Raw genomic sequence first — 72,089 nt, 5'->3', positions numbered from 1 at the left:
TTTCGAACATTTAAATGTTTTAATTTGATTTTGCTTTAGCTTGGATTCTCCATCGATGTCACTGGTAGCAAGTGTTATGACAGAAATGGTACCATATTATCTCCCAACATCTCCTTAAATTCCTGCCACCTGGTATAGAAGGCTTAAGAGTATCCAACAGTTACTTCCCCCAAAACGTATGAACACTGAAAGCTCGCCATGCTGCCCCCAAAACCAAAATCATGAGATGAATAGGGCATACAATAGCAGTGGCAGCCATTTTCGGGTTCCATCGTTCCAGACCCCATTGTTTTTCCCCCATAGAGATTTCTACGAATATTTATATAAAAAAAATAATAAGCCTATAGAATCAAGCCATCCAGGACCGTACTGAATCATGACGTTAAAACATTTGATTCTGTGATTTATTTTTAAATATTTAATTATATAATATACAATAGCCTTTGTTTTGTTTTTATTTATGGTCATTAATTACCAGGACCCTGGATCCTGGATTGATATATATATTGTTTGGAAATCTCTATATGTGAAAAATGAATGGAGTCTGGATGGATGGAACCATAAAATAGCCACCACTGCTATGCCCTATAGCACCTTTGAATATACTGTAACGATATTCATTGGATATAAAAACCAAAAAAACTCATCAATCAAGTCTTTCTGTATTTCTTTTCTTCCATAACTTCATTAAAAAAAGATTAAGACCAATACAATAATGTTAAAATAACGACAACTATCTCTTCTGTGGTTCTTGTCATTTTTTACTCTTCGCTTTGACCATCTCCTTATACCTCTTCATACAGTCCTTTTTGTAGCTCTATGAAGAGCTGCATCTTTATTTTGCTAGCACTGTAGAAAGTGTCATGCTTTAGTCATAAAATGCACAATACCTTCCATATATGAGCTTAACCGCTCTCTATAGATGTTTTTAATGTTATTACAATGTCATAACATTTATATCATAAAAGTTGACATGATTCACCATCTCTGTAGACTATTGGGCTTTAAGTTGTCATTCATTAGAACAAAACTTCCATTTAACAAACATAAATAATTATTATAGTGGAAAATAATGGAGCAAAACGTGCAAAAATGCAATTCTGAGGTCAATGACCCCTCAAGGTCACCAGAGGTCAGTCAGAAAGTGGTTCCACGTCTGAAATCAAACCTTGGGGTGTGTAGATGATATTCTGAAAGTTTCATGCTTTAGTCATAAAATGCACAATACCTTCCATATATGAGCTTAACCGCCGCACTATTAGTTTCAACTCTTTACTGACTGAATGACTCTCATCAATTGGGAGATGGGTGTTTTAAACCCTAAGGGGCCTTAGCCCCTGGGATGACCTGAGGACAGTGGAACATACCAAATAAAAGAGGGGGTTCCCAAACGTTCACTGAGTAGTGCACAGTAGGGACTGACTTGTCATACACCTATAATGGTTTAGTCCTCCTTTTTCTTCAAGGTAAAAACAAGTAGGCAGTAGGCCTACAGTATGGAAATGAACACACACACACACACACACACACACACACACACACACACACACACACACACACACACACACACACACACACACACAGTGTCCAGCCCCACATGGAACCTCTCCATCCCATATGTAGAGCTACATTATAGCCGAGTGACGTTCCATATGCATGGGGCCAATGTTAGTGTGACTCAAGCTATGAGTTGAACCCAAGTCCAACCCACACTCGACCAGACAAAACGGTTATGGCCTATTAACTAAAATGTTGGTATTGATAAATCAACAGTGATTTCTTTCTAATTGCCATGTTTTCCACTGTTCTGGAATTGCTGCCCCAACCCTGTGGAATGCATTGATTTCTCCCCAAAACTCCCCAGATAGCTCATTCCACTCACTGTTTTGATTGATTTTATTCTATCATCTTAGTGCCCCCCCCCCCCCCCCCCCAATAAATAGCTTTTATTTGTTTTCTCATGCCCCCCCATGTAAAGCACATTTGAATATTCATATAGACTACCTGCACTTATCTGTTGGCCTTGGTTAAGTAGCGTACCACCTTGATTACAAAAATAATACAATGTTTTATTGCTTAAGCTTATGTAGTCAATATTCATTGATTCACTGATATACAAAAATCCATTTGGAAAAAAAAATGTCTCACTGTTCCCAGGTCGAATATTGGTATGCGATTAAAATGCGATTAATCGAGATGAATTAATTACAAAGCCTCTAATTAATTAGATTAAAAATTGTAATTGAGTCCCAGCTCTAGTTTGATATCCTACTATCTCTGTGTGTCTGCATGTGTGCGTATGTGTGTGTGTATACGGTTTGCATAGTTTTTTCTGTATCCCACTCCATAAATGAAGCCAATTTTAGACCATTTCTCTTCGAACAATAAAAAAATACACTAACACACCAAACAAGTCCTACTACATTTCAAAAAACAGTGAGCAATAGTCTCTGCCTCTGAGAGAGAGAGAGTGAGTGAATTGACGCACACGGTCAATTGTACTTCCATCCCCCCGGCCCCGTAGCTCGTAGTGCTACGGTGTGACTTTACAGCCTGGGCCCAGCCTAAATCCACACCCGCAGGCAGATTTTCCACCTCGACTTCTGTGTCGAGGCGCATTGTGGGCATCATGTAGCTGAAATCAAGCCCTTGGTCCTGGAGTCGGACATGGTCTATATTGGCGTGGCCTGCAGGTCCAAAATTAATGTAGCGGTTCAAATGAATCCCTCTACTCATCCAATGGCCCCGGGGGGCATTGGCCCGATCACACAGTATCCATGGGACAGCCATGTCACACCGAATGATTAACACTTAGGCCTCACTCAGACCTTTACTGCATTGCTGTATGCTTCTTGGATGAATGTTGTGTAGTGTCATGGCCGCCCCAATGCATTTCCAATGGGAGTCACATGGTTTGACACAACATTGTGTTGTATGAGGGGGAGGGGCGCAGTCGAAACACAGCTGAAAGCCATACAACAGCTTGTAGTCCAAAATGTAGTCCAAAAACCATGTGACTCCCATTGGAAATGCATTGGGGCGGCCATGACACTCACAACATTGACAGCGGCCATGACACTCACAACATTCACAATGCAGTAAAGGTCTGAGTGAGGCCTTATACCGCCATTGGCCGAGATCTACGTCAATTAAAGCCTATTATTTAATGCTACGCTTAACGCCATTGCCGTAGGTCAATGGCAATTGCACACACAGTGCGTGTGTGTGTGTCACGGTGCGCTCTGACTAGGCTCAGTATGAGGGAACGAAGCTGCAGGGAGACAGGATTGAGTGAAAATCAACATAAATCTTTACTTGGCAAACTTTAACAGAATAACGCCACGCAGGGCAGGCAAACAACGAAGGAGTGAAAACTCAATACCGAGCTGAGACAGGGTGTTACATACCGCTATGAACGCACAACAAACACAGTTAGAACCACACTCAAATACACTCAGTCCCAATCAGGTCATAGTCCGTGAAGGCAGTGTCTCAGGGGGGGCGGGGAAGACACAAAGCAAAGCAAAGTTCTTTGTTTACCCAGGGTGAATGGACTAAGCTCGAGATGCTTGTTTACAGCAAGACCCCTAGCTGCTCAAAGAACATTTCATGGTAGTGGTTCAATGCCTTGCTCAAGGGCACTTCAGCGGTGGTAATTTGAACGTGCCGGTCCGGGGATTCGAACTGGCGACCTTCCGATAACAAGACCGCTCCGCAAACCGTTCGGCCAGCGCTGCCTTATATGCACAAAGGTAGACAAGGGTGTAGGGACGGCGGACCAGGCATGGTACGTCCTGGGACAGGACGTGTGTGTGTGTGTGTGTGTGTGTGTGTGTGTGTGTGTGTGTGTGTGTGTGTGTGTGTGTGCTCTGGTTTTTATATCTTTGTGGGGACACAAATCTGTTTACACAGTCACGTCATGGGGACCAGTTACGGTATGGGGACAAAAAACCTAGTCCCCATGAGGGAAACCGTTAAAAAACCAACCCAGGAGATGCTTTATATGTGCCTGTGAGGTTTTTAGCCTTGGCCCATAAGGGACGTTTTTTGATCATCGTGTGTGTGTAAGTGGTGCTCAGTATCTCCCCCTAAGGGTTTTAGCTGCTATTGCACTCATTACATTCTCACACACACTTTTGTGGCCGCACCCACATCATTATGTGGCCCCACCCACCCTGTTCCCCACAAGGAGGGATTATACCATCAAATTGAGTGTTAACAGGTGTAACAGAACAGGAGATTCCAGAACAAGGCAGTGAAGATGGAAGCAAAAGCAAAACACAAGGTAAGCTATTTTTTTCTGAATGAACAATTAATAAAAACAGTGCTCAACCACAGATATTTGAAAGATCACTATAACCAGTATTTGACCATAACATTTTGTGAATTAGCTCTGATTATTAAGATAGCTCAGTTAGCTAAGTTAGCTCATAACATTTTGTGAATTAGCTCTGATTATTAAGCTAGCTCAGTTAGCTAAGTTAGCTCAAATGGCTCACATGGGCTGAAGACAGTTTAGATCAGTTAGAGGGATTGCTTTTCCTGTACTTTCAGGTTAGTAATGACCTTAAAACTACTGTTTTGTAACACAAATAATTTTGTGATGAAGTTAAGATACTTAGCTTCAGTTTAGCTTCAGATATAAGGATGATGTTGTTTGGTGGTAATTTCATGTAATGTAATCCAATGTGGGCTCCTGAAACGTTTTTTTTGCTATTATTTTCTGTGAAAATAGTCAGAATGGGTATACAATTTCGTTTTTGTGTTAGGACTTTCTACTGTATAAAGTATATATGTTGAGTTTGGTCCAGTTTGTAGTGTTGTAGCATTAGCTTCCTTTAGCTGCTGTCTTTCTGTGTAGCACTGTAGCAGTGCAGCCAGTGACTCTGCAATGATGTGATATTAAAGAAAATGGTAATAATAGGCAGAATAATTGAAACATCAGAAGACGTCCCCATGATGCACATTAGCACGGGGTCCCCAATATGCATGTTTTAAGATGTGTGTGTGTGTGTGTGTATTTATGCAAGCTTGAAGGCAAAATAATTGAAACTTCAGAAGACGTCCCCGTGATGCACATTTAGCACAGAGTCCCCAAGATGCATGTTTTAAGATGTGTGTGTGTGTTTGTTTGTGTGTGTATTTATATGTCCCCGTGATGCACATTAGCTTAAAGTGTGTTAAATGTCCCCATATATCACAAAACTGAAAGTGTGTTCTAAATACCTACTATCTATCTACTATTTAGTATGACTGTCCGTTCTCTCACACACTCACTCTGTATAATTATGTCAATTTAATAACATAGCCGCAGCCAACTGGTGGTGTTTTTTCCTTTACTGGGGCTTATCAGACTTAACATTATGGTAATGTTTCGGGCCGGGCTAAGCCTTGGGTTTGACCAGTTCGGGTCCAGGCTTTAATTGTCAGGCCCGTTGAGAACTCTAACAGCATGTATGTCCCCGTGACGCACATTAGCCTAAAGTAAAGGGCATTAAAAGTCTAAATATTGTAGATCACATAATAGGCAGAATAATTGAAACATCAGAAGACGACCCCATGATGCACATTAGCACGGGGTCCCCAATATGCATGTTTTAAGATGTGTGTGTGTGTGTGTGTGTATTTATGCAAGCTTGAAGGCAAAATATTGAAACTTCAGAAGATGTCCCCATGATACACATTTAGCACGGAGTCCCCAAGATGCATGTTTTAAGATGTGTGTGTGTGTTTGTTTGTGTGTATGTATTTATATGTCCCCGTGATGCACATTAGCTTAAAGTGTGTTAAAGGTCCCCATATATCACAGAACTGAAAGTGTGTTCTAAATACCTACTATGTAACAAAATGGTATATTGGACTACATCAGGATGTTGTAATACTAGTAACATTATCTTACATGAGTTATTTCGAACTCGCTTTTATCCAAAGCAACTTCCAATAAGTGCATTCAACATTGATAGTCAAGTGCACTACTTTCACATGCCTAACTCTTTTAAATATTCAATGAATCTTATTCTAAACAGATGTTGAATGACATGCCTGCAACAGGGGGTGGAGACTCCCCCACAGACACACATGGCTCCAGCAGTTGCCAAGACATCCACTTCCATTGAAAAGGTAAATGGGGAGAGCACACCTTACAAGGATGTTGTGTAATGTCCTAATGTCTAGTATGACTGTCCGTTCTCTCACACACTCACTCGGTATAATGATGTAAATTTAACAACATAGCCGCAGCCAACTGGTGGTGTTTTTTCCTTTACTGGGGCTTATCAGACTTAACATTATGGTAATGTTTCGGGCCGGGCCAAGTCTTGGGTTGGACCAGTTCGGGTCCAGGCTTTATTGTCAGGCCCGTTGAGAACTCTAACAGCATGTATGTCCCCGTGACGCACATTAGCCTAAAGTAAAGGGCATTAAAAGTCTAAATATTGTAGATCACATAATAGGCAGAATAATTGAAACATCAGAAGACGACCCCATGATGCACATTAGCACGGGGTCCCCAATATGCATGTTTTAAGATGTGTGTGTGTGTGTGTGTATTTATGCAAGCTTGAAGGCAAAATAATTGAAACTTCAGAAGACGTCCCTGTGATGCACATTTAGCACGGAGTCCCCAAGATGCATGTTTTAAGATGTGTGTGTGTGTGTTGGTTTGTGTGTGTATTTATATGTCCCCGTGATGCACATTAGCTTAAAGTGTGTTAAATGTCCCCATATATCACAAAACTGAAAGTGTGTTCTAAATACCTACAATCTATCTACTATTTAGTATGACTGTCCGTTCTCTCACACACTCACTCGGTATAATTATTTCAATTTAAAAACATAGCTGCAGCCAACTGGTGGTGTTTTTTCCTTTACTGGGGCTTATCAGACTTAACATTATAGTAATGTTTCGGGCCTGGCTAAGCCTTGGGTTTGACCAGTTCGGGTCCAGGCTTTAATTGTGAGGCCCGTTGAGAACTCTAACAGCATGTATGTCCCCGTGACGCACATTAGCCTAAAGTAAAGGGCATTAAAAGTCTAAATATTGTAGATCACATAATAGGCAGAATAATTGAAACATCAGAAGACGACCCCATGATGCACATTAGCACGGGGTCCCCAATATGCATGTTTTAAGATGTGTGTGTGTGTGTATTTATGCAAGCTTGAAGGCAAAATATTGAAACTTCAGAAGACGTCCCCATGATGCACATTTAGCACGGAGTCCCCAAGATGCATGTTTTAAGATGTGTGTGTGTTTGTTTGTGTGTGTGTATTTATATGTCCCCGTGATGCACATTAGCTTAAAGTGTGTTAAATGTCCCCATATATCACAGAACTGAAAGTGTGTTCTAAATACCTACTATGTAACAAAATGGTATATTGGACTACATCAGGATGTTGTAATACTAGTAACATTATCTTACATGAGTTATTTCGAACTCGCTTTTATCCAAAGCAACTTCCAATAAGTGCATTCAACATTGATAGTCAAGTGCACTACTTTCACATGCCTAACTCTTTTAAATATTCAATGAATCTTATTCTAAACAGATGTTGAATGACATGCCTGCAACAGGGGGTGGAGACTCCCCCACAGACACACATGGCTCCAGCAGTTGCCAAGACATCCACTTCCATTGAAAAGGTAAATGGGGAGAGCACACCTTACAAGGATGTTGTGTAATGTCCTAATGTCTAGTATGACTGTCCGTTCTCTCACACACTCACTCTGTATAATGATGTAAATTTAACAACATAGCCGCAGCCAACTGGTGGTGTTTTTTTCTTTACTGGGGCTTATCAGACTTAACATTATGGTAATGTTTCAGGCCGGGCCAAGCCTTGGGTTGGACCAGTTCGGGTCCAGGCTTTATTGTCAGGCCCGTTGAGAACTCTAACAGCATGTATGTCCCCGTGACGCACGTTAGCCTAATGTAAAGGGCATTAAAAGTCTAAATATTGTAGATCACATAATAGGCAGAATAATTGAAACATCAGAAGACGACCCCATGATGCACATTAGCACGGGGTACCCAATATGCATGTTTTAAGATGTGTGTGTGTATTTATGCAAGCTTGAAGGCAAAATAATTGAAACTTCAGAAGACGTCCCCATGATGCACATTTAGCACGGAGTCCCCAAGATGCATGTTTTAAGATATGTGTGTGTTTGTTTGTGTGTGTGTATTTATATGTCCCCGTGATGCACATTAGCTTAAAGTGTGTTAAATGTCCCCATATATCACAGAACTGAAAGTGTGTTCTAAATACCTACTATGTAACAAAATGGTATATTGGACTACATCAGGATGTTGTAATACTAGTAACATTATCTTACATGAGTTATTTCGAACTCGCTTTTATCCAAAGCAACTTCCAATAAGTGCATTCAACATTGATAGTCAAGTGCACTACTTTCACATGCCTAACTCTTTTTAATATTCAATGAATCTTATTCTAAACAGATGTTGAATGGCATGCCTGCAACAGGGGGTGGAGACTCCCCCACAGACACACATGGCTCCAGCAGTTGCCAAGACATCCACTTCCATTGAAAAGGTAAATGGGGAGAGCACACCTTACAAGGATGTTGTGTAATGTCCTAATGTCTAGTATGACTGTCCGTTCTCTCACACACTCACTCTGTATAATGATGTAAATTTAACAACATAGCCGCAGCCAACTGGTGGTGTTTTTTCCTTTACTGGGGCTTATCAGACTTAACATTATGGTAATGTTTCGGGCCGGGCCAAGTCTTGGGTTGGACCAGTTCGGGTCCAGGCTTTGTCAGGCCCGTTGAGAACTCTAACAGTATGTATGTCCCCGTGACGCACATTAGCCTAAAGTAAAGGGCATTAAAAGTCTAAATATTGTAGATCACATAATAGGCAGAATAATTGAAACATCAGAAGACGACCCCATGATGCACATTAGCACGGGGTCCCCAATATGCATGTTTTAAGATGTGTGTGTGTGTGTGTGTATTTATGCAAGCTTGAAGGCAAAATAATTGAAACTTCAGAAGACGTCCCCGTGATGCACATTTAGCACGGAGTCCCCAAGATGCATGTTTTAAGATGTGTGTGTGTGTTGGTTTGTGTGTGTATTTATATGTCCCCGTGATGCACATTAGCTTAAAGTGTGTTAAATGTCCCCATATATCACAAAACTGAAAGTGTGTTCTAAATACCTACAATCTATCTACTATTTAGTATGACTGTCCGTTCTCTCACACACTCACTCGGTATAATTATTTCAATTTAAAAACATAGCTGCAGCCAACTGGTGGTGTTTTTTCCTTAACTGGGGCTTATCAGACTTAACATTATAGTAATGTTTCGGGCCTGGCTAAGCCTTGGGTTTGACCAGTTCGGGTCCAGGCTTTAATTGTGAGGCCCGTTGAGAACTCTAACAGCATGTATGTCCCCGTGACGCACATTAGCCTAAAGTAAAGGGCATTAAAAGTCTAAATATTGTAGATCACATAATAGGCAGAATAATTGAAACATCAGAAGACGACCCCATGATGCACATTAGCACGGGGTCCCCAATATGCATGTTTTAAGATGTGTGTGTGTGTGTATTTATGCAAGCTTGAAGGCAAAATATTGAAACTTCAGAAGACGTCCCCATGATGCACATTTAGCACGGAGTCCCCAAGATGCATGTTTTAAGATGTGTGTGTGTTTGTTTGTGTGTGTGTATTTATATGTCCCCGTGATGCACATTAGCTTAAAGTGTGTTAAATGTCCCCATATATCACAGAACTGAAAGTGTGTTCTAAATACCTACTATGTAACAAAATGGTATATTGGACTACATCAGGATGTTGTAATACTAGTAACATTATCTTACATGAGTTATTTCGAACTCGCTTTTATCCAAAGCAACTTCCAATAAGTGCATTCAACATTGATAGTCAAGTGCACTACTTTCACATGCCTAACTCTTTTAAATATTCAATGAATCTTATTCTAAACAGATGTTGAATGACATGCCTGCAACAGGGGGTGGAGACTCCCCCACAGACACACATGGCTCCAGCAGTTGCCAAGACATCCACTTCCATTGAAAAGGTAAATGGGGAGAGCACACCTTACAAGGATGTTGTGTAATGTCCTAATGTCTAGTATGACTGTCCGTTCTCTCACACACTCACTCTGTATAATGATGTAAATTTAACAACATAGCCGCAGCCAACTGGTGGTGTTTTTTTCTTTACTGGGGCTTATCAGACTTAACATTATGGTAATGTTTCGGGCCGGGCCAAGCCTTGGGTTGGACCAGTTCGGGTCCAGGCTTTATTGTCAGGCCCGTTGAGAACTCTAACAGCATGTATGTCCCCGTGACGCACGTTAGCCTAATGTAAAGGGCATTAAAAGTCTAAATATTGTAGATCACATAATAGGCAGAATAATTGAAACATCAGAAGACGACCCCATGATGCACATTAGCACGGGGTACCCAATATGCATGTTTTAAGATGTGTGTGTGTATTTATGCAAGCTTGAAGGCAAAATAATTGAAACTTCAGAAGACGTCCCCATGATGCACATTTAGCACGGAGTCCCCAAGATGCATGTTTTAAGATATGTGTGTGTGTTTGTTTGTGTGTGTGTATTTATATGTCCCCGTGATGCACATTAGCTTAAAGTGTGTTAAATGTCCCCATATATCACAGAACTGAAAGTGTGTTCTAAATACCTACTATGTAACAAAATGGTATATTGGACTACATCAGGATGTTGTAATACTAGTAACATTATCTTACATGAGTTATTTCGAACTCGCTTTTATCCAAAGCAACTTCCAATAAGTGCATTCAACATTGATAGTCAAGTGCACTACTTTCACATGCCTAACTCTTTTTAATATTCAATGAATCTTATTCTAAACAGATGTTGAATGGCATGCCTGCAACAGGGGGTGGAGACTCCCCCACAGACACACATGGCTCCAGCAGTTGCCAAGACATCCACTTCCATTGAAAAGGTAAATGGGGAGAGCACACCTTACAAGGATGTTGTGTAATGTCCTAATGTCTAGTATGACTGTCCGTTCTCTCACACACTCACTCGGTATAATGATGTAAATTTAACAACATAGCCGCAGCCAACTGGTGGTGTTTTTTCCTTTACTGGGGCTTATCAGACTTAACATTATGGTAATGTTTCGGGCCGGGCCAAGTCTTGGGTTGGACCAGTTCGGGTCCAGGCTTTATTGTCAGGCCCGTTGAGAACTCTAACAGCATGTATGTCCCCGTGACGCACATTAGCCTAAAGTAAAGGGCATTAAAAGTCTAAATATTGTAGATCACATAATAGGCAGAATAATTGAAACATCAGAAGACGACCCCATGATGCACATTAGCACGGGGTCCCCAATATGCATGTTTTAAGATGTGTGTGTGTGTGTGTGTATTTATGCAAGCTTGAAGGCAAAATAATTGAAACTTCAGAAGACGTCCCCGTGATGCACATTTAGCACGGAGTCCCCAAGATGCATGTTTTAAGATGTGTGTGTGTGTTGGTTTGTGTGTGTATTTATATGTCCCCGTGATGCACATTAGCTTAAAGTGTGTTAAATGTCCCCATATATCACAAAACTGAAAGTGTGTTCTAAATACCTACAATCTATCTACTATTTAGTATGACTGTCCGTTCTCTCACACACTCACTCGGTATAATTATTTCAATTTAAAAACATAGCTGCAGCCAACTGGTGGTGTTTTTTCCTTTACTGGGGCTTATCAGACTTAACATTATAGTAATGTTTCGGGCCTGGCTAAGCCTTGGGTTTGACCAGTTCGGGTCCAGGCTTTAATTGTGAGGCCCGTTGAGAACTCTAACAGCATGTATGTCCCCGTGACGCACATTAGCCTAAAGTAAAGGGCATTAAAAGTCTAAATATTGTAGATCACATAATAGGCAGAATAATTGAAACATCAGAAGACGACCCCATGATGCACATTAGCACGGGGTCCCCAATATGCATGTTTTAAGATGTGTGTGTGTGTGTATTTATGCAAGCTTGAAGGCAAAATATTGAAACTTCAGAAGACGTCCCCATGATGCACATTTAGCACGGAGTCCCCAAGATGCATGTTTTAAGATGTGTGTGTGTTTGTTTGTGTGTGTGTATTTATATGTCCCCGTGATGCACATTAGCTTAAAGTGTGTTAAATGTCCCCATATATCACAGAACTGAAAGTGTGTTCTAAATACCTACTATGTAACAAAATGGTATATTGGACTACATCAGGATGTTGTAATACTAGTAACATTATCTTACATGAGTTATTTCGAACTCGCTTTTATCCAAAGCAACTTCCAATAAGTGCATTCAACATTGATAGTCAAGTGCACTACTTTCACATGCCTAACTCTTTTAAATATTCAATGAATCTTATTCTAAACAGATGTTGAATGACATGCCTGCAACAGGGGCTGGAGACTCCCCCACAGACACACATGGCTCCAGCAGTTGCCAAGACATCCACTTCCATTGAAAAGGTAAATGGGGAGAGAACACCTTACAAGGATGTTGTGTAATGTCCTAATGTCTAGTATGACTGTCCGTTCTCTCACACACTCACTCGGTATAATGATGTAAATTTAACAACATAGCCGCAGCCAACTGGTGGTGTTTTTTCCTTTACTGGGGCTTATCAGACTTAACATTATGGTAATGTTTCGGGCCGGGCCAAGCCTTGGGTTGGACCAGTTCGGGTCCAGGCTTTATTGTCAGGCCCGTTGAGAACTCTAACCGCATGTATGTCCCCGTGACGCACATTAGCCTAATGTAAAGGGCATTAAAAGTCTAAATATTGTAGATCACATAATAGGCAGAATAATTGAAACATCAGAAGACGACCCCATGATGCACATTAGCACGGGGTACCCAATATGCATGTTTTAAGATGTGTGTGTGTATTTATGCAAGCTTGAAGGCAAAATAATTGAAACTTCAGAAGACGTCCCCATGATGCACATTTAGCACGGAGTCCCCAAGATGCATGTTTTAAGATATGTGTGTGTTTGTTTGTGTGTGTGTATTTATATGTCCCCATGATGCACATTAGCTTAAAGTGTGTTAAATGTCCCCATATATCACAGAACTGAAAGTGTGTTCTAAATACCTACTATGTAACAAAATTGTATATTGGACTACATCAGGATGTTGTAATACTAGTAACATTATCTTACATGAGTTATTTCGAACTCGCTTTTATCCAAAGCAACTTCCAATAAGTGCATTCAACATTGATAGTCAAGTGCACTACTTTCACATGCCTAACTCTTTTAAATATTCAATGAATCTTATTCTAAACAGATGTTGAATGGCATGCCTGCAACAGGGGGTGGAGACTCCCCCACAGACACACATGGCTCCAGCAGTTGCCAAGACATCCACTTCCATTGAAAAGGTAAATGGGGAGAGCACACCTTACAAGGATGTTGTGTAATGTCCTAATGTCTAGTATGACTGTCCGTTCTCTCACACACTCACTCGGTATAATGATGTAAATTTAACAACATAGCCGCAGCCAACTGGTGGTGTTTTTTCCTTTACTGGGGCTTATCAGACTTAACATTATGGTAATGTTTCGGGCCGGGCCAAGCCTTGGGTTGGACCAGTTCGGGTCCAGGCTTTATTGTCAGGCCCGTTGAGAACTCTAACAGCATGTATGTCCCCGTGACGCACATTAGCCTAATGTAAAGGGCATTAAAAGTCTAAATATTGTAGATCACATAATAGGCAGAATAATTGAAACATCAGAAGACGACCCCATGATGCACATTAGCACGGGGTACCCAATATGCATGTTTTAAGATGTGTGTGTGTATTTATGCAAGCTTGAAGGCAAAATAATTGAAACTTCAGAAGACGTCCCCATGATGCACATTTAGCACGGAGTCCCCAAGATGCATGTTTTAAGATATGTGTGTGTTTGTTTGTGTGTGTGTATTTATATGTCCCCATGATGCACATTAGCTTAAAGTGTGTTAAATGTCCCCATATATCACAGAACTGAAAGTGTGTTCTAAATACCTACTATGTAACAAAATGGTATATTGGACTACATCAGGATGTTGTAATACTAGTAACATTATCTTACATGAGTTATTTCGAACTCGCTTTTATCCAAACCAACTTCCAATAAGTGCATTCAACATTGATAGTCAAGTGCACTACTTTCACATGCCTAACTCTTTTAAATATTCAATGAATCTTATTCTAAACAGATGTTGAATGACATGCCTGCAACAGGGGTTGGAGCTCCCCAACAGACACACATGGCTCCAGCAGTTGCCAAGACATCCACTTCCATTGAAAAGGTAAATGGGGAGAGCACACCTTACAAGGATGTTGTGTAATGTCCTAATGTCTAGTATGACTGTCCGTTCTCTCACACACTCACTCGGTATAATGATGTAAATTTAACAACATAGCCGCAGCCAACTGGTGGTGTTTTTTCCTTTACTGGGGCTTATCAGACTTAACATTATGGTAATGTTTCGGGCCGGGCCAAGCCTTGGGTTGGACCAGTTCGGGTCCAGGCTTTATTGTCAGGCCCGTTGAGAACTCTAACAGCATGTATGTCCCCGTGACGCACATTAGCCTAATGTAAAGGGCATTAAAAGTCTAAATATTGTAGATCACATAATAGGCAGAATAATTGAAACTACAGAAGACGTCCCCATGATGCACATTAGCACGGGGTACCCAATATGCATGTTTTAAGATGTGTGTGTGTATTTATGCAAGCTTGAAGGCAAAATAATTGAAACTTCAGAAGACGTCCCCATGATGCACATTTAGCACGGAGTCCCCAAGATGCATGTTTTAAGATGTGTGTTTGTTTGTTTGTTTGTGTGTGTGTTTTATATGGCCCCGTGATGCACATTAGCTTAAAGTGTGTTAAATGTCCCCATATATCACAGAACTGAAAGTGTGTTCTAAATACCTACTATCTATCTACTATTTAGTATGACTGTCTTTTACTGGTTTGGGTTTTATTGGTGTGTATTTGTTAACCCCCTGCACTGCATGTTTTGTATTGATTTTATTGTTGTATTGCACAAGTTTTTTTTCGTGCTAGGCCTGTCCCCTTTCTTTCCCCAAATGTATTTGAGCTAATTATATACTTTTCACTTTATTATCTTATCTGCCTCACTGATGTATTGCCCTAACCTTTTAATATATACTGTGTAGTTATATATAAATAAAGTTGTTACATTTTCCACAAATGCCTCTCGTACATTGTTCCTGTTAAAGGGGAAGTTGGTCAAAGTTTACACTCTAGGGGTTCCTCCTGCCCCCTCAACAAGCGGGAGGTGGCGTAGTCAGGATATTAGTACCAATTTGTTCGCTTGTACAATTAAAATTGTTGTTCTACAATTTATGTGTCATTTATTTATGTCAACATTGTGCATTATCTATGTCAGGGTTGGGCAACTTTGATGATGGAGAGGGCCACTATATTTTCAGTCACTCCAGGGGGTCACAATGCATATACTGTCAAAAATAGCAAAAATAGCAGTCTACAAGCTCAAAATGTGTTGTGCTTTGATGCGTTTTGAGCTTGTAGATTGGCTATTTTTTAATTGGAAAACTGAATTATGTTTTAGCTATTTTTGAATTGGTTATGGTTTTGAATTATTATTATTATTATTATTATTTTCCCATATGGTATGTTACCTTAATAACTTAATTACAAATTCATTGGACATGAAAGAAGGCAATAACATTTTAATACTAGTATTAAGTCATTAAGGGCGTTTTACTAGTTAGTAATTACACTTGTTGCAAGGTCCCCATTAATCACATTAGAGCGGACCTTGTGTGAATTATTTAAATGATATTCAAATGAGGTCCCCATCAACCATGTTAACCAGATTTTTCACAAGTCCCCATATGGCATGGTCCAGCAATTACTTCATCAATTCTGATATTTAAAGTCGTGTATAAGCTTACAAAGCCATAGTTGTTATACCTGATTTTTTTCATAGCTGTATAACCTTTAGAAAGGGTGGTCCCCACGAGGGATGAAAAAAATGTTGGTCCCCACAAACCACAAAAACCAGTGTGTGTGTGTGTGTGTGTGTGTGTGTGTGAGAGAACTGAAGTGGAGAAGAAACAAAAATCACATGTGAAGTGATGGGTGCCCAGCCACACTGGCATAAAAATAAATCAAATACTCAAATAAAGTACAAATCTGTGTAAATTTACTGACATACTGTCCACCTCTGTCAGTCACAGTCCTCCCAATCTGACTGTTCAGGCACCAAAAAATGCCAACCTGCCAATGGCAGAGTCCAAGACAAACAAAAATAGCATGAGGCAATATATTTTAGGGTTAGGACACATTGTGTCCTCCCTCGCAGGCAGGCTGGCAAGACGTGGTGGTGGTGGTGTTGGTGGGGTGGCCTACTCAAAATACACGGTGAGGTACTGGACTGCCTCCCAGTATTGGTCCAAGGTCCTATCACCCCTCTGGTACTGCCTCCGCAGCCGCTGCAGCCTCTCCTCCTGCCTCCTCCACTTTCTTCTTTGTGTCGGCGGGCGGTCACCGCGGTCCGCCATCCCACACACCGTCTCCACCAGGCGTTGTTCGTTCTTTAACCTTGTGTTATACTTCATTTTACTTTAGGTGGCATACAAATTATAGCTCAAAAGCTACAAGCTCAACACTTGAGCTTGTAGAACTGCTATTTTAGCTACTTTCATATTTCTACAATAAGGGCGGTCACCGCGGTCCGCCATCCCACACACCGTCTCCACCAGGCGTTGCATTGACAAACTCACGAAACACGGCTTGGGAATTAGCTGATACTTTTCTAAAGGTATGGGACGATAAGGGTACCGCACGATATTAGGCCCTCGATAATGGTAATATCACGATATATTGCGATTGCAAGAGATTTCAGCAATGCTATATCACGATATCTGTAACTGAAAATGACAAAATCAATGTAAAAAATCTGGAATCATGTATTTATTCCAAACTCTTACAAGATTTCTTGTGTCACAAACAAAAGTGCATGAATCTTGCCTCCACAACAATGGGTAGCCTACTACTACCACAAGTAAGACGCGTAAACGCGGGAAGCGAACAAAGCTATTGTGGCAGTCTCCCAATCTTTTGCCCTCTGGTGGCGGGCGGGTGGTGTTACAGCGTGACACACAGACACACACACAGACAGTTTTGGCCAGCTTCTATAGTTAGTGCTCACTTCGTTCGCAATTACTAGGCTACTACTACTAGTACTAACTAATCATTAATCAATATCACGATATTGGGAGGATGATACAATATTGAGGCGATATATATTGTCCCACCCCTAATATGCAGGTGTAACACAGGACAATCCCCTGGGGAAAAACTTGGAAAACATCAGGGCATGGTACTAGACATAGCTGAAGGTATCGAGTATGACATTTAAATAGCTATGGTCAAATTGACCCCTATCATAAAAGATAACATTAATAGGTTAATATAATACAATAGGTATATACTATAAAACAGCAATGGAATCAAAGCCATGTCCATTGAATGCTGTAAAACATGTCATTAAAGTTATGCAAATATCAATGAAATACACATACATATATTTTTTCTTACAAATTGCAAAAACATAAATGAGATTTATTTTCCATATGCCCAGAAATACCTTACAAGTTCCTCTCTTTTACTTTCTTTAACTGTATAATTGATTTCCTTTTTTTCATAGAAGTGACTAAAAGTGACTTTATATATTTGTACGTCTTTAAATGTTCTGATGAATTGAAAATAGGACCCTGATGTAAAAAAGTTTGTTTTATCCACATCAAGAGTGATCCATCAGTCGCTCAGTTCCTGTTTTTTTAGTTTTTATTTTATTTGTTTGTACTTTTTCTTGTTTTTTAATGGTACATGAACAGAATAGAGCTCAGAACATGGCGAGCTTGTTAATAACAGTCTGAACAGTGCAAGAGAACAGCATTAACCTAGTGAGCAGGTACAATTCCAGATATCATGAGCAGAGGTTAACATGTATCGGTGAGAAGCTCTAACCTAAACATAACCGCAACCACGGAGCAGCGCAGTCACTTCTGTGTTTCCTGATGGCAGCCAGTAGACTCCAGACTCTGTGCGGTGCGCGTGCAGCCCCGGACATCTAAGGGCATCACAGACCTGTTATTGCTCCTTCTCGTGTGGCTGAACGCCACTTGTCCCTCTAAGAAGTTAGTCGCCGACCACACGGGGCCGGGAAATAACAAAACGATGCAGTAGGTGTTTTCTATAATGGCAGCCAGTAGGCTCCCAGACTACATGCAGTAGGTCGATAAGATCGTCTTGACAAGTAAACTACTGGTGATTATCGGTCGATCACGTTCAAAGCGGGAGTGAGTGTGTGCGTTCAGACGCGCATGCACACACGGTGAATAAGCCTATCTCACAGAATTTCCCCGCCCCCCTAAATACGCCCCCTTTCGGGGTTAGTGGTGATAGCGTGACGTCACTCCATAGACGCTACATGTTAAAAGAGGTTATTTAAGAAGTCTACAACTTTTGTTTTCTCAAGGTAAGGTTTGTTCTATCTGCTCGACCTGATTTACCATCTTGTTTGCTTCATAATAATATTGGTCTGTCACATTTTTACATTCGAAAATGTACTTAGATTCTCCAGAGAAAAAAACGTGTAAATGCCCATGTTAAAGTCACCACTATTTACCGGAAGTGGGCGTGAAAAACGGGCTGTGAGATAGGCCTATTGTACTTACCTCTGAGGGACTCCTGTGTGAAGTGTGCCATAATACAGGGGTTCTCAACGTTTTTGGCCGGGGACCCCCGGAAATGCTTTGGCAATGTCTCGGGACCCCCGCCCCGCCCCCTCCCGACCCCCAATATAAATTGACTGCTACAATAACCTTAAACCATTTTGGGCGGGAACCCCTTTTGGTGTTTTAAGCATTGTTAAAATTTAGCTATTGAAAAATAGCAGATCTACAAGCTCATAGCGCGCCACCGAGTGGCGCGCTACGAGCTTGTAGGTCTGCTATTTTTAAAAAATCTTTTTTTTTTTTTTTTTTTTTGGAAAATAATTTGGGGACCCCCTAAAATAATTTGGCGACCCCCCGAGGGGTCGCGACCCACGGGTTGAGAACCCCTGCCATAATAGATGCGGCATGACTGGTTTCTGAGGAACTGCCCCCAGCCCAGTTTCCACACTCCTTGGAGCGGCACGTCTGGCGTGTCGACTAGGGCTGACATCCTCATCCTATCCATTTTGAACTGGAACAAATCAGTCGGACACCGATTTGGTGTTCCACAAATGGTCCACACTTTATGCCGTTGAAGGCATGCTGGTCAATCTCCCATCCTTGCTGGGGATGGGGATCAAACTGAGCCCACATACAAAATGATGAATAATAATAATAGCATGAATAATAGCACCATCAAGATGGTGATAACGGACCCAGGCCATGTCGTCACACCTAATGACACACACACACACACACACACACACACACACACACACACACACACACACACACACACACACAAATGGGATCGCATAGGTGTCTGAATCTACATCTCAAACTTCTACATAACAACAGAAAAACAACAAGGTCAAGGTTTAGCGGTTCAAAGTAGGGGTGTCCGACCGATAGCCGTTAAGAAGTTTGGTAGCCGACAACATTAACGGCTAATGGTTAACCGATATAATAAAAATTAAAGCCCACGGGGCACCCTGGCCTCTATAACTTCCTCCACGTTAGGGGGTAAACTCTTATTTATTCAGAAATTGATAACAACAAAACAGGCCTTTATAGTTAAAACTAACAAAAAAACAGGCCTTAAACAAAACTAACAAAAATAACAGGCCTTTAAATGTGCTAAAATAAAAATAAATAAATAAAAGTGCTCGTGCATGAGCACATTTATCGCATTTTTCTTCCTCCCCTCGTTCGCAGGCGTGGGCCACGGCGGGACGGCTGGCCACGGGAGGGACGAGGAGGAGGAGGAGGATGAGGCTGGCGTCCTATGGTGTTTGGAGGTGGTGGAGACCGTGGAGCTGTTGGCGCGGCTGTTCTTGGTGGGACCGGGACCGTCGAAGCCGGAGGCCCCAGCCGAGTGAGGCAGCACTGCGCTGGAGCGCCGAGACGCCTTGGCCCATCCTAGCAAGGCATCGTCTCATGCCGGCGTTGAGGCTGCAGAGACCCTGCCGAAGACCACCCAATTCCCGCCTCAGCTCCTGCTGGACTTGGAGAATTGGGTGATCCTCCGGTCTCACAATGTTTCGAGACCGGCGGTGTCCCTGCGCTCTTCGCCTGGCCCTGGGTTCTGGGGAGTTCTGGGCAGTTGGGCCTATAGGCCTACTGCAGGTGTCTGGCTCCCCAACCCCGACGGGCCTTCACCTGGACTCTCTCCTCCCGTTCCGTCCTCCTCAATCTCCCCCTCCTCGCCAGGAACAGGCGGGTCCAGTCATTGACTGTAGAATTGACTTTGATTTACGGTAGTTAACTTAGTGCAGGTGGACGGACCGTGGAGCACTTTAAAGCTCACTTGTTTGGAGGCCTGTGTTTGACCGGATTTAATAAATAAACAATCATTCGTGGATTTATTTCATGTGACAATTATTTTGGATAATGATTTGATATTATTTCGTTTGGATTACAAATGTGTTGCTGATGTTTGGATTTTAAACACAAAATACCAACACCAAACTTTGGAATAGCCTACCTCCACAAGTCCACGCACTATAAACTATACACATGGCGGTAATAATAATCGATAACAATCTCCCAATAAATAGGCTAGACCAAACAAAACCATGAAGTGCAATTTCAATTTGTAAAAATTGTATTACCTCCCTCGGCCCCGCCAACCTCCACTGGTCCCCCAATTCCAAATATACTCTCCGGAAAGAGAGTGGAGGCGGCGAGGTCCTCTGCCGGAGTGAGCTCCTGGGTGGTGAACTGTCCTCCTGTGTCCTGTCACTGGAGTGAGTATGGAGATATAATGGCCCTCTCCATCGCTAAACCATGCATGCAGGGCTGAACAAACGGTGACAAAACAAAACGTCAGCCCTGGCATTTAATGACTTGATCTGGCCACTTGTGTCACAATTGATGTCATCGTTAATTCATTAACAAGGTTAACAGACTCCTCCTCCATGCATTATTTATTATGCATTAATAAATCCGAGTTGGTCAATACATTTTTATTTGGGTTTAAGAGGTCTAGTCCTTGCCTGTGTTTTATGGCGTCCCCGTGTATGTACATATGTGACTAAATTTGACTGAGGGACTGCCATTGGATTTTTTTTTAATTTTCGTTTTTTTATTACATATTGGTTGTTCAGTTTGACCCACCAGTTTTGGAGATATGGCTTATAGAGTAATGTTTTGCAGAAAACAGGCTTGAAAGGTTCACTTCTGTGGTCTCTAACATTACACCTAGCTACATATTTGGGCATTTACTTCATATTTACATGTCGATTTCAGCTCTGACACTTATTTCAGACATGCTCTAGTATGTGAAGAGTCTGCCTGTGCTATTAACTCATATACAAAAAAAAAAACGTTTTCCTCCTCTGGTGAAAAGCTGTAATTTGCACGATGGCAGTCTCTCAGTCAAATCTGGTCACATATGGTGTGTAGTAACTGGTACCAATAGCCTGACTACACCACCTCCCGCTTGGTGAGGGGGGCGGGAGGAGCCCCTAAAGAGTCTAAACTTTAACACTATTCAACTGAACTGTGACCAATTTTCCCTTAACCGGAACAATTAATAAGAGGCACTTGTGGAAAACGTAACAACTTTATTTGTATGCAACTACACATTATATATATATATATATATAAAAGTTAGGGCAATACTTCAAAGTGTATAATTAGCTCTCCTAAGGAAGGGCGGGTCGGCCCGTGCACACATTTTATTGACTAGCTCAAATCATTAGGGGAAAGAAAAGGGACTGCAGGCCTGGCACCAAAACAACTCATGCAATACAATAAAATCAATACAAAACATGCAGTGCAGGGGGTTAACACATACACACCGATAAAACCCAAAGGTCCCACAGTGCAGTCCCAAACGGAGGGGAAAGTGCTGTGTGCAGCGGGGCGGACCCGGCCTTTAACAAGGTTACACGTACGTTTACATGAGGTCTTTCAACCCCTCTTAATTCCGAATAGAAGTTAAATCCTATTAAACGTTGTCATGTAAACACCTAAAAAAACTTAAATCCGAATGAAAATGCTCGATGCGATTTAAAAACCATTCCGATGTCACTGGCCGGATTATTCCGATGTTCAATGCGATTGAAAGAAAATTGGACTCATGTATACACTGCTTCGGATGTAAGTTAATTCTGGTCTTTCTGAGCATGCTCATTTCCAAGGCGCTCCAACTCCAAGGCGCTCATATCCAAGGCACGCCGAGGAGTTTGCACATAGAGCGCGTTATTTCGTGCATTTTGCAGATCCGAAATCCACACAAAAAAAAACGTGGAGCAGCAGCAGCAGTGGTGATGATCCCCCTGATCTGTGAATGTTCAAAGATCCAACCGTCCCGAGTTGGGTATCACTCTGATAATTTTCAAACATGTTTGATAGGCCTATAGGTTATATAGCCAGCATCTGGATGCTTCATGCTACTGTATAGGCTAAGTGCATCGGGGGACTCACAGAAAGACGGAGGAGAGAGAGGACGAAATGCCGTCAGTCCGCTGTTCAGTAATCTCTCTCTCACACACACACACACAGTGCAAGAATACGCTATTATCGCTATCGCTATGCCCATCCTATCCCTTTAAACTTTTATAGGCTATAACTTGCCTATTCCAAGTTGCAACCAAAACGTCATGAAACATAACGGCTTTGCAGTTTAATTGTATTGATGAGCAGCTGCCTGCAATCAATCTAGTATTAAACACCCAATTGGTAGCCTACTTTATGCCATAATGATGCGGCGATGGTGTATCGTGCAGATAAGCTATGCATTATGCGATGTACAGATGGGACACGTTGTCAGCCTGTAGATCAGCGCTTTTCTCTCTCTCTCTCTCTCTCTCTCTCTCTCTCTCTCTCTCTCTCTCTCTCTCTCTCAAAAATAACGAGCGACCCTTGATACAATAATAATCAATGTGTTGCGTGCCCTGGCCGTGATAATAAAGTACAAATAAAAACGAGATGATCACCTTTAGACGGTAAACATATGCCCGCCCCTATCCAACCAGCAGCCTCAAAGCTACTGCAGAATGAAATGATGGGATTTCAAAGTATCGTCTTTCGTCTGTAATGTTTGTAGCCTATTGTTGAGACAGTCACATAATGAATGAACCATAGATATATATCTATGGAATGAACTGCCTATATTTTATGTGTCCAACAGATGGCGTAGTTTCAAGTGAATTAACATGTATCATGTCTTATATCACATCTCCTTGTAAACGCTCATTCGGAATGACCATTTCCCATGTAAACACGCAGCAAAAAACATTACTTCGGACGCAAGTATTTATTCGGAATGATCAGCCTGCATGTAACCGCGGCCAGTACATAAATGGAGAGAAACAATTAAAACAAGCCAATATGAAAGTAACTCAAATCATGCCTAAAATGCCCTTACTACCAACTAAATGGATAACTCAAATAAACAAAAAAGGGTAAAACAGTGGAAAACAGTGGCTAGACTGGTCCCCTTAAGGACACATAAACACATTAGTTGCCAGCCCTAGTAGTACTATAGTACACACAAACACTGCATTCAAGTCATTGTTAAAAGAACAAACAAAAAAACCTACTTTGATTTTCAGCACAGTGCAATCAATGCGAGGGCAAGGGCGGGGGGCGCGGGGGGGGGGGGGGGGGGGGGGGGGACGACGACGACGATGACATCAACAGCCTCACAGCTATAAGAGAAGACAGTGATATTACAAAGCTGCATTTAAATGCACAAACACATACAGTGCATATAATGTATATACTGTTTTACCAGTATCTCAAGGTCTCTAGGCACAGCAGCAGATCACTTCATTTGTGCATGGTCAAGTCATTTGAAACAAATAAATACATTTAAATAAGGTCAAATAAAACAATGTTGATACAGACTAAAGTGCTAAAACATGGCCAACAGTGGCATGTGCTCAAACAAAAGCCATTAGCAGCATTAGCCTCAACAAACAAGGCATACCATGCTTTCTCCTTCACCCTGCGTGAGAGGGGAACACCATTCTCTATGGCAGAGGCTCTACTGGGAGGAACTACACTTTTATACTTCCTGCTGGTGGTCATGTGACTAAGTCAGGTGCAGTGAGTGCACCATTTACCTTATTTCCCACGGTGGCATAATTTATAGCAAGAAAAATCCCTCCAACATATACTTGGTTTAGTTGTGTCACAGACACATTGTGATATTACACCAAATTTGGTTCACTATACCATAATGAAAGTCAATAATGAAAGTAGCTATTCTTAATAATACATAACATTTGTATGATATGCTGTAGTGTAGCTATAGCAGTAACTGAGGCAACAGGAAGAAAAACAAAGCCAAGTGACAGCTAGTGTACGTAAACATGCGTGAGCATGCATGCCGTCCACGACTGGTTGCTCCACTGTGGCCCTCAGTCACATTTCGTCCAATGCGGCCCTCACCCCAAAATGAGTTAGACATCCCTGGTTTAGACTCTTTAGGGGTTCCTCCCGCCCCCCTCACCAAGCGGGAGGTGGTGTAGTCAGGCTATTGGTACCAGTTACTACACACCTTATGTACATACACAGGGACGCCATAAAACACAGGCAAGGACTAGACCTCTTAAACCCAAATACAAATGTATTGACCAACTCGGATTTATTAATGCATAATAAATAATGCATGGAGGAGGAGTCTGTTAACCTTGTTAATGAATTAACGATGACATCAATTGTGACACAAGTGGCCAGATCAAGTCATTAAATGCCAGGGCTGACGTTTTGTTTTGTCACCGTTTGTTCAGCCCTGCATGCATGGTTTAGCCCAGGGGTGGGCGATGGAGAGGGCCATTATATCTCCATACTCACTCCAGAGGGGCCACATTGCATGCATGTCGTAGCAAAAATAGCCGATCTACATGTTGAAGACCTTCATGGTTTGTGGTGGAAAGTATCAAAACAAAGATGTATGCCAAGTTACCTTAATTACTTGTTACTTGCGTAAGCAGAGCGTGCAAGTCATGTTTTCGGCCAGGTGCGATGTTTGGGGCCAGCACACGTTATGACGTCATATGCTGGCCCCAAGCTGACCGCGCATGTGTGTTTTTGTCATGCTACGAAGCATATGTCCCATGACGTGATGAAGATATGTATACAAATGTCCCTTAGAATGCACGTGATATGATGTCATACGGACATACGGAAGCTGACCGTGCAGGTATGTTTTCCGTGAATCGTGATTTAGATTATGTACCAATGCCAGGGTATAATTGGTTGACGATGATGATACGTTTCAGTGTCAATTGACCCAGCCGATTACATTATACCACCAACCACTCAGAAAAGTAAATATACATACATATATACATGTATACATATGGACACATGAGCATAATGACGTGTTAAATATATGTACCAGTGCCAGGGTATAGTTGACGGTGACGTAACGATGACGTGTTCCAGTGTGATGTCAAACAAGCTTATAAGTAATTACCATCATTCAATATGCTTGTTGCATACTAGTGCGCAAGCTCTGCTTGCGCACTAGTATGCAACAAGCAAGTAGGCACTCGACAGAGTGCAGTTCTAGTTGTACTTGTATTTGGCAGCAAGCCAAAGCATACATAACTAGGGGACACCTTTACAAACACATTGGTGAAGAAAATTCTTGGTAAGAAATGTATTCCCATGGGTTTTATTAATACCCCTGACTGTCAGTTAGGGTTGACACCTCGGCACTTTGCCAGGCCAATCAAACCTGGGCGGTCACTGAATCTCTACCCCTTCAGCCATAATTCAGCAATCATGACGTAGGTCACTCTCTCCCAAACAGTGGGTCTCTCAGGACCCATTTGTGGGCCACAGACCTTTTTGAGTGGTGCAAACCACTCCAACAACCAGCTTTGTCTGTATGTTTGTGTACCTGTGTCCGTGCACAGGTGAGCATGGTTACCATGGTCACTGACATTACGTCAGACCACAGCTGATCAGGCTATATAAGACCTTGCACCACTCAGTTCACACGGGTGTGATTTTTTTTTATGGGTCATGACTCAAGTATAAGTCCCATTTTTCTTTTCCTACATTAAGAAAATATATATCTATAGTTAAATAAATTTAAAAACAAACAAATCTAATAAATTCCATAATTATTAAGAAGTAGGATAGCCGATCTACAAGCTCGCAACGTGGCGCGACATGACGCGTTGCAAGTTTGTAGATCTGCTATATGAAACGTCTAATGTCTCTTTAGGGTCTTGACCTGCTCTAGGTCAGGTAGGTATTCCACTACACAGTGAAATGAAATGTTTGATCATTTTAATGTTGAAGGCCTTCATGGTTCGTGGTGGAAAGTATCAAAACAAAAATATGTATGCCAAGTTACCTTAATTTTACTTGTATTTGGCAGCAAGCCAAAGCATAATTGAAAGACACTTCAAAGTTATCTGCATAATTAGCAAACGCCAGTTCAGATTAATAGAAAGTGCAACTCCTGACCAAACAAATGGAATGCAGTGACTGCTGATTTAGCAGAATAATGAAGCCAAATCAAACATGCTTTACTGATATAGAGAGGAATGGACCGTATATAACACGCTTATGGCCTTCAGTTAGCTGTACTGAGGCAACATGGGCAAGCTTCTCATCTGCGTTGGTAAGCTGAGACATTGAAAACAACTTTTGTTTGTATTAACTGTAACTTTTGATTAACTTTTAAATGTAATCTAAGTGTTCAAAATAATGGTTTAATAATATTATTCAGATGCATGAACTGAAGGCAAATGTTTGTATACTGTATGTAATCTAAAATATGAAAGACATAAGATCAGCTTAGGGTTCCACACCGCTGGACTTAATTGTAACCCATTTCGACCAGATTCTACAAATGTCTTCTAAATCCTGACAGTTTTCTGAAAAACCTATGTTTCTATATCAGTGGTTCTCATACTATTTCATGTCAAGGTCCCCTAGAATCATATGCATTTGGCCTCCGACCCCCATCTCAAAATATGTTGTTTCAGGGACCCCCCAGAAGCAAAGATTTGAGTTAAAAACGTTTGCTCTGAAAGAATATATAAAGATTTGCGCCACATTTTCGCGAATTTTGAAAAATATTAGCAGACCTACAAGCTCGTAGCCCGGCAATTGGAGCTTGTAGATCTGCTATTTTTCAATAGCTAAAGTATAACATAATGCTTAAAACACCAACAGGGGTTCCCGCCCAAAATGGGTTTTAATGATAGAGCATGTTATTAGAATGCAATAACTTACATCAGCAGTGGTTATATCGAGAAATGTAGACCCTGGAGGGAAGCACACCTACTGGTTGACAAGTGATACTTAGTGTGTTCTTCTTACTGAACCAACCCTCTCTCCCCCCCCCTCTCTCTCTCTCTCTCTGCAGGACTGGCTCTCCTGCTGCACGTGCAGCTAGGTAAGACTTTGTCCACTTGGTGTGATAATACTATAGCCTGGCTTCAGACCATACACCACTTGGTGTGATAATACTATAGCCTGGCTTCAGACCATACACCACTTGGTGTGATAATATTATAGCCTGGCTTCAGACCATACACCACTTGGTGTGATAATACTATAGCCTGGCTTCAGACCATACACCACTTGGTGTGATAATACTATAGCCTGGCTTCAGACCATACACCACTTGGTGTGATAATACTATAGCCTGGCTTCAGACCATACACCACTTGTGATAATACTATAGCCTGGCTTCAGACCATACACCACTTGGTGTGATAATACTATAGCCTGGCTTCAGACCATACACCACTTGGTGTGATAATACTATAGCCTGGCTTCAGACCATACACCACTTGGTGTGATAATACTATAGCCTGGCTTCAGACCATACACCACTTGGTGTGATAATACTATAGCCTGGCTTCAGACCATACACCACTTGGTGTGATAATACTATAGCCTGGCTTCAGACCATACACCACTTGGTGTGATAATACTATAGCCTGGCTTCAGACCATACACCACTTGGTGTGATAATACTATAGCCTGGCTTCAGACCATACACCACTTGGTGTGATAATACTATAGCCTGGCTTCAGACCATACACCACTTGGTGTGATAATACTATAGCCTGGCTTCAGACCATACACCACTTGGTGTGATAATACTATAGCCTGGCTTCAGACCATACACCACTTGGTGTGATAATACTATAGCCTGGCTTCAGACCATACACCACTTGGTGTGATAATACTATAGCCTGGCTTCAGACCATACACCACTTGGTGTGATAATATTATAGCCTGGCTTCAGACCATACACCACTTGGTGTGATAATACTATAGCCTGGCTTCAGACCATACACCACTTGGTGTGATAATACTATAGCCTGGCTTCAGACCATACACCACTTGGTGTGATAATACTATAGCCTGGCTTCAGACCATACACCACTTGTGATAATACTATAGCCTGGCTTCAGACCATACACCACTTGGTGTGATAATACTATAGCCTGGCTTCAGACCATACACCACTTGGTGTGATAATACTATAGCCTGGCTTCAGACCATACACCACTTGGTGTGATAATACTATAGCCTGGCTTCAGACCATACACCACTTGGTGTGATAATACTATAGCCTGGCTTCAGACCATACACCACTTGGTGTGATAATACTATAGCCTGGCTTCAGACCATACACCACTTGGTGTGATAATACTATAGCCTGGCTTCAGACCATACACCACTTGGTGTGATAATACTATAGCCTGGCTTCAGACCATACACCACTTGGTGTGATAATACTATAGCCTGGCTTCAGACCATACACCACTTGGTGTGATAATACTATAGCCTGGCTTCAGACCATACACCACTTGGTGTGATAATACTATAGCCTGGCTTCAGACCATACACCACTTGGTGTGATAATACTATAGCCTGGCTTCAGACCATACACCACTTGGTGTGATAATACTATAGCCTGGCTTCAGACCATACACCGCGTCCACTCCGGCTAGTGATACTACGTGGATCGAGGCCACGGTTTTACTACATGTATATTGAGTGCTTGAAAAGCGAACGAGAAGTCCTCACTTACGTCAAGAAAAGGTTTATTGCAGGTACGTTTCTGTCGCTCTGCCCTTCCAAGCGACGGAAGTGTTGTCTCTGCAATACCGTTGCTGTATTAAAGTGAAAACAGTGTGCACTGTGCAGGATTCTTCTCAAACATTGACTGCCTATACTCCTCGAAGGAGGTTTTCAAAAGGACTTTTTACTAACTATATTGAGTGCTCAAAATAGTATTTCATGGACACACATATTACTTGTTCCAACATTTAAATTCATGGCACACAAGATATAGTCATTCGTTCATACATTTTTGTTAATTTGTGCGAATGAATTATGCAATTTCTGGTCACAAATTAATTAAAACACAGGAATGAATTACATTCTTGTGGCCACAGAACAGTATTTTGACAACTCAAAATGTGGCCTCAATGTAGTTTTTTTTTTCACTCTCTCTCCATGGCCACTCCGGAGCTCTGAATGATACTCTCATTTGGCAGAATACAAATTATAACAACAAGCCATAACTGCGTCTGTCGTAACTTGTAGGATCCTCCTACATCCTGTCCTGTTATTTCACCAACTGGGCACAGCACCGTCCCGGTAGAGGGAGTATGACGCCCAAGGACATCGACCCGTGTCTCTGTGACCACCTCATCTATGCCTTCGCCGGAATGGAAAATCACATGATCACGACCACCGAGAAGGACGATGAGCAGTTCTTTGCAGAGTTCCAGGCTCTCAAGAACCAGTGAGGAGACAAACTAATGCTTATAAGCATGCATGCATGCACACAGCACACACCACACACACACACACCACACACCACACACACACACACACACACACACACACACACACACACACACACACACACACACACACACACACACACACAGCGAGAACTCAGAGTGTATTTTCTCTTTTTTGTTCTTCAGGAATAGTAACCTGAAGACCCTGCTGGCCATTGGTGGATGGGGCATGGGCACCACACCGTGAGTATTAAACGAGAGGACAAGTTCCAGGTATAGGAGCTTCAGGCAGTGGCGTGCACAGATAGACACTAGGGGGTGCTAGAGCACCCCCTGCCCTTTTGGCAATGTGCCCTTTTGAATAAAAAAACAAAAAAGACATCTAAATGTCTGTGCACGCCACTGGCTTCAGGAATGGGTAAAACTAAAAGCCCTTGTGTGACGCTCTTTCTACTGTATCTCTACACTTTGTAGTAAAAGCCTGTACAGTAAATAAGCTAAGAGAGCCATCGGTTGTACTGTTTGTACAAAAAGTTTGTATATGGCTAAGACCCACACAGAAGAAAACCCTTTACCTGTACTTTTTACGGCAAAAGAGCTTGGTCTTTTTCTCTGCCTTGATCTCCCACTTTTTTACCTGTAAAACTATGATGACAATAAAGCTGATTTCCGATTTTCTCTCTCTCTCTCTCTCTCTCTCTCTCTCTCTCTCTCTCTCTCTCTCCAGGTTCACAAACATGGTGGCGAGCCCTGCTAACCGTCAGATCTTCATCGACAGTGTGATTAAGTTCCTGCGTCAGTACGAGTTTGATGGTCTGGACATCGACTGGGAGTACCCAATCGGAGAGTACAAGGAGCTCTTCACTGTCCTGTGTCAGGTCAGCCTTCTCTCATGACAAGTGGAAGCGGCAATTATGGCCTCTGCCTTGCCACAGTCATGTAATCGTGATGAAATGATTTCCCAACGCTAGTATGCACTTAAAATACATATTTTAAGTCCAGAAATAGCCTAATTCCCGAAGTCCCCCTCAGACCTGTCGAAAGAGCACACATCACAGAGAGAGATTTTCTGATGTAGGCCTAACTATACTGCTGGGAATTACAATATTCTATATACACTGTAAATTCTGTACATTGTTTAAGTTCATTAACACACCATATCACACATTAGGTTTTTCCACGTTACCGTTATTGCAATATTCATACAGAAACTGAGCTAACATTGTGCCAACACGGTTCCCTGCATATCACAATATCATCCGCAAACATCATATATATATATATATATATATATATATATATATATATATATATATATAGGGCGGCGGTGGCTCAGGGGTAGAGTGGCTGGATGGTAACCGTAAGGTTGCCAGTTCGAACCTGGGCTCCCCCAGAGTTACTGTCGAAGTGTCCTTGAGCAAGACACTGAACCCCAAATTGCTCCCTATGTGCTAGTTTGTGCCTTGCATGGTTTCCGCTGCCATCGGTGTGTGAATGTGTGTGTGAATGGGTGAATGTAATGCACAATCTCTGTAAAGCGCCTTGGATAAAGGCGCTATATAAATGCACCATTTACCATTTATATATATATACATAGTCCAGGGTGTATACAGTATGTTAAAATTAAATTATTAGGAATATAGAGAGAACAGTATAACTTACCGGGGTTACGGATAATAGAGCGTCGCAGTCCCGCCTCCTACCCTGGACCAGGAAATAAAACCCAATGCATTTTCCTCATAGACATTTTTTTAAGTATTTATTTAAAGACGGTTACGCCGCGGACAAAGCCAACTCGAGTCGTGACAACTCATGACAACACAAACAATATTTTGGACCAAACAAATAATTAGAAAGAAGAAAAAAACGGCAGGTTACAACACTTTTTTTGTTGTTTTTCTTCTTTGTAATTATTTGTTTGGTCCAAAATATTGTTTGTGTTGTCATGAGTTGTCACGACTCGAGTTGGCTTTGTCCGTGGCGTAACCGTCTTTAAATAAATACTTTAAAAAATGTCTATGAGGAAAATGCATTGGGTTTCATTTCCTGGTCCAGGGTAGGAGGCGGGACTGCGACGCTCTATACTGACACCCTCTTCTTTCTCCATCACCACCTCCATGCAAGGGGGCAGGCAGGCTTTCCAACGTTGAAGCTCTCCTCCCTAGTGGTAGGAGGAGGGACTACAGGCGGACCCGTGGATTCATGACCGGGAAACCCCGTGCAGCTGGGCTTTAACGTTGAGCGCTCGGTTGCCCTACGTCACTCAGGACCTCAAAGTTGAGGTCCTGGGAGGGACTTCCGGCAGTCTTCCGGGTGCTTCAAAACGCCACTGAGCAACTTCCACTGACATGAATAGCTGGGGGGGGCGGAGCTTCGCGCCAGTTCAGTCTCTATTATATATATACTCTATGCCTCCATGTCTCTTTGCAGGAACTGATGGCTGCCTTCGAGGCCGAAGGGAAGAAGACCAACCGTCCTCGTCTGATGCTCACCGCTGCCGTCGCTGGAGGGAAGGAGAACATTGGCCCTGCATACCAGATTCCCCAACTCGGAGCGTCAGTAGCCACTTAGATCAGGGGTTCTCAACCCGTGGGTCGCGACCCCTCGGGGGGTCGCCAAATTATTTTAGGGGGTCCCCAAATTATGTTAAAAAAAAAAAAAAAAAAAAAGATTGTTTTTAAATTTGTATTTTCACGATTTTTCAAAAATAGCAGACCTACAAGCTCGTAGCGCGCCACTCGGTGGCGCGCTACGAGCTTGTAGATCTGCTATTTTTCAATAGCTAAATTATAACATAATGCTTAAAACACCAAAAGGGGTTCCCGCCCCCAAAATGGGTTAAGGTTATTGTAGCAGTCAATTTATATTGGGGGTCAGGAGGGGGCGGGGCGGGGGTCCCGAGACATTGCCAAAGCATTTCCGGGGGTCCCCGGCCAAAAACGTTGAGAACCCCTGACTTAGATAACACATTAAACTCATTTAGACCTGAGGACGATTCTTAAAAAATGTCTTCTAAATCCTAAAAGTTTCATGAAAAACTTATGTTTCTACTGTATGTCAGTGGTGGCACTGCTCAACCTTTTTCATGTCAAGGACCACCAGAATTATCTGTATTTGGCCGCAGACCCCCATCTGAAAATATGTTGTTCCATCCAGGGACCCCCCCAGAAGCAACGATTTGAGTTAAAAACGTTCGCTCTGAAAGAATATATATTCAAAGATTGGTGCCACATCTTCACGATTTTTCAAAAATAGCAGACCTACAAGTTCATAGCGCGGCACTCGGTGCCGCGCTATGAGCTTGTAGATCTGCTATTTTCCAACAGCTAAAGCATAACATAATGCTTAAAACACCAAAAGGTGTTCCCGCCCAAAATGTTTTTTAAACACAGTGCATACATGTACACACATGGGGGAGTACTTCTTTAGAACTACTGACTCCTGATGTTCTTATTTTCACCAGTATCCTGGACTACTTCCATGTGATGACCTACGACTACCAGAGTGGCGACACTCTCACAGAGAACAGCCCTCTGTACAAGATCTCAACCGACCACGGATGGGATCGCGAATACTACAATGTGGTGAGTGACGACTCGAGGTTCCTCTCTGCATGAACCCCTTTTGGTGTTTCAAGCATTATGTTATGCTTTAGCTGTTGAAAAATAGCAGATCTACAAGCTCATAGCGTGGCACCGAGTGCCGCGCTATGAAGTTGTAGGTCTGCTATTTTTTAAAAATCGTGAAAATGTGGTCCAAATGTTTGAATATATTCTTTAAGAGCGAACGTTTTTAACTCAAATCTTTGGGGTCCCTGGAACAACATATTTTCAGATGGGGCTCGGCGGGCAATTACATATATTTTTGGGGGTCCTTGACATGAAAATGTATGAGAAACATGGGTATTTCAGAAAACTGTCATAATTTAGAAGACATTTTGTAGAATCGTCCTCAGGTCTAAAAGTGATACTGTGTAGGAATGAAATGGCTCCTTTTTAAAGAGTTTCGAAAGGAAGAAGCACGCACAACTCCAGCTATCTCAGTCTCTTGGAACATTTTACCGGGTGCACGGTCAGGAAACACTTTTAGAAGAAGGAGAATACCAGCACTCACAGAGTAGTCCTTTAAGGCACTTTATTGTTTCATCTTTACATGGGAAGGTATGCTGCAAGCAGCAACACAACAAACGCGTTTCGGCCAGGGGCCTTCGTCAGCGTTATAACTGAGTTACAACGCTGACGAAGGCCCCTGGCCGAAACGCATTCGTACCTTCCCATGTAAAGATGAAAGAATAAAGTGCCTTAAAGGACTACTCTGTGAGTGCTGGTATTCTCCTTCTTCCATTTTAAAGAGTGGCTGGTGATGCCAGTAGCCTATACTGTACTGTATGTTTCCTTGTCCATATTATAGGATTACGCTATGAACTACTATAAGAGTCAGGGCGCTCCAGCAGAGAAGCTGCTGGTTGGTTTCCCCAGCTACGGCCACACGTTCCTTCCGTCCACTTCCGACATGAATGTTTGCGCTCCACAAATTGGACCTGGACCCCCTGGGCCATACACCCAATACACTGGATTCTGGGCCTACTACGAGGTAGTCATGCCACTTTGTGTGTGGAGGTGTTCCACTGATTTAACAAACTCATGACAACACTTGTGATGTTATTACCGGTAACATTGAATGTGCATGCGCATATAAGCTTACTTTACTTCACTTGTGTGTGTGGTGTCAAATAACTTAATTTGTTTGTTTATTATTGTCATTATTAATAGTATTACTTTGACATGTATGTACTAAGGGATTGTTTTAATTATAGCCTATGTTGAAGAAAAATACAAAATAATTTGGAAAAATAAAAGTGAATGGCCCAAACCACACAGTCTACTGATAGGGCCATATCCCCCATCTGATGAACTTGTCAGTGATAGTTTAATTATTAAATTACATAATTTGATTAATTTTTGCACAATTTCAATTACATTTGCTTCATAACCCTATCTAAGCTTTATTGTACTGTACATGCCTGCATGACAATGAAGCACCTCGAACCTTGAACATACTGTTAATATTCTTCTATACCTTCTTTTCAGATCTGTGACTTCATTAAGAAGGGAGCCACGCAGGCCTGGGATGCACCCCAGGATGTGCCCTATGCCTACAACAGCCATGTCTGGGTTGGATACGACAACGCCAAGAGCTTCGGGATCAAGGTGCGACAAGAGTCCATAACATACTGTATGTGTTGTACTTTAGCTGTTGAAAAATAGCAGATCTACAAGCTCATAGCGCGGCACCGAGTGCCGCGCTACGAGCTTGTAGATCTGCTATTTTTGAAAAATCGTGAAAATGTGGCGCACATCTTTGAGTATATGCTTTCAGAGCGAACGTTTTTAACTCATATCTTTGTTTCTGGGGGTGGGGGTCCCTGGAACAACATATTTTCAGATGGGGGTCGGCGGTTTGACCACCACTGACATAGAAACATACGTTTTTGAGAAAACGGTCAGGTTTTAGAAGACATTTGTAGTATCGTCCTCAACAGTGGCATTTAGAGGGGCAGGTGCTCAAGTTAAAAAAGGGCACCTTGTGCAGCGCGTGGAACCGGCCGGTTGCCTTAATCCATTTTGGGCGGGAACCCCTTTTGGTGTTAGCATTATGTTATGCTTTAGCGATTGAAAAATAGCAGATCTACAAGCTCATAGCGCGCCACCGAGTGGCGCGCTATGAGCTTGTAGGTCTGCTATTTTTGAAAAATCAAAAAAAAAGAGAAAAAAAAGTTTTTTTTTCTTTTTTTTTTCAAAAGGGCACATTGCCAAAAGGGCAGGGGGTGCTCTAGCACCCCCTAGTGTCTATCTGTGCACGCCACTGGTCCTCAAGCCTAAATGGGTTAAGATGCAGACGTGGACTTCACATATACCTTACAATTACTGTTACTTCCCTCAAAAAATATTAGCCCCTGGATTCCTTGGATCATGACGCAACTCTACAGATTATGTTTGATGTTGACAGACAAAGAAATCTAAAACTCTGTCTGGAAATCTCCCCCCTAGAGCAGGGGTTCTCAACGTTTTTGGCCGGGGACCCCCGGAAATGCTTTGGCAATGTCTCGGGACCCCCGCCCCGCCCCCTCCCGCCCCCCAATATAAATTGACTGCTACAATAACCTTAAACCATTTTGGGCGGGAACCCCTTTTGGTGTTTTAATTGTTATAATTTAGCTATTGAAAAATAGCAGATCTACAAGCTCATAGCGCGCCACCGAGTGGCGCGCTACGAGCTTGTAGGTCTGCTATTTTTTTTTAAACGTGGAAAAAAAAAAAATATCTTTTTTTTTTTTTTTAATAATTTGGGGACTCCCTAAAATAATTTGGCGACCCCACGAGGGGTCGCGACCCACGGGTTGAGAACCCCTGCCCTAGGGTACCACTTAGTTGCTGTCACATTGTGTACCTTAATGAAGCCATTGTCTGCCTGTTTCATGTACTATATACTCTCAAATCCGTCTGCAGGCTGAGTGGCTGAAAAAGAGTGGTTTTGGTGGAGGTTTTATCTGGAGTCTGGACATGGATGACTTCAGCGGCACCTTCTGTAACGCTGGGAAGTTCCCTCTGATCAGCACCCTCAAGACTGGCCTGCATGGAGCCGGATCTGGTAACACGCACGGACGCACGCACGCACGCACGCACGCACGCACGCACGCACGCACGCACGCACGCACGCACGCACGCACGCACGCACGCACGCACACACACACACACACACACACACACACACGCGCGCATACACACATACACACACACACACACACACACACACACACACACACACACACACACACACACACACACACACACACACACACACACACGCGCATACACACACACCATCTGAGTTTTCCATCTCTTCTTCACTCATCCTTTTTGTCCTCTATAGGCAGGTTTGGAAACATTATTTTCGATTATTTCTCCCTTTCAATAATACCGATTGGTATTGTTTTATATCTTTGGAATTCCTGATTAGTCACCTTTACCATGATAATTAGCCCTACACTAAGTCCCTCCCCAACCCCTCCTTGTCCAATAGGCACATTAGCAGCGAAGAAAGCTTGACCTGCATATCAACCGTTGCTAAACTATTTGGATTGGCATGATTGGACAATCGCTTTTTGGGGTGGGATTTAGTGGAGGGCTAATTAGAATCAGCTGTATTGTCACATCACTGTTGTACAGGTAAAAAGCAGATGAAAATTGTTTGTGTATAGTTCCCATCATGCACAGAAAATAGCAGATCAACAGCAGTGCGTCACATAGGTGCGTTCACACGGGTAGATGCAAAAGATACAAAGATGCAAAGTTACACAGCATATATTTTATAGCTTTGTATCTTTGGAGCTGAAGTTGAAACCAGCTCAAGCTTTTGTAGCTGGTTTTTGCAGCAGCTACAAACGTCTGATGTATATCCTTGTATCTTTGTGTCGCTGCATGGCTTCCATTGAAAAGGAATCGTAGACTGGTATCTTTGCATCTGTGCCTGTGTGAACGGCAGCATTGCTGATCTGCTACTTTCCGTATGTGACACGATGCACATCACGGAAGTATAAATCGAACTGTGGGGCGACTGTGGCTCAGGAGGTATAGAGCAGGTCGTCCAATGATCCATGGGTCGGCGGTTCGAATCCCGGCTCCTCCTGTCTACATGTCGAAGTGTCCTTGGGCAAGACACTGAACCCCAAATTGCTCCCGATGTGCTGGTTGGTACCTTGCATGGCTTCCGCCGCAATCGGTGTATGAATGTGTGTGTGAATGGGTGAATACCCAATCTATGTAAAGCGCCTTGGATAAAGGCGCTATATAAATGCACCATTTACCATTTACATCATGGAAGTATAAATCGGGTATAATCTGTCACACAGGCTGCGCAGCCCGGCCACAACCTCTGCCCCCAGTCACCCCCACCCAGCACCCAGCAATACTTACTGAATCCGAGTTACATCTCCTGACATACATACTCTTTGTCCTCTATCTCTAATGCAGGCTGCACATCTCGCCCACAACCTCTGCCCCCAGTCACCCCCACCCAGCACCCAGCTCCCCAGCCCCAGCCTGAGCCACAGCCCAAGCCACAGCCTAGTGGAGGTGGTGGAGGAAGCAGCGGCGGTAGCGGAAGCAGCGGCGGTGGAGGATCTGCATTCTGCGCTGGCAAGAGCAACGGACTCTACCCAGACCCCACCGACAAGAACCACTACTACAACTGCGCTCAGGGACGTACCTATGAAGAGAGCTGCGCTGCCGGCCTCGTGTTCGACACCAGCTGCAGCTGCTGCAACTGGGCTTGAACGAGGTCACGGTTGTTCCACTTTGTCCCAGATATAATACAGGTGCATTAGAGCTGGATGTATAGTCGGTTAATTCGAGACAATGCTGTTTACCCGATCACTGATGGAAATAAAACGTAAATTGTCATTCAAAGCCTGTCTACTTACTTTTCTTATCTAAATTAATTTCAACCATTTGTTATGTATCCACACTTGTTGAGTGTTGAACAATTCCTAAAAGTACATATAAGTTGTTTATTGCAGCACTGAGTATCACATACTGTAGGGCAGACCCGGCAGAGTCTGACGTTTGGGTTTTATTCTACTTGCCCTGCGGGGCAAATACTTCATATAAAATCAACTCCATCTCCATCTATATTTGTACTTGCCCTGCATATAGGGGTGCCGTGCTTCTAAACTCAAATCTATTGCCATGTTGAATGTGAGTAAATACTACAGAACACGTGTTTCAGCATATTACATCAATCATATTTTATTGTACAGTAGGTGAAAATTGCTTCTAAGTTCCAACTAATTTATTTGAGGCATTACACATATGGCAGAAACTGAACCTAACGAATAAACCAGTAGCCTATAGCGTAATTTCAGACCAAACATGTGGGGCTGTATTTTGCATGTCTTAAGTACCAGGTCTTATTACTTAACTTAAGACCTGGAGGCGTGATCAATGCCATTTGGCTATTCTGAGTGGCCAAAGAGCATTGACCACGCCTCCAGGTCTTTAAATAAATCCTTTTTGGAAAGTCTATGAGAAATGAACGGGGAATCATTTCCTGGGCCCTGGTAGGGAGCGGGACTGCGTCGCTCTATACAAAGCATCACACCGTTGGCTTGGTTTTGTTTCGAAGTGTCCTTGAGCAAGACACTGAACCCCTAATTGCTCCTGATGTGCTGGTTGGTGCCTTGCATGGTTTCCGCTGCCATCGGTGTATGAATGTGTGTGTGAATGGGTGAATGTAATGCACAATCTATGTAAAGCGCCTTGGATAAAGGCGCTATATAAATGCACCATTTTGTGTGTGTGTGTGTGTGTGTGTGTGTGTGTGTGTGTGTGTGTGTGTGTGTGTGTGTGTGTGTGTGTGTGTGTGTGTGTGTGTGTGTGTGTGTGTGTGGGTGTGTGTGTGTGTGTGTGTGTGTGTGTGTGTGTGTGTGTGTGTGTGTGTGTGTGTGTGTGTGTGTGTGTGTGTGTGTGTGTGTGTGTGCTGTATGATCGTTGCACGCAAACCATACCAAATGAATCATCAATGCCGTTTACTCAGAAAGGTATTCAATTTCAATACTTATTTTCAGTACTTTTACTACACTACAATTATATGAATTGTACTTACTAGTTACTTTGTAGATTTGGATTATTATTATTACAAAATACACTACCACTTCAGCCCAATATTTCTGCCATTTGAAAATAGCAGATCTACACGCTCACATTGTCGCATTGTGAACTTTAGATCGGCTATTTTCAAAAGATGTTGACGGCTTTTACATTTTTTATAATTCTTTGGTTAGATCACGCTCTTCACTATGAATAGCTCTGTGTTGCTAGGCGACAGAGTAAACAGGAAATTAACCTGAAGTGAAAAGGTCTGCCTCCATCTGCCTCGGCATGGAAACAGCCGTTTTAAAATGCATTTTAATGACTTTATTCACGGCCCATAACTAAAGCGTTGATGACTTTTTGGCCTTCAAAATAATAACAAGGCACTGGATTTATGAATTAGTAGTGCCAGTCAATTCAATTCAATTCAAAGGAGCTTTATTGGTATGAGAAAACAAACCTTTACATTGTCAAAGCAAGTGTCACAATACAATAAAAAACAGTTGGAGCGGGTACAGCATTTTGTAAACAGAGCTATGTCACATTGCATCGTTATGTACATGTTATAACTGGGTATAACGCAACAAATAGCAGGCACTTTTCACTCTGGTCACTTTGGGACCAATGGCAGAATTTTTCTCGGGACTATTTATTTAGTGCCAGTCAATGAGTTAAAACCCATTTTGGGCGGGAACCCCTGTTGGTGTTTTAAGCATTGTGTTATACTTTAGCTATTGAAAAATAGCAGATCTACAAGCTCATAGCGCGTGTCGTGCTATACGAGCTTGTAGGTCTGCTATTTTTAAAAAATCGTGAAAATGTGGCCGAAATGTTTGAATATATTCTTTCAGAGCGAGCGTTTTTAACTCAAATCTTTGCTTCTTGAGGGGTTCCTGGAACAACATATTTTCAGATGGGGGTCGGCGGCCTATTACATATAATCTTGGGGGTCCTTGACATGAAAATGTTTGAGAACGACTGACATAGAAACATAGGGTTTTTCAGAAAACTGTCATGATTTAGAAGACATTTGTAGAATCGTTCCCAGGTCAAAATGGGTTAAGAAAAACATGCGAGTACTTCTTCCATCACTGAATTGCTGCCTCATGCCGGCTGCCGCTGCCCAAGTGTTGGCAGCCAACATTCTGATTGGTTTAATAAATGGCATGCCCAAAACACACCCATGACTAAATTCAAGGCGTGCCCACATAAAGGTGCCCTGTAGATTGTCAAATTGACATGGACACACCCCCAAGGCGGGAAAGTGCTGTTAAAATGGGGTCCATTTTAACAGCATGCAAAAGTGTCAGGGTTAAGTGGTGGAATGTGTTAAAAAAATGAATGACTTTTTTTTTTTTACTTCAAATTGTCGACAAATCATTATTGAATGACACTTGAAAGTTATCTTCAAAATAGAAAGTGCAACTGCTGACCAAACAAATTAATCAGGTGACTGCTGATTTATCAGAATAATGAAGCCAGATCAAACATGCTTTACTGATATGGAGAGGAATAGAAGGTATATAAGAGGCTTCTGGCCTTCAGTTAGCTGTACCGAGGCACCATGGGCAAGCTTCTCATCTGCGTTGGTAAGCTGAGACATTGTTGTTGAGAATTTGCAGAGGAAGTTAATTGTAACTTAGACAATTTAACATAACTTAAGTTAACTTAAATGGAATCTATTCTTTATTCTGTTCAAAGAATTGTTTAACATTATGATATATACACATGATAACAACAACAACATACATAACTATAACTTCATATTTTTTGCAAATCAGAAAGTGCTGCAGGGTTTAAAACAATGGCGTGAAAATCAACGGCAAGACAGAAACAAAGAATATTCTGCAGCAACATTAGACCCTTCTTGGGGTAAAAGATTAAAAATCACACCTGTGTGAAGTGAGGGGCGCTAATATATTAAAGTCTAACTCATGTTGCTATATGATTAGGTGACAAAACAAACATTAAATTATCTTTATTGTTAAGGGCATTTAATGTTTGTGTTAGGGACAAGATGGCGTACATTTTCCCTTCATTGTCAATAGCGTTTTTAAAACAAACATTAAACCTATATATAGGAGGGGCTAGCGCCCCTCAAAAACTAAAGTAATAGTGTAAAAGTCCTAGGGAAAAATGCTAAGCAGAAGCTCATGATGTATAAAGACTGTATACAGACTCAAACGCTGATATAACTGATTAGTATCAGAATACAGTTGTTTTTTTTTCCCACAATTTTGTAACCCATTTCTCACCGGTGCCAATTGCCTAAGCTGTAATCCTGGGCGCTACTCTTCCTTTAAAGCATGAGGAGTGAGCAGGCCGCTTCTTATCACCTGACATGGGGGAAGCTTCCCTGGTTGGACGTAGCGCGTGGAAGGAACACGTTAATCCAACCAGTTCCTTTCCCCTCCATCAGGCACCCCGGCTGACCTAGGGGAGGTAGTTTAGAGACCAGGAATACTGCATGTTTTTTTGTTTTTTTTGTCTATCTATTGTAGAGAATGTTAACGGCATACTATACCTGTACATCATCAGTGGTTGGAGGGTGGTGTCCCTTCTCTTCCATTGAGAAATGTAGACATTGGTGTTGGGTAGCACACCTACTGGTATTGCTGATGAAGCTCATGAGAGCAGCATGTACCCTGCAGGTATAGGGATTCCATTTGGGGACCTACGGTTTAAATCACAGGTAGGAAATGAAACATAATGCATTGAATCTGAGTGTTTTTCCTGACTGAACGCCTTCCCCCTTGTGTCTCTCTGTCTGCAGGACTGGCTCTCCTGCTGCACGTGCAGCTAGGTAAGTCTTTGTCCACTTGGGGTGATATTATACTCTCAAATTGAGGAAGATGCGAGACCTAAAACTAACTGCATCTCTCATGTCTTGGATAGGATCCTCCTACATCCTCTCATGTTACTTCACCAACTGGGGACAATACCGTCACGGTGCTGGGAAGTACATGCCCACCGACATTGACCCGTGTCTCTGTGACCACATCATCTATGCCTTCGCCACCATGGACAACAACATGATCAAGACCTTCGAGTGGAACGACGTGACGCTCTATGGACAGGTCCAGGCTCTCAAGAACCAGTAAGCAGACACACATACAGTACACACACACACGCACGCGCACACACACACACACACACACACACACACACACACACACACACACACACACACACACACACACACACACACACACACACACACACACACATACTAGGGCATTCACTTCTAGTCATTTGTACTAGTTGACTAGTTGCCTAGTTTACTAGTCGACTAGTCGACTAGTTGTTTAACCACCTATTATGTTTTTAATTATTTGTACATTTAAAAACTGTGTACATTGGTGACTATAACTATAATCTACCTGATCTTAAGGCCTCTTTCTTATCAACTAGTTGCTTAATGCCCTAATACACACGTGCACACTTAAAAAGGCATCGAGAACTCAGTGCATTTCATTTTGTTGTTCTTCAGCAACAGCAACCTGAAGACACTGTTGGCCCTTGGTGGATGGAACTTTGGCACCGCAAAGTGAGTATTAAACGAAAGGATTTATGACCTCATGAGGAACAGTTAAAAGCACTTGTGACGTCTCTCTCTCTCTCTCTCTCTCTCTCTCTCTCTCTCTCCAGGTTCACTACCATGGCGGGCTCCGCTGCTAACCGTAAGACCTTCATCGACAGCGTGATTAAGTTCCTGCGTGGGTACGAGTTTGATGGCCTGGACATCGACTGGGAGTACCCAATCGGACCTACCAAGGAGACCTTCACCACCCTGTGTCAGGTCAGCCTTCTGCCGTGTTACTAAAGCCTACAATATCTTATATTCTTCATGTCAGGATGTTCCTGCACAGCCGAAAATCTTCTCTGTGTATTCTGAAAAATGTATCGCACGACCTACTGTATTATAATAGACCGAAAACTTTAAAGGACCACTTCAACACTTTTCAACCTATCTTCATATAATAGGTCCTCACTAATAATCATGAAAAAATGGCTAAATTTTTTACTACTCGGTCTGTGTCTCATAGGAGGGCTGTGGGCAGTTCAGAAACCGTCCTCCAGTGACATCATCGATGGGGAATACAAGCTAATAGAAACTGCAGGCTTTCTAGTCCTGAAAAGTTGCAATGCGAAAATTGAAGCCATCGTTCTCACGATAATGAAAATCTAAACATTTTTGTAAAAAAATCTTGTTTAAAAAAAAATCTGCCTAATGATGATGTCACTGGAGGACGGTTTCTAAACTGAGAGACAGACTGAGTAGGAAATAAATCGTGCCATTTTATCATGATCATTAGTGAGGACCTATTATATGAAGATAGGTTGAAAAGTGATAAAGTGGTCCTTTAAGCAGCCTGGTTGAGGTCAGTTACAAAAGAGTCCTTTTTTGGCCTATACTGGGAGTGTGCGTGGAAGCTATCGCGTTCCAGTGGTTTCCAAGATTATCTGTCCTACAGTCGGATGGTCAGACACACTGACAAGGCGAAAAAAAACATACTCTCTGTCAGTAGATGTCACTCGAGAACAGATGTTGCCAAAAGTTCCAAATAGAAGTAGTAATCAAATATATGAAGCTATACCCTTGAGGATAATAATACTGACATGCTCATCTTTCTCCAATCTCCATCACCTCCTGTCTCTCTGCAGGAGCTGGTGGCTGCCTTCGAAGCTGAAGCCAAGACGACCGGCCGTCCTCGTCTGATGCTCACCGCTGCTGTCGGAGCCGGTCAGGGAACCATCGATCCTGGATACCAGGTTCCCCAGCTCGGAGCGTCAGTATAGATAACACACACGCGCACGCACGCACGCACGCACGCACGCACGCACGCACGCACGCACGCACGCACGCAGTCACACATTAACCCAATCAATCCTGGAAAGCCGTGTCATTTGTCTCATTTTAGACTTTGCTACATACAGTAAGGTGTTTATAAGGTGATTAATATATCTGTGTGGGAAAGGGGGAATACAAATTCTGCACGTAATACCGTACCAAACGGTTCGCTATATGAATTCCATTATACCCCTAGTTATATAAATATATAGATCAAAGGAGGTCACGTCGCACACTCACGTCACATCGTTTAACCCATTTTGGGCGGGAACCTCTTTTGGTGTTAGCATTATATTATGCTTTAGCTATTGAAAAATAGCAGATCTACAAGCTCATAGCGCGCCACGAGCTTGTAGGTCTGCTATTTTTGAAAAATCGAAGAACGACTGACATAGAAACATAGCTTTTTCATAAAACTGTCAGGATGTAGGAGAATCTGATCTCAGGTCAAAATTGGTTAAAGGAGCAGGCGCTGAACTCAAAAGAACATAAAGGCAGAGATGCCACTGCACACTGCTTCAGAAATAAACCCTGAGTCCTTTTCCCACGCAGCGTCCTGGACTACTTCCATGTGATGACCTATGACTTCCACGGCTCCTGGAACCGACAGGTTGGAGAGAACAGTCCGCTGTACAAGGGCCCCGCTGACATCGCAGCTTGGCAGCAACAATTCAACGTGGTGAGTTTCTCTCTGCATTTCTCTGCTGTCGGGAGGAAACCTCATAACTCCAAAATGTTCATTTTTCAGGAAATGAAAAATATAGATTTTTCAGGAAATTAAGAAAACCATATATTTTTTAAAACAAAGCAATACAGCCTCATCAAAGTTGGTGTTGTAACTTTATATATTGTCAATTACTTCCATGAGAGGGGGAGAGGTGGTGGAGTTATTTGCTTTAGCAGACATGTTGAGGGTCCAATGGAGTTAAGAGGTTTTGTCCAAAGCACTTTTTACTACTTTCCAATATATTCAATATTTTCAAAACAACACACAGACGTAAAGGGTGTTCAGTAGCACTGATTTTTGAAACAACACACAGACGTAAAGGGTGTTCAATAGCACTGATTTATGAAACAACACACAGACGTAAAGGGTGTTCAATAGCACTGATTTATGAAACAACACACAGACGTAAAGGGTGTTCAATAGCACTGATTTATGAAACAACACACAGAAGTAAAGGGTGTTCAATAGCACTGATTTATGAAACAACACACAGACGTAAAGGGTGTTCAATAGCACTGATTTATGAAACAACACACAGATGTAAAGGGTGTTCAATAGCACTGATTTATGAAACAACACACAGACGTAAAGGGTGTTCAATAGCACTGATTTATGAAACAACACACAGACGTAAAGGGTGTTCAATAGCACTGATTTATGAAACAACACACAGATGTAAAGGGTGTTCAATAGCACTGATTTATGAAACAACACACAGACGTAAAGGGTGTTCAATAGCACTGATTTATGAAACAACACACAGACGTAAAGGGTGTTCAATAGCACTGATTTATGAAACAACACACAGACGTAAAGGGTGTTCAATAGGACTGATTTATGAAACACACAGACGTAAAGGGTGTTCAATAGCACTGATTTATGAAACAACACACAGACGTAAAGGGTGTTCAATAGCACTGATTTATGAAACAACACACAGACGTAAGGGTGTTCAATAGCACTGATGTATGAAACAACACACAGATGTAAAGGGTGTTCAATAGCACTGATTTATGAAACAACACACAGACGTAAAGGGTGTTCAATAGCACTGATTTATGAAACAACACACAGACGTAAAGGGTGTTCAATAGCACTGATTTATGAAACAACACACAGACGTAAAGGGTGTTCAATAGCACTGATTTATGAAACAACACACAGACGTAAAGGGTGTTCAATAGCACTGATTTATGAAACAACACACAGACGTAAAGGGTGTTCAATAGCACTGATTTATGAAACAACACACAGACGTAAAGGGTGTTCAATAGCACTGATTTATGAAACAACACACAGACGTAAAGGGTGTTCAATAACACTGATTTATGAAACAACACACAGACGTAAAGGGTGTTCAATAGCACTGATTTATGAAACAACACACAGACGTAAAGGGTGTTCAATAGCACTGATTTATGCCAAAAAAATCTAAAACCTCAAAAATGATGTTTCCTCCTGACAGCAACGATTTGCACATTGTAATCAGCAGTGGAAAGTATTAAACTAAGTCAATTGACTCAAGTACTATACTTAACTTTTTTTGTTTTACTTTTACTTCTACTTTTCCACTACATCTCAGAGGCAAATATTATACTTTTACTCCACTACAATTAATTGAAAACCTTAATTACTACATTTTGGCCATTTGAAAATAAAACAAATCTACAAGGTCACAATGCGTTGCGATGCAAGGCATTGTGCATTGCGGTGCAAGGCATTCTACAATAGGGTCTACTGTTTTACATGTGACTGTGAGCGCTTCTTCCCCCACTGATTGTAATACTGTATGGATAAATGTATTTTCTGTAAAGGCTGCTAGTGCGTTGTTTTCTTTTCCCCCACCCCGTGTATCCATGTAGGATTGGGCTATGAACTACTGGAAGAGCCAGGGCGCCCCAGCTGAGAAGCTCCTGGTTGGATTCGCCACCTACGGCCACAGCTTCGTTCTGACTACTTCCGCCACCGCCGTGGGCGCTCCAGACGGTGGCGGCGCGCCTGCCGGACCCTACACCCGCCAGAATGGAGTCTTGGCCTACTATGAGGTATATACGACAGCACTGGTTCCCTAATAGTCCAGTAATAATGTAATTTGACCTCTAACTAATTGCAAAAAAAACAAACTCAACTGATTTTGCATCTTCAATATATCCTGAATAACAGAAAAAAAGTTGCCTGGAATTGTCTGAGGGGAAAGTGTTGAAAATGGCCTGTACAGTATGGCCACCATTGACATCCTATTATAAGGCATTATTTTCTAAATTTCCTTATGCTTTAAGTAGCATGTGACATATCAAACTAGGGGGTTTTCATGATGCTGAATCCATTCCAAGCATTAGTTTTGCATAAAAACACTCATTGGGCTAAATTTGTCCATAGCAACTTGCCAAAATGTGATGATGTCAGCACATTTGGAATTATATGCCCGCTAAACTTTAGGTTTCCGGGCAAATCTAGTGGCCATAATTGCCCGTTAACTCCTCTTTTCACGCAGTGTGAGAAGCTGCTGGTGGGTTTTTCGCCACGTAGGCTATAAGGCCACAGATCATTTTCCGGTGTGATCTATACTGTATATACAGATATTGTGATTTTCGGTTCTGGACAAGTTACACGCGCTGGTCCAAACACCCTTGGGTCCTCGGCAGTGTTGATTTCGTCGACTAAAACTAAGACGAAAAATGTTCGTCGACTACCCTTTTCCACTGACAAAAACTAAATGGAAACTAAATAAAAACTAAGCTATGATGACCAAAACTATGACCAAATATACTGACAATTTCGTCAACAAATAAAAACTAGACTAAAATGTTAGGAGGGGACTAGTGGACAAGAGATCCAGAATAAGTCATTTTACACTTGGTTGCATGCTGAAATTCAGTCATTAAGACGGCATCAAGGCCCGCCAAAATACATTTTAGTCGACTAAATCAACTGTAGATTTAGTCGACTAAAATCTTATGATATTTAGTCGACTAAAACTAGACTAACACTAAAACATTCCAGGTGACTAAAATGTGACTGAAACTAAGTGAAAACCATTCAAGAGACTAATGACTAAAACTAAAATCAAAATTTTCTGCCAAAAACAACACTGGTCCTCTGCGATACACACGGCAACGTTAAAGTCAACCAGTGCTTGAGTTATGCATCAGGCAAGCTTTCCCCCGATATTCTTTGTCCTAAATTTATAGGAGAAACAATTATAGAACTGAGGAAAGCTAAGCCTCAGAGCACAAGAAATGTCACAATGCCGTGTTGTGACAATAAAACACACTTGAACCTTAAAGATGGAGTGCCACACTTTTTGTATTTTTCCAGTTTTTCATGTGTCTATGAGGTGACAGTACTTCATTAGACAGCCTGGAGTCGTGTTTATGTGCAATGGTGTATTAACTTTGTATTTAGGGTTTCTTCCTGGAGGCTGCACCCTTGACAGTCAAACGGGCCAATGAAATATAATTAGTGACACCACACTATCAGCCCCTGCCCTAACCCCTCCCCCTTTGTCACACAACTACAGCTGTGTGTGCGGCTTAAGTTCAGGTGGATCACCACCCATCACCACCCACCAGGCAAACCAGGCATGCTTAATGAACTGGTGGGCGTGTCCACATAAAAGCGTGATTTTAACAAATACTGTACACTTTTTGGAAAAAAAAGTTATATTATAATAATACCTGATGATCATGTTTTAGGGTGGAAAAAAATTGCGGCACTCCGTCTTTAAACCTTTTTTTGTAAATCTCTGCCTTCATTCAGATCTGCGACTTCCTGAAGCAAGGAGGCACCGAGGCCTGGGATGCCCCCCAGGATGTGCCTTACGCCTACAACAGCAAGACCTGGGTTGGATACGACAACGTCAGGAGCTTCGGGATCAAGGTGCCAAAATTTGTACTCATTATATTGTTCAAGATTTGTAGCCTCTTGGATACTGTTTCCTAGTGGTGGTCTGTGCATGCTTCTTTTAAAGTGGTGCAACCACTTCCTTAAAGGTATATTCAGTGATTTCACTTCATTCAAATATCACTTATTTTTTCTTTTTTTTTTGGATAATCCTCCCTACCATAGAGTGTGCTGACCATATAAGGAGTTCCTCCCTGTCCCCATTGAGCCCCTGGGGTCAAAAAACCCTAGTTTCAGTTTTGGTGGCGGGTGGCAAAGCCTTCATCCAATCAGGATGAGAGGGGCCTTCCTCCAATCATGATCGAGTGGGGGCACATGTTGTTGGCCTGTTGCACTTCCCCCCACTGTAGAGCGTGTGCATGTGCACATTTTGTTACCGGGGCGGACCGGGTGGTTGTCCAAATCACCCAAATCACTGAATGCTCCTTTAAGTGTGTGTGTGGGTGGGTGGGTGGCTGGGTGCGTCTGAGCACGAAAACAGCATGGTTGTTTTTCACCACCTGTGCGCAACCTAACACACACACACAAACACACACGCACATATTAACTGTAGGTTATATATGGTGATTTTGGGTGTGCCAGTACAGTACAGTACAGTGACAGTACAGTACAGTACAGGGTACAGTAGAGGGACCCCCACACGGTAACTCTGTCATTTCTCAACCGTTTCGGACGCGGGGCGGCTCGCCGGAATAGGGCCGGCACCCGGAACGCACCGTTCCTGTGGGTCTGGAACTCCCCCCCCCCACCCCCGGGGACCCCCACACGGAGTTGCACCACTTACTTCACACGGGTGTGATTTTTTTCAAACCACTGAGTCCGTAATATATATATATACAGGTTGACTGGCTGAAGCAGAGCGGTTTCGGTGGAGGTTTTGTCTGGACTCTGGACATGGACGACTTCAGCGGCACCTTCTGTGGACAGGGAAAATACCCTCTGATCGGCGCCCTCAAGACTGGCCTGCACGGAGCCGGAGCTGGTAAACATGCACTCTCACGTGCATTTAACCACTTAACCCATTTAGACCTGAGCTCGATTCTACAAAATGTCTAATAAATCATGACAGTTTTCTGAAAAACCTATGTTTCTATGTCAGTGGTCCTCATACTATTTCATGTCAAGGACCCCTAGAATTATATGTATTTGGCCTCCAACCCTCATCTCAAAATATGTTGTCTCATGCACCCCCCAGAAGCAAGGATTTGAGTTAAAAACGTTGAATTAATATATAATCAAATATTTGCACCAGATTTTCATGATTCTTCAAAAATAGCAGATCTACAAGCTTGTAGCGCGACACTCGGTGCCGCGCTATGAGCTTGTAGATCTGCAACTTTTCAATAGCTAAAGTATAACATAATGCATAATGCTCCAAAAGGAGTTCCCGCCCAAAATGGGTTTTAAAACGTTTAAGTAACTAAGTACATTTACCAAAGAAAAGTACAAAATGTGAGTACTTTTTCCACCTGTGACCTCCACTGATAAAAAAACAAATACTGTAATACTAACACACTGAGTCCATCAAAGTTAAAAGTAAAAACAAATAAACATTTCTTCATCCTCTCTGTCTCTCACACAGCCTGTACTCCTCGCGCTCAGCCCCTGGCCCCCGTCACCCAGGCCCCACCACCCCCGGGAGCAGGACCATGTTGGGGCAAGACCAGCGGCCTCTTCCCGGACCCCAAGAGCAAGAACAAGTACTTCCAGTGCAACGGGGGACAGACCGTCACACAGACGTGCCCCCCGAGCCTCGTGTTCGACAACACCTGCAAGTGCTGTAACTGGGCCTGAAACGTTGTCTTTCGTCGTTCTTTATTAGGTGTATTGGAGTTGGGTGTAAACATAGTACATTTTGCCTATAGAATCAAATAAACGATGACATTCAAAGCGGCTGTGGAAGTTATTTATCTGCCTTTCTCTCATCTAGTCGTTATACAGTAGCCGAAAGTGTTAATAAATTCTAAAAACAAACAGTACAAATAAGTCATTTGTTTGTTTGATTGATTGATTGATTGATTGATTGATTGATTGATTGATTGATGTACAACAAAGCATATGCACAAAACATTAGATTGCACATTTTTGGTCAACAGGATGACACAAAAAAAGACTTGTACTGTATTTCTATTGTGGTCCTATTTGGTGTACAAACAAAATCACACCTGTGTGAAGTGAGGGGCGCTATAATCATCGTACATCATCATCATCATCATCAAGAAGGGTGGTCTCTTCCAGCCGATTTGCTCAGACACATATGATGTAGATTCTCTGTTCATTGTCAATGGCATTTAATGTTTGTGTTTATACAGAATCTATACACTATATCTGTTTATCGGAGGGTAGACGCCGCTCAATAAATAAAACACAATAGAACACAGACCACAGATAGGAACAGAGGAATCATTATGATCATACATCCTGTGCACATCATACAATATGGACAACCATCAAGAACAGGCGTGGGCAACTGGCGGCCCGGGGGCCACACCCCCACCACACCCCCACCTTCACTTAAAGGACCACTTCACCACTTTTCAACCTATCTTCATTATAATAGGTCCTCGCTAATAATTTTTTTCTACTCAGTCTGTGTCTCATAGGAGGGCTGTGGGCAATTCAGAAACCCGTCTACCAGTGACATCATCGTTAGGCAGATTTTTTTTTTTACAAAAATGTTTAGATTTATATTATCGTGAGAACGATGCCTTCCATTTTTGCATTGCTACTTTGCAGTTTCTATTAGCTTGGATTCCCCATCGATGATGTCACTGGTGGACGGGATTCTGAACTGCCCACAGCCCTCCTATGAGACACAGATGGAGTAGAAAAAAATGGTGCCATTTTATCATGATTATTATATTGAGGACCTATTATATGAAGATAGGTTGAAAAGTGGTGAAGTGGTCCTTTAATGCGGCCCGCATGTTAATATCAGAATACTGATATAGCATTGATTTCAGCTGTTACAATTCCAAACCCGCTTTAATTACTTCATGACTAGTATTAAAATGTTATTGTCTTTTTTGTGTCCAATGTAGTTATGTTAACAGTTCATAAAGTTAACATAACTATAACTAAATGCTTTTGAAATTCAATAAAAAAAGGTTACTTTTCAGGATTCCAATTAAATAAAATCACACCCGTGTGAACTGAGTGGTGTAAGGTTTTATATAGCATGATCAGCTGTGGTCTGACGTAATGTCTGACGTAATGAAATCACACCCGGATGTGATTTCACAACTGGCTTTTTTTGTGCAGAAAAAATGACCATGGTTGCTACGGTCATCCAGTTCACCCGGGTATGATTTCGTTACGTCAGAAATTATTTTGAACATAGCAACCATGCTCATTTTTTTCTGCACACAAAAGCCAGTTGTAGGAGTGGTTTACACCACTCAAAAAATAGCTGATCTAGCTTGTAGGTCGGCTATTTTTGCTACGACAGTAATATGCAACGTGGCCCCTCTGGAGTGAGTGTGGAGTGAGTGTGGAAATATATTGGCCCTCGTCATCGTCAAAGTTGCCCACTCCTGATCAAGAAAGACATTACAATGTGCACAATATAGACATTATGGCTGTGTAAACCAAAAGCTTATTGAAGCTGTATGAGTTCTAGGTTAGTGGTTCCCAAAGTGGGGTCCGGGGACCCCCAGGGGTACCTGAGGGAGTTCCAGGGGGTCCCCAGCTAAATGATAGTTTGGAACCAAATGGACCCTTATGGGTCTGTAACTCAAAGAGTGTACAACCCGTCAGGGTCCATTTGGTTCCATTTGTACACTCTCAGAGTTAAAATAACATTGATTTTACAATATAAATCGGGTCCCCAGAGATAGAAATGCCATTTAATGGGGGTCCGTAGACTAATGCATGTCAAACCTTGAAATTAAACGGGTCGAGAATCACTGCTAGAGCCGTAAAAATCTTATGGGGGTCCCTTGCATATCCTTTCAAATGGGGGTCCGCAGGCTAATTCGTGTCAATTTGGGGGTCCTTGACATGAAAAAGTTTGGGAACCCCTGTTCTAGGTTACTTTTGCTGATATAAGATGAAGAATCAAGAATTCAAATCTATACACATCTAAAAACATGTATTTTTTAATCACAAATCATACAATTGTAAACAACTTAATTGTAAAACTTTCACAATGAAGTTTCTTTCAATACATTCAATACAATACAATTAAATTCAATACATTCATTCAATACAATACAATTCAATACATTCAATTATATTTCGATAGGCTGAAGCCATAAACATTTCTATCTAGAATTTAAGGTCCCGATGCATGAAACGTCTAGACAGAGTGACATTCTATTCCACATACGTGTTTACAGTAAAACAGGAAGCTAGGGGGGGGACATGTCCAATACTAATTAAACAGTACATATAAAAAATGGAATACAAAACTGTCATGGTTATGTGGAATTTTGTGTAAAAGAAATGTAATCTTACAATGACTTTAGATTTGCGTAGGCACCCTGATCTGTTCGCTTTAGTCTTGTGCTGTTTTCCAGAGTTCTGTACCCTCCTCTCTACTCATAATTAACACATTTGCCACCATGACCCATAATCTCCACTATCCTAAGTGCCTCAAGAAAAATGAAGCCTGGGGGCACAGTCGGTAGTGGGTCCTGGGTTCGATTCCCGCTGTGGGCGCTGGGGGCGTGTTCTCTCCTCCGTGTCATCAGTGCCCAAACTGCCCATACATACCAAAGGCGGGGTTGGCGAAAGGGCCTTTCTGTGTGGAGTTTGCATGTTTTTAACATGGAGTTTGCATGTTCTCCCCGTTTCCCCTAGGGTAGGTACCCTCACAAAAAACATGCAGTAATCCTGGTCTCTAAACTACCTCCCCCTGGCCAGCCGGGCGAGGGGAAAGGAACTGGACGGAATAACGTGTTCCTTCCACACGCTACGTCCGGCCAGGGAAATTCCCCTCTGTCAGGTGAAAAGAAGCAGCTTGGACTCCTCATGCATAGAAGGAAGCATGAGGGCAGTCCGCTGCCCTCCCAGGTTGACAGAGGAAGTGTAGCGCCCAGGATTACATTAGATAATTGACACTGGGTGAAAAAAATGTGTTGCAAAATCGTGGGATAAAAACTATAGGAAAAAAATAAGAAACTAAAGCCTCCATGAACAAATATTTTAGAAGGCATGGCTTTCACAAACATGTGAATAACTCCTAGATAGCCATCTAGCAATAAGCTATAGATAGGCTACCTCATTGGCGGTTTAGACCAAACGACCATGCCAATTTTCCCAAACGTCTTAGTGGTATTAAGAACATGATGTAGAAATAATGAAGCTTGAACGTGAATCCCCCCCACCGCCCACCCCTTTTTTTCCCTCACTGTATATGTTTCTTTTCCCTTTTTACCTCCTTTATGATGAATTCCTGTTCTGTCCTTTGTCTATATAGAAGTGTCTATTTGTACGTCTCTAAATGTTTTTGATGAATTGAACATTGTGGACCCTATTGGAAACAAGTGTAATGCTTAATTGGGTCGTCCACTCACAGTTAACAGCCTTTGTATTGAGTTTGTGCTTGAAATGTACTGTAATTCTGCAAACTGTTAATACATTTTTCAATCAATCAATCAATCAATCAATCAATCAATCAATCAATCAATCAATCAATCAAATTGACCGAATGCTGTCACTATGGCATTGTTTGGCTTGCTGCAGCTTGACCCCCGGTAGGCTACTGCTGGTTAGGGCATTAAGCAACTAGTCGAGTAGTTTACTAGTCGACTAGTAAATCCACTAGTCGACCTTGTTGGTACTAGTTGACTAGTTGATAAGAAGAAAAAAATATATATTTTTTTTTTTTTTTTTTTTTTTTTCCCCGATTTTGTAGGCCTCAAGATCAGGTAGATTGTAGTTATAGTCACCATGTACACAGTTTTTCAATGTACAAATATTTATTTCCAAAGAAAGAAAAAAAAAGTATTTTTTTAATTTATTTTATTTTTTACATAATAGGTAGTTAAACAACTAGTCGACTAGTCAACTAGTAAACTAGGCAACTAGTCAACTAGTAAAAATGACTAGAAGTGAATGCACTACTGCTGGTTGCTGACTATATTTTAATTGTCAGCAAATTGTAACATCATTGAATGACACGTGAAAGTTATCAGCACAATTAATAAAGCAAAGTGCAACAGAGAAAGTGCAGCTCCTGACCAAGCAAATTAATGAGGTGACTGACTGCTGGTTTATCAGAATAACAAAGCCAGATCAAACATGGTGTTACTGATATGGAGAGGAATGGACCGTATATATAAGAGGCTTCTGGCCTTCAGTTAGCTGTACTGAGGCAACATGGGCAAGCTTCTCATCTGCGTTGGTAAGCTGAGACATTGTTGTTGAGAAGAATTCCCTGATTTGTTTTTTGTTGTGGAAATTAACCGTAACCGTTAGATTAACTTTGAAATGGAATGTGATCATTGCTTTCAAATAAATTGTTTAACATCATGCATATATGATGCATGAAGGCTAAACACTTAATAGTATTATATTTGTATTCATCCTATAGCCAAAAAACTGCAGTCCAATTGAATAGTCTGTAAGGTAGCCTACAACATGTTGATAGTATAGAAGTATAGAAACATTTGCAGTGCATGGTTGGAGGTGGTCTAGTGGTCTAGTATACCCTTCCACACTAATGTAGATCTTGGTGTTCAGGTATAGGACAACTTATTTAAGCTCATAACTGTCATGATTAATGACCTGCATAAGCATATTGATCTCCCCCCCTCTCTTTCTCTCTCTCTCTCTCTCTCTCTCTCTCTCTCTCTCTCTCTCTCTCGCTCTCTCTCTCTGCTTGTATCTCTCTGTCTGCAGGACTGGCTCTCCTGCTGCACGTGCAGCTAGGTAAGACTTGGTCCATTATGGTTACGATCGAACAGCTGAATAAATAACAAACAAACAAGGCCAAAACTTTGTCTCTCGTGCCGCCGTGCCTTGCAGGATCTTCCTACATCCTCTCCTGTTACTTCACCAGCTGGGGACAGTACCGTCCCGGTGCGGCAAAGTACTTGGTGAAAGACCTGGACCCGTGTCTCTGTGACATCGTCACCTATGCCTTCGCCTCCATGAAAGACAACAAGATCACCACCTTCGACTGGGACGATTTGAAGATGTATGGCCAGGTCCAGGCTCTCAAGAACCAGTAAGCGAGCGCACACGCACGTACGCACACACACGCACGCACGCACGCACGCACGCAAACGGCCACACTCACATGCGCACACTAGGGCATTCACTTTTTTACATTTGTACTAGTTGACTAGTTGTTGCCTAGTTTACTAGTCGACTAGTCGAGTAGTTGTTTAACTACCTATTATGTTTTTTTTGGAAATAAATATTTGTACATTTAAAAACGGTGTATATTGGTGACTATAACTATAATCTACCTGATCTTGAGGCCTAAAAAATTAATCTTATCAACTAGTCAACTAGTCAACTAGTGGATTTACTAGTCTTCGACTAGTTGCTTAATGCCCTAGAGCACACACATGCATGCACACACACACACACACACACACACACGCTCAATATCTATATAAATCTATATAATCTTTCTTTTTTTGTACTTTTCGACCTTCAGGAACAGCAACCTGAGGACCATCCCACGCACGCACACACGCACACACGCACGCACACACACAGGCCTCAGTTATCACAAAATGACATTCTCATTTATGTTTGTCCCTTCAGGAACAGCAACCTGAGGACCATCCTGTCCATTGGTGGATGGAACTTTGGCACCGCAAGGTGAGCATATTAACCATAGAGTATATATATAATAGAGACTGAACTGGCGCGAAGCTCCGCCCCCCCAGCTATTCATGTCAGTGGAAGTTGCTCAGTGGCGTTTTGAAGCACCCGGAAGACTGCCGGAAGTACCGTCTGAGAATGTCTACTTCCGCATTTGACCACCAAATTTTGGTGGTCAAATGCGGAAGTGCAACCGGGCGCTCAATGTTAAAGCCCAGCGGCACGGGGTTTCCCGGTCATGAATCCACGGGTCCGCCTGTAGTCCCTCCTCCTACCACTAGGGAGGAGAGCTTCAACGTTGGAAAGCCTGCCTGCCCCCTTGATATTAACCCATTTAGACCTGGAGGTATGTATGGTTATTTAACCCATTTAGGCCTGACGTCTTCTGAAAGAATATATATTCAAAGATCTGCGCCACATTTTCACGATTTCTCAAAAATACCAGACCTACAAGCTCGTAGCGTGCCACTCGGTGGCTGCGCTATGAGCTTGTAGATCTGCTATTTTTCAATAGCTAAATAATGTTTAGTTAAAACTCCAAAACGGGTTCCCGTCCAGAATGGGTACCAATGGAAATATTGATGGCTCCAGGGGCACGGTGGCACAGTCGGTAGTGCTGTCGCCTCAAAGCTAGAAGGTCCTGGGTTCGATTTCCGCTCGGGACGCTGTTGGGCGCTGGCGGCGTGTCCTCTCCTCCGTGTCATCAGTGCCCATACCCGAGGCGGGGTTGGCGAAAGAGCCTTTCTGTGTGGAGGGCCTCACAAAAAACATGCAGTAATCCTAGTCACTAAACTGCCTCCCCCTGGCCAGCTGGGGCACCTGATGGAGGGGAAAGGAACTGTTTGGAATAACGTGTTCCTTCCACGCTACCACTACGTCCAACCAAACTCCCCCCTGTCAGGTGTAAAGGAGCAACCTGGACACTCATGCATGAAGGAAGCATGAGTTCAAGTCTGTTGTTCTCCCAAGGTTGGCGGAGGGTGTGTAGAGCCCAGGATCACAATAGATAATTGACACAGGGGTGAAGAATGGGTTATAAAATCGTGGGATAAAAAAAATTATTGATAACTCCAGCGACAGGAACCTCAGGAACGGGAAAGAGCACTGGATTTGTATGACTTCACTATTCTCTCTCTCTCTCTCTCTCTCTCTCTCTCTCTCTCCAGGTTCACAACCATGGTGTCCTCCGCTGCTAACCGTAAGACGTTCATCGACAGCGTGATCAAGTTCCTGCGTGGGTATGAGTTTGATGGCCTGGACATCGACTGGGAGTACCCTGTCGGACCTACCAAGGAGACCTTCACCATCTTCTGTCAGGTCGGCCTTGCGTCATGTTATTTTTTGTTTGTTTTGTAATTTTTTACATTTTGACAGCATACAGTACATTGTGCATGCATCAAGTGTCTTCTATCCTAACATTGGGTCGTAGTACGCGCCAAAACAAATATAGACAACATTTAAATCAGCGCCAGAAGGATAACTAAAAAACATTAAAAAATAAATGGAATAAACAGCAAACAGAAAGAGAGAAAAAGAAAATGAAAGAAGAAAATTGAAAATAAAATAAAGGGGGGTGGGGGGGTTGTGTTAACAGAAATACATTTTTGTTTATGTTTTTGCCTTGCGTCATGTTAAGCGTCATGCCCAGCCTTAAATTATTACCCCCTCTCTCTCTCTCTCTCTCTCTCTCTCTCTCTCTCTCTGTCTCTCTCTCTCTCTGTCTCTCTCCCCCTGCAGGAGGCGGTGGCTGCCTTCGAGGCTGAAGGTAAGCAGACCAACCGTCCTCGTCTGTTGCTCACCGCTGCCGTCTCAGCTGGACAAGGAAACATTGATCCCGGATACGAGGTGCCCCAACTCGGAGCGTCAGTACACACACACACACACACACACACACACACACACACACACACACACACGCACGCTGAGCCGCAGCCGTGCAGGCGGGATCATTTGATTCGTTGATTTGACCCACCAATCCAACACACTGATGCAAGTGTGGGAGGCATTGGGTCCCAATTTTTGGGATCGAACCCCCGACACTCCCAGTTTCAGGGCGGACACTCAAACCACAAGGCTATACCGTCTGGTCCACAGTCTCCACACTGAAGCTAAAGCGTTATTCATAGTCTAATATTTTCGGTGGTGATCGTGACCACCGAACTACAACATGACGTCACAGAGCCGCGGTGAAGAGCAAACCACCGTTCTCCCCCAGCCCTTCTCTCTGTTTTTACTCACCACCGCTCCACGTTATTACAGCTCCGGTGGTCACCTCACCACCGGAGCGGTGGTCACCTCACCACCGAAAATCCAGACTATGAATAGGCCTTTACAACACACTTCTGTAAACAAAGCAGCAAAACCCCTGCACTTCTTTTACCATGCAGTACCCTGGACTTCTTCAATGTGATGACCTACGACTACCACGGCTCCTTCTCCAACGCGCTGGGAGAGAACAGCCCACTGTACGCGGGCTCAGCGGACACCAAGTTCTGGCAGAAACAATTCAACGTGGTGAGTGATGAGGTTCCTCTCTCTTTACATGGTGATGAGGTTCCTCTCTCTTTACATGGTGATGAGGTTCCTCTCTCTTTACATGGTGATGAGGTTCCTCTCTCTTTACATGGTGATGAGGTTCCTCTCTCTTTACATGGTGATGAGGTTCCTCTCTCTTTACATCGTGATGAGGTTCCTCTCTCTTTACATCGTGATGAGGTTCCTCTCTCTTTACATCGTGATGAGGTTCCTCTCTCTTTACATGGTGATGAGGTTCCTCTCTCTTTACATCGTGATGAGGTTCCTCTCTCTTTACATCGTGATGAGGTTCCTCTCTCTTTACATCGTGATGAGGTTCCTCTCTCTTTACATCGTGATGAGGTTCCTCTCTCTTTACATGGTGATGAGGTTCCTCTCTCTTTACATGGTGATGAGGTTCCTCTCTCTTTACATCGTGATGAGGTTCCTCTCTCTTTACATCGTGATGAGGTTCCTCTCTCTTTACATGGTGATGAGGTTCCTCTCTCTTTACATGGTGATGAGGTTCCTCTCTCTTTACATGGTGATGAGGTTCCTCTCTCTTTACATCGTGATGAGGTTCCTCTCTCTTTACATGGTGATACAGTTAATAGTAAGGGCATTTTATCAGGTATTTGACCAATCTGGGAACTAAATCGTTACCAAGAAATTTCTTCACCAATGTGTTTCTAAAGGTGTCTAATAACATATACTAAAAGTTTGAAATTCAACTCCTGTGGGAAATTGAGTTATTAGCATAATATGTGACCATACCCTTAACATCCTATATAAGGCAAAAAAGTCCAAATTTCATCATTCTTTAAGTAGCATGTGACATATGAAACTAGGGGGTTTTCATGATTCTGAATCCATTCCAAGCATTAGTTTTGCACAAAAAACACTCCTTGGGCTAAATTAGGCCATATCCACTTGACCAAATGTGCTGACCTCATGACGTTTGTGAGGCTGTTTTCCTCCCAAGGAGTGTTTTTTGTGCAAAACTAATGCTTGGAATGGATTCAGAATCATGAAAACCCCCTAGTTTCATATGTCACATGCTACTTAAAGAATGATGAAATTTGGACGTTTTTTGCCTTATATAGGATGTTATGGGTATGGTCACATATTATGCTAATAACTCAATTTCCCACGGGAGTTGAATTTCAAACTTTTAGTACATGTTATTAGACACCTTTAGAAACACATTGGTGAAGACATTTCTTGGTAACGATTTAGTTCCCAGATTTTCATAGATTTATCTTACTATAAAACGATGAATGTGTCCGTGTTGTAAATCAGTGGTTTTTCAACCAGTGTTCCGGGGACCACCAGTGGTCCTTGAGCGGGGTTCCTTCCAGGCATAGGAGGCCTTTGCTATGTTTCACCAGTTTTAATTGAAACGGGCCTCCACCCTCAGGGGGGGCCTCCAAGCTACGACTGACCACCAGACGTCATTCAACCCCACACCACCCTTGGCCCTCTCTCTCTCTCACTCACTCGCTGCCTTGCTCTCTCCCACGATGTTCAAGTTACACCTATTTCCTGTTATTAACCTGAGTAAAATGTGCCGCATTGGGAGGTAAATGGGAGTCACTTAATTGTGAAGGGACGACAAGATGAGGAGAGGTGTTGTTGCTGCGTAATTGTCGAGAGTAATGGCTGCGAGCGATATTGAACAGTCAAAACTAAACTGTGTCAAGACTCAATACGCCTGTATCAACAGAATTATGTCATAGGTATACATATGGGGGCCTCATTTGGTCATGAAACAGGGCTCCAGATTCCTAAGGCCGCCCCTGCTTCCAGGTGGTCCCCACTCCCCACTCCCAGCTAAATGTTGGAAAGTTGGTAACCAAAATGGACCCTTATAGATCCTTAACTCTTGAGAGGGTAAAATGAAACCAAATGGACCCGGAACCCGATCCATTTTGGTTTCATTTTACGTTCTCAAGAGTTCAATTATTGTTAAGCATTACTGCATTACTTACTTTTCAAGAAGTCTACACATGTACCTGTTATCTCTCCTTTTGGTACCAAACATCAATACAGCATGGAATTGTGGAAAAACTTCCATCCAACGATAACAAAATATCCCTTAATATAGTTTTGGGTCTGCGAGGCTAAATGTCATCAAATGGTGGTCCGTGGCTCAGATACCGAATACATAATGGGCCTTGATATATGAAAAGGCCGAAGCGTTTGTCCCCTGTTCAGAAAATGAATTAAAGATGGAGTGCCGTGATTTTTTTACACCCTAAAACATGATCATCAGGTCTTATTGTTATATAAGGAGGTATAATTTTTTCAAAAAAGTGTACAGTATTTGTTAAAATGTTGTTTTTATGTGGGCACGCCCACCAGTTCATTAAGTATGCCTGGTTTTCCTGGTGGGTGGTGATGGGTGGTGATCCACCTGAACTGAAGCCGCACCCACAGCTGTAGTTGTATGATAAAGGGGGAGGGGTTAGGGGAGGGGCTGATAATGTGATGTCACTATATTACTGTTTATTTCATTGGCCCGTTTGACTGTCAAGGGTTCAGCCTCCAGGAAGAAACCCTAAATACAAAGTTAATACACCATTGCACATAAAAACGACTCCAGGGTGTCTAATGTACTGTCACCTCATAGACACATGAAAAACTGGAAAAATACAAAGATTGTGGCACTCCATCTTTAAATGTTTTGAACTGCAGTCTTGGTGTGTGTGACCCACTACCGTTATTTATTTGATATGTTTTGAACATAGCGGTGGCTCAGGGGTAGAGTGGCCACTAGGGGGCGGTGGTGGCTCAGGCGTAGAGTGGCTGGAAGGATGGTAACCGCAAGGTTGCCAGTTCGAACCCTGTGGGCTCCCCCAGAGTTAGTGTTGAAGTGTCCTTGAGCAAGACACTGAACCCCTAATTGCTCCTGATGTGCCGGTTGGTGCCTTGCATGGTTTCCGCTGCCATCGGTGTATGAATGTGTGTGTGAGAATGGGTGAATCTAATGCACATCTATGTAATGCGCCTTGGATAAAGGCGCTATATAAACGCCACCATTTACCATTTGAACGGGTAACGCACCTAAAGTCAGAGCGCGGTGGTCACATGAAAGGGTTGAAAACCACCGCTGTAAATAATGGCTGTATATGATGATGGCACTTGTGTTTCCTTGTCCTCCATATATCCTAGAACTGGACTATGAACTACTGGAGGAGCATGGGCGCCCCCGCCGAGAAGCTGCTGGCTGGTTTCGGCACCTACGGCCACACCTTCCTCCTCGCTAATCCTTCCGACACAGCTGTCGGTGGCCCAGAGCGCGGACCTGCACCTGCCGGACCCTACACCCGTATGATCGGGTTCTTGGCCTACTTTGAGGTATGGGTTCACTGCGTGAAAAGAGCAGTTAACGGGCAATTATGGGCACTAGATTTGCCCGTAAACCTCAAGTTTAGTAATATACGGTAATATACCGGTGTGATGGTACAATTCGGGAGTTTACTGGAGTTTGTTGGAAAGTTTAATGGGAGTTTCCTGTAATATACCACATCCATATTCCATGTTTTTTGTGCAGTGGTTGTCGCAGCGCGGTGTGGAGTTTTTTCCCACCCATATATTAATACACCAATTATTAATGAACACAATAGTGCATATAGCCAACATTAATTCACTTTGTGTGCCGTTTGCGCTTTTGTGACCTCAGTTACACCCAAACAACCATGCAGAACTTTGAACATTCTGTGAATTTTCTGTGGTCTGCGGTTTTCTCAGTGTGTTCTGAAGCCTTTTGAGCTGCAATGAAAACTTAACAGGGAGGAGAGGGGGCCGGATCAGTGGACAAGTGACATCACCGTCCACAGGAAAATTAATTTACAGCACCTTTGTTTTTTGCCTAATAATTCATAAAACCCCGGACCACAGAAGGTCCACTGAATGTTTTTGGGTGCAATTGCAGAAATTGCTTTTTCCACCACTGCGTTGAACCTAAATCTCTATGTACACCTTCATGCAGATCTGTGACTTCCTGAAGCAAGGAGGCACTGAGGTGTGGAATGCCCCACAGGAGGTGCCTTACGCCTACAACAGCACGGTCTGGATTGGATACGACAACGTCAAGAGCTTCCAGATCAAGGTGCAAAATTAGCATTTTGACATGTTTGTCCAGATTTGTAGCTGTTCTTTCTACTGTGGTATAGGCCTACTTTGTGTAAGGGATAATATCTGGCTAGGTGGTCATTGTCGGGAGATAATTCACAGGGAGTTTAACCACCGAGGCGAAGGTTAAACTCCCTGTCGGTGAATTATCTCCCGACAATGACCACCTAGCCAGATATTATCCCGCTTATGGCTACCTAACGTAAATTAATACATTGACCCAAAACACAACAAAAAAGGTATTCCATAAGTTCGCGCTGGCTGCGTCGGAAAACAAGGAAGTGAGTTGATCAAATCGAATCCATTTTCGGGGTTACTGCTTCGTCTATTTCTCGCTGAGATGTTTTCAAAAACATTTTTGAGAGCAATGTTTAGATGTAAATGACATTGTGTGTCACTAGTGTGTGTGTTTACATGGCTGTCATGTTGGAAAAAGCAGTAAATCAAGCGGGGTGCAGCCGCGCAGCTGGTGCTCAGAGGGTTTGATTAGGCAGAGGTCTGTTATACAGCGGAGCGGTCATTATCAACACATAACTCACCTCTGAATTCAGCGATTGACCAATCAGAATCAAGCATTCAACCAAGCCATGTAATAATTGTAATAAACCTTGTTAAACCTCTGCAGACTGACTGGATTAAAAAGAGCGGTTTTGGTGGAGCTTTTGTCTGGACTTTGGCTATGGATGACTTCAGCGGCACCTTCTGTGGCGAGGGAAAATACCCTCTGATCAGCACCCTCAAGAATGGCCTGCATGGAGCTGATGCAGGTAAACATGCACTCTCACACTGTAACCGCAAGCAGAGCCGGATTTACCTTGCTGAGGGCCCCCGGGCTGGAGCAAATTTGAGGGCCCCCCTTGGGGCGTGCGGCGGAGAGGAAAGATTTGGGCTATTTTGTTTTCATTTTGGGGTACCCAGACCCCTAAAAAGAGCAGGCAGGCAGGCAGGCAGGCAGGCAGGCAGGCAGGCAGGCAGGCAGAAGCTCTCAATGGTTTAACCATAATACAACTAAATACAATAACTATATACACATTTCACTTGAATTGGATTTCAATACTATATATATAATATATGCCCAACGGTAAGTCCGCCTCTGACCGCAAGGTTGCCAGTTCGAACCCGGGCTCCCCCAGAGTTAGTGTCGAAGTGTCCTTGAGCAAGACACTGAACCCCTAATTGCTCCTGATGTGCTGGTTGGTGCCTTGCATGGTTTCTGCCGCCATCGGTGTGTGAATGGGTGAATTGATGCACAATCATGCGCTTATATTTCTACACAGACTCCATTGGTGGTGTTGGTAGTACATTGTACTACTAAAGTACTATACTGTACAATTTTGAGGTTTTTTTTTTTTTACTTGCTTCAGTATTTCTTCAATACTCTTACTTCTATCCAACTACACCTCAGAGGATAATAGTGTACTTTTACTCCACTACAATTTTGGAGGATTAAAAAAAACAATTAAATCATGCAAAAAACGACATGCTATAGTTCATGATTTCGGAAGATACAAAAAATAAATAAAATCAATCAAAATTCCTATTGCCATTGAGAATGCATTGGGTGTTTAAGTTGAATAACTCAGAAACTACAAAACATTTCAAAGTAAAACGTTCAAGCATGTGTGCCCACAATAAGCTGAATAAGTGTGAATGGAGTTTCTAGGTGAAAGTGATTTTTTTGACATGCCATAGAGCTGCCATTGAACCCCATTATACATTTCTCAAATTTGAAAGCACTATATTTCTAAAACTATGAAACATTTCAAAGATTCCTTTTCAGGCAAACGTGTCCACCGTAAGATGAACCTAAATAGGTTTGAATGGGGTTTCTAGGTGTAAGTATGTAGGACTAGTAGTATGCCAAAGTTTGTGCTATTGTCATTGTCATTGGGCGTTTAAGTTAAATAACTCAGAAACTACAAAACATTTCAAAGTAAAAAGTTCAAAAAATGTGTGAATGGAGTTTCTAGGTGAAAGTGATTTTTTTTACTTCTTTAGCAACTGCACCATCAATAACTTTGCCTGACTGAGTAAGATATCCAGGCGCTTTTATCTTCCAGAGTAAATACCAGAGTGGGATTTGAACCCACAACATCTGGTTCATGTGGACAGCCACTTAACACATTGAGCTACCAGGCTGTCTGTGTTCTGTCATGGTTTGTCCTCTGTATTATCTGATTAACACCCATGATAACACTTATAAAGCACTAAAGACACCTTTGATGCACAGCAGCAAACACCATTCGTCATTTATATTAGTCGACGAAAACAACACTGCTAGTGTGTACTTGTCTCCATCTCGAGTTCCATCTTTTGACACACATCCTCTCTAAACGCTCTCTCTCTCTCTCACGCAGTCTGCACACCTCGCACACATGCCCTGCCCCCGGTCACCCAGGCCCCACCGCCCCCAGGATCTGGACCATGTGCTGGCAAGGGTGACGGGTCCATCTTGCCGGATCCCAGCAGCAAGAGCCACTACCTCAACTGTAACAACGGAAAGGCCATCGTGATGCAGTGTCCCGGTACCCTCGTGTTCGACGCCAGCTGCAGCTGCTGCAACTGGCCTTGAAGGAGGTCCTCGTGGTTTCACTTTGACTCTGGTTGTTCTCTAGGTTAGACCCGAGGCTGTACAAAATGTCTTGTCTAAATCCGTTTTCTGAAAGACTTTACGTTGTGATATAATCAGTGGTTCTCAAACTTGTCGCGGACCCCCATCTCAAAATATTTCGGACCAGGGACCCCCAGAAACAAAGATCTGAGTTTAAAAAAAAACCTTTTTAACTCAAGACGGGGACAGGCATAATATACTGTATATTCAAAGATTTGCACACATTTTCAGTATTAAAAAAAAAGAAAGATAATCTACAAGCTCATAGTGCCTCAAGTTTTGAATAGTCAAAGTATAAAATAATGGTTAAAGTGGTTCAAATCTAAAGTGACTTTGAGGTCTTATGGGTTAAAGGAGCATTCAGTGATTTGGGTGATTTGAAAAACCACCCAGTCAGCCCCGGTACCAAAATGTGCACATGCACGCACTACAGTGGGGGGAAGTGCAACAGGCCAACAGCATGTGCACCAAGGCCCGCCCCCACTCGATCATGATTGGAGGAAGGCCCCTCTCATCCTGATTGGATGAATGCTTTGCCACCCGCCTCCAAAACTGAATTGAATGAAGTGAATCACTGAATATACCTTTAATGCAAAACCAGGCTCCTATGGCCCATGTGAGAATGAACTGCTCCATAACAAGTCCTTCTAGCAATCACAGGTGGAAATACAATAAACAGTGTCATTCAAATAAACTGTAGCCTTAAAGTTATTTCTCTTTGACTAAAAGATTCCTTTTCAGGCAAACAAGTCCACCTTAAGATTAAACAGGTATGAAAAGGGGTTTCTAGGTGTAAGTATGTAGGACTAGTAGCATGCCAACGTTTGTGCTATTGCCATTGAGAATGCATTGGGCGTTTAAGTTAAATAACTCAGAAACTATACAAAACATTTCAAAGTAAAAAGTTCCAAAATGTGTGAATGGAGTTTCTAGGTGAAAGTGATTTTTTTTACTTCAATGTCCTTTTCTTTAGCAACTGCACCAATCCGAGACCATGGCCTTCGTCATTTTCGAGGATTTGAAAAAAAATGTGAAAATCACTGCGAGACCATGGGCTATAGCCCATGGTCTGGGACGGCATACTATAGCACGCCGGTTTTCATCATTTTTGAGGATTTGAAAAAAAGCCGAAAATCACTCCGAGACCATGGGCTATAGCCCATGGTCTCAGACGGCATACTATAGCATTGAGGATTTTTTTTAAAAAGCCGAAAATCACTCCGAGACCATGGCCTGGGAAGGCATACTATAGCACACCGGTTTTCATCATTTTTGAGGATTTGAAAAAATAACTCAAAACATTTCAAAGTACTAACTTCCAGCACGTGTCTCCACAGTAAGCTGAATTATAAAAAGTGTGACGTGCCACTATCATATACCAATATACATTTCTCAAATTTGAAAGCACTATATTTCTAAAACTATGAAACATTTCAAAGATTCCTTTTCAGCAAACATGTGATGAAGATGAACCTAAATAGGTTTGAATGGGGTTTCTAGGTGTAAGTATGTAGGGCTAGTAGCATGCCATAGTTTGTGCTATTGCCATTGAGAATGCATTGGACGTTTAAGTTAAATAACTCAGAAACTACAAAACATTTCAAAGTAAAAAGATCCAGCATGTGTCTGCACAGTAAGCTGAATTATACAAAGTGTGGTGTCAGTGTATAGTATGTCATATTTTCATGATTTCGGGACACTATGTCAGAGCCAGGACTTGAACCTGCAGCCTCCTGATTCCCAGGCAGCTTCTGTACCCAGTGAGCCACTGTGGATGCACTACTCAAAAGGCCGAATAGATAATGACAGAAGAGCCAGAGACTTGTTTCCATTGTGGTTCATAAACATTCAAACGTCTAGAGATAAACAACAGCAAAAGAAAAAATAGACAAATCTCCTGTTATTTTATTTTTTGTATTTTATTTTTGTATCAATGTTGTTACTCAAAGGGAACAGCGGACTACATTGTGGCAGGTAGCAAGTAGGTCAGTGACTTAGCGCACTGGCTGCATTGTGGGGCCGGTCGGCACAGCCAGACAGCCAATGAAACGAAGGCTTACCTTTGTTGCCAGGCAGTTTTGCCATCTTTTTCACCCAATCAGAATTTTTCACTTTTCTTTGTAGGGGATTTGGAGACTGGAGTTCGATTCCCCCTCATGGAAGATGTATCCATAGTTAAAGTTAGTTATTGATCAGTTAACTGCCTGGTAATGGCATACCTGGATGTAAAATAATAAAATATGTTTGAGTTATAATTCTACCACTGTGTCTGTGACTTATTTCTCAGATTTTCTACCTATACTGCTTATATTTAGTTATGATTGAATTCATGAATTTGGATAAATTCTTTCCATCTAGATGACCAAGTGGGGTCCGGGGACCCTCAGGGGTTCTTGAGGGAGTTCCAGGGGGTCCCCATGCAGCTAAATGATAGTTAGTAACCAAATGGACTCTTATGGGTCTGTAACTCAGAGTGTACAAATGGAACCAAATGGTTCCATTTGTACACTCTCATAGTTAAATTAACATTGATTTGAAAATATAAATTGGGGGACCCAGAGATAGAAATGCCAGAAATGGGGGTCCGTAGACTAATGCATGTAAAAATGGGGGTCCTTGAAATTAAACGGATTGAGAATCACTGCTAGAGCCATAACAAAAATATTCCCTTATGGGGCGGGGCGTCCCTGGCATATGTTTTCAAATGGGGGGGCCGCTGGCTAATTAGTGTCAATTTGGGGGTCCTTGACATGAAAAAGTTTGGGAACCATTGGTCTAGATATAGCAATAGTATATAGTCATCATCATTGCCATCTAGTGGCTGTTATAAATCATCACACCAAAATACTTTTAAACATTTCTGCTGAACTCTTATATACACATACAAAGATAAAGAAAATAGAAATGGGATACAATATATAGTGCAAATGTATCGGCTAGCAGCAGTTGAAATCCTATCCTAAAAATAAAACGAATGAAGAATGTATTGCTCTGTTTATATAACATAATTTCTTTATACAGATGTAATTTGCTGTAAGCAGTGTAGGGGTATAAACAGTGTACACACAATGATTTGTATTCCTTAAGGTGCTTCCATTCCATTCCATTCCTTTCAGAGTCCATTCTCTCTCTATGAAAAAAGTTGTAGTAATTTGTTTTTATCAACACTTGTATGTGTGTGTGTGCGTGCGTGCGTGCGTGTGTGCGTGCGTTCCTTAGGCACAGTAGAGGCGTACAGACAGTTGGACTGTGAGGTGATGTGGCAGCCCTCCTCCTCCTCGCCTCCAGAAGGAGACTTTGACCTGTGCGTCCATGAAGGCAGCCCCCAACGCCTGCACTGCGTCGCCAAGGTCTGCCGCTCACTCACTCGTTAACTAAAACACCTAAAACAGGCAGGGAAAGCATATTGTTTTTTAAATGACCGGTTAGTTTGATTAGAAAGTTCTGCATTGTCCTTATAACTCATGCATCAAATCACAAAACGTGTCGGCTGAGTAGAGATACAGAATGGATTCTTCTAATTATGGTTTGTTTGATTTATTGATTGAATACTTTAATAACAGCTTGCAAAGAAGTACAGAGATACAGATAATGCTAAAAGGATAACACAGGCCTTGTTTCCATTCTGGTTCTATGTATTCAACACATCAAGCATGGGCAGTGTGTGTACAGGTTGCAACAGTGCAAATAAAAGTGAGATTAGACAAAGGTTGCCTGCTAGTGACTGTAACCATGTTTTGCAATTATATACTCTGTTCATCTCTCTCTCTCTCTTTCTCCTGCCTACACATCTGTCAGACCCCACTTCTGCATTGCTGTACTGAAACGTCCCACACCTGTCCTCAGACGATTGAGGGTTGTCTACTCCATGCGGGGCAGGTGCTGGCTGGCCAGGGACATCTGTAGGATCCTTGATGTAGTGGTGAAGCCTGGATGTTCTGCTGCCTTCCACTGATCCCTCCATCTCGCCATGACCCAGGAAGCCTTGGAGGTGTCAGCTGGTGTTGTGTGAAGCAGTTCCTGGGCCTGTGTGGCAAAGGGGCACAGGGACTTGTTGTATGATTAACCCATTCTGGGCGGGAACCCCTTTTGGTGTTAAGGATTATGTTATACTTTAGATCTACAAGCTCATAGCGCGGCACCGAGTGCCGCACTATGAGCTTGTAGATCTGCTATGTTTGGAAAATCATCCAGTCCCTGGAACTACATTTTTAGATGGGGGTCGGCGGTGAAATACAGATAATTCTGGGGTCCATGACATGAAAAAGGTTGAGCACCACTGACATGAAAGCATAGGTCCTCAGGTCTACAACTGTTGAAAATACTAAATAAAGGTGCTTGCAGCAAGCTATACACCTTGAAAAGTACAGTCATGACTCTTACTAAACACTAAAACTCAAGTGTACAGTGTACACTTAAACTGTATGTTGGCTTGTTTACTGTTGAGTGAGAGACCCACAGTTTGGAAAACACTGCATTAGCTGTCTGGGTGTTATAAATATTGATATGAAAATTAAAATTGCATTGCTATATCACACAAATTATGTTGTTGTATTACTGTTGTATGGTAGACAATATATTTGGGTTTCAAGTGTGGTAATCTGAACACAGCGTCTTTACACTCTAGTGAAATAGTGCATTTCATATTTAATGTAAACATACAAAGAGGACTAAGGTGAGGCAGTCAGCAGGTCACAGCACTGTAGGGCTTCGAACCCTATACCCAGGCAGAAGCTCGGATAGTACTCTACCAGTGCTTTTTTTGCTTTGCAACACCATGCCTTTACTTGCATGTGAATTATGTTGTTTTGACTGTAGGCCTACTTATACTGTTCTACATTTGTCTAATAAAACCATTTAACCAACCAAGCCCATTCATTATAACACAGAGATGCTATTAACTAAGCTGTCCTGTCCATGTCAACATGCTCTAGGAGTAGCAATAACAGTAGCCCCTGAATCAATGTACTTAAATGAAAGCACCAACTTCAGTGTTTACTGACTGACGTATAATAACAATATAGCCTCCAATAGCACAGTGAGTCTCAGACTGGGGTCCGGGGACCCCCAGGGATCCCCAGATTGTGTGTTTTGTTTTTTAAATAGCATCAACTAAAGCCACTATGAAGCCTATACACATGATCGGCTATTTGAAACTATGCAATCTACGAGCTTGTTAATCAGCTATTTTCAACAAATCAGACCATTAAACTCAGTAAAATAAATGTTAAATCATGAAATATAACATCGGGTCTTGTGTAGGGTCTAAGGAGTAAACACTGATACAGTGAGTTATTATTTTGTCTGCTGGTTGCTATAAAGGGTCCAGCCCCAATGTACAGTAAGAGTCAGCACAGTACACAATTAACAGATCCCTGACGTCTGAGCTAACACGCTAATTCGATTAGCAGCCCTTCCTTTGTCAAAGACGTGCAAAATAAAAAATCTGTCAATGTATACACATTATGTTACACGTCTTTATCGGCGTTTCTGTGGTCGAGACAATGCATTGTACCGACCTGTCAGTTTCTGCTGCTGCTCGGGACTTCATGTATAGCCTATGACGTAAACATTAAACAGGCAGAGAGACATATATGAATCCAGGCATTAATCTCGTCCAAAAATATATAAAACGTAAACGCCAAAATCGCGAGAGAGTCAGCTATTCATTACAAAATATTTCACAGACCTTGATGTGATTGTTCGCTGTGATAAAGTAACACAAAGGTGATGATGATGATGAGCAGGACAAAATACAACGAGACGAGAGGATAAACATAACTCGAGAGAAGAAGAACAGAGGCATTTGACAGTGACATTAAGAACAGCGCCACAGCCAGCCCATCCACACCCACTTCTTCTTCTTCTTCTAATGGGGTTTATTGGCGGTTGGCATCAAAACTGTGCATTACCGCCTACTGGTTTCTTT

At 42.4% G+C, this 72,089-nt stretch overlaps 3 protein-coding genes across 3 annotated transcripts; all 3 read left to right on the top strand.

Annotated features, from left to right (window-relative positions):
- Positions 1 to 26,811: 26,811 nt before the first annotated feature.
- LOC306930042 (acidic mammalian chitinase-like) lies at positions 26,812 to 38,325 on the top strand (the record flags this gene model as incomplete). The annotated part of the gene is made up of 11 exons (XM_079510783.1): positions 26,812 to 26,836; positions 27,587 to 27,616; positions 29,788 to 29,989; positions 30,177 to 30,233; positions 30,718 to 30,868; positions 32,421 to 32,545; positions 33,454 to 33,574; positions 34,401 to 34,583; positions 35,081 to 35,200; positions 36,500 to 36,641; positions 38,024 to 38,325. The coding sequence occupies 11 exons, from the start codon at positions 26,812 to 26,814 to the stop codon at positions 38,323 to 38,325; spliced, it is 1,458 nt and encodes a 485-aa protein (XP_079366909.1).
- Positions 38,326 to 41,204: 2,879 nt separating this feature from the next.
- On the top strand, positions 41,205 to 50,916 carry LOC306930041 (acidic mammalian chitinase-like; the record flags this gene model as incomplete). The annotated part of the gene is made up of 11 exons (XM_079510782.1): positions 41,205 to 41,229; positions 42,414 to 42,443; positions 42,536 to 42,737; positions 43,131 to 43,187; positions 43,289 to 43,439; positions 44,306 to 44,430; positions 45,045 to 45,171; positions 47,082 to 47,264; positions 48,979 to 49,098; positions 49,963 to 50,104; positions 50,705 to 50,916. 11 exons carry the CDS (start codon positions 41,205 to 41,207, stop codon positions 50,914 to 50,916), a joined length of 1,374 nt encoding a protein of 457 aa, XP_079366908.1.
- Positions 50,917 to 55,443: 4,527 nt separating this feature from the next.
- Positions 55,444 to 66,755, top strand: LOC306930040 (acidic mammalian chitinase-like; the record flags this gene model as incomplete). Its single annotated transcript, XM_079510781.1, has 11 exons — positions 55,444 to 55,468; positions 55,966 to 55,995; positions 56,092 to 56,293; positions 56,842 to 56,898; positions 58,068 to 58,218; positions 58,639 to 58,763; positions 59,289 to 59,415; positions 62,587 to 62,772; positions 63,407 to 63,526; positions 64,175 to 64,316; positions 65,907 to 66,755. 11 exons carry the CDS (start codon positions 55,444 to 55,446, stop codon positions 66,119 to 66,121), a joined length of 1,380 nt encoding a protein of 459 aa, XP_079366907.1. The 3' UTR covers positions 66,122 to 66,755.
- Positions 66,756 to 72,089: the final 5,334 nt, after the last annotated feature.

The sequence above is a fragment of the Electrona antarctica genome, assembly GCF_951216825.1.
Source record: "Electrona antarctica genome assembly, chromosome: 9".
Lineage (NCBI taxonomy): Eukaryota > Metazoa > Chordata > Actinopteri > Myctophiformes > Myctophidae > Electrona > Electrona antarctica.
Note: the sequence above shows the minus strand (reverse complement) of the source record. Positions and strands in the feature narration are given on the sequence as shown.